The sequence below is a fragment of the Crocodylus siamensis genome, chromosome 4, assembly GCF_052110815.1.
Source record: "Crocodylus siamensis isolate JL-2025a chromosome 4, ASM5211081v1, whole genome shotgun sequence".
NCBI classification, from domain to species: Eukaryota; Metazoa; Chordata; order Crocodylia; family Crocodylidae; genus Crocodylus; species Crocodylus siamensis.
In genome coordinates, this window is record NC_143398.1 from 143,481,693 (window position 1) to 143,553,417 (window position 71,725).

General features: G+C 48.1%; 1 protein-coding gene across 3 annotated transcripts; it reads right to left on the reverse strand.

Moving 5' to 3' along the window:
• Positions 1-25,843: 25,843 nt before the first annotated feature.
• Positions 25,844-55,826, reverse strand: LOC149866670 (killer cell lectin-like receptor subfamily B member 1). Of its 3 annotated transcripts, XM_090044006.1 has the most exons (9): positions 55,641-55,826; positions 49,779-49,847; positions 47,496-47,552; positions 43,575-43,661; positions 40,272-40,331; positions 38,789-38,845; positions 34,800-34,942; positions 34,135-34,244; positions 25,844-28,651 (listed from the first exon to the last, which is right to left on the reverse strand). In XM_090044006.1, exons 1-9 carry the CDS (start codon positions 55,732-55,734, stop codon positions 28,528-28,530), a joined length of 801 nt encoding a protein of 266 aa, XP_089900132.1. In that variant the 5' UTR covers positions 55,735-55,826; the 3' UTR covers positions 25,844-28,527. The 3 variants fall into 3 exon arrangements, with proteins under 3 accessions (XP_089900132.1, XP_089900134.1, XP_089900133.1); XM_090044008.1 differs by lacking the exon at positions 43,575-43,661; XM_090044007.1 differs by lacking the exon at positions 38,789-38,845.
• Between the last annotated feature and the right edge of the window lie 15,899 nt (positions 55,827-71,725).

Sequence of the window (71,725 nt, forward strand, 5' to 3'; positions counted from 1 at the left end):
ACTGTCTAAAAGGCCCCTGAGCTTGGTGGTCAACACGCACCTGCATAATCAACCTGGAGAACACTGGTTGGCTGTTTACCTGGAGGATCGGAACCGCGGAGAATTTTTCGACTCATACGGTCACCCCCCAAACAGTGCTCTCTTTCCTCAAAGCATCATGTTGTTTTTAAACAAGAACACTACCGACACTGTTTTTCAGAAACAAGACCCCCAATCTCTCACTTGCGGATACCATTGTGTGTTTTTTCTACACCACCGCAGCAAGGGGCTATTGTTTGAACAGATTTAAAAATTGTATTATTCCGATGATTAAGCACAAAATGATAGGGTGGTGATGCATTTTGTAAAAAGTAAATATAAAAATTTCTGTGTGGCCGGGCCTGCTCAAGACATGTATTTCTTGCTAAAACTTTCACAAATGCTTTGTTTAAATAAAACACTCAGCTGATGTGTAAATAAAGCTGTTGTTATTTAAATGCGTATGTGTGTGTGTTTTCATTCAAAAAATCCTCTGTAGACAAAAACTTTACAGCAGTATAGAATCGTTTAATTCAAAGCGTAAAACTTTACAGGGAGAGCCAATGGCTTTTAGAGACAGTTTTTTGCTGCTTAGGCAGTGATGTTGGTGTTTCTTGGTCCAAGGCAGGTACTTTCAGGCCTTCCAGATGATCACGATTCATGATGTTGCCCATAACAAAAGATGGTATGTTCAGCTCGGCCATGGCTTTCATAAAGATGTTATAGCCTGTAGGCGGTCATTTAGTAGTCCCGGCGTGAGTCTGAAGGGTTCTCCAGATCAAGTCAAGCATGTTAGAACCCGTGACGAGCATCCCTTTGTAGACAAAATCCCCTTGATCATCCCAAGAAGAAATAGGCTTATGCTGGCTCAGCTTAGCGAGCAGTACTTTAGCATTTTTCCTGTATCGGGCATGCACGTTATCCAATACTTCCTGAATGACTGTATCAGTGTTTGTGTGGGTTTCTAGGGGGTATCTGACTTCTAGAAGGGTCTGTTCTGGCAGAAACAGGGTTACTTTCCCTCTGTCCAGATCACCCTGCTTTATGTAGGTCAGGTATTTCTGAAGCACGGATGCATACAGTTTAGCCTTACCATATTCTGCTAACCCCAGTCTTTGGAGAATATCCCTCATTTCAGCATCCAATAAGCGAATTGCCTCGGTTCTGATATTTTCCTGGGGTGGTGGGGGAGCCCTTAATTGTTCCAGTTCATGTTTGGGCACCAGGTACATTTTTTCTGTGTGCTCCATCACTGGCTAGCCAAAAGCCCCGTAATCAGAGAAAGAGCAACACTTAACAGAGGTCCGATAAATCCACCAGACTGTTTCACCAGCTGTTTCTTTTTTTTGTTACTTAGGTTTTTTATGATCCCGCATCTCTTTTTAAGCATGCAAATTTGATGCAGTGTCAAAGGGCTGTTTCCTTTTAAGGTGTTCAGAGCAATTTCTGAAATGGCCACTACTAAATCATCAGAGGCCAAGCAGAGTATAGCTTTTCTCTGCTGTGGGGAGGATTGAAGAAGCAGTTTTAAGAGAGCCAAATTTCTTTTTATACAGTTAGATATGCTCCCCTTCCACCATCTCGAGAGCTAAGAAGAGGCTGCCACTACATCATCTCTTTTTATTCCCACCTGCTGGTTTTTTTTAAAGTGTAAGCAGCCAGTTGGTTGGGAGGAAAAAGCCCGGTTCTTAATCTAAAAGCATCTGGGGTAGAAGTATTTAAATCAACCATCAGATACCCATAATGTGTTTTAGTGGCATCCTCAAAAACTTCTAGAAAGAACTGGGCCTTACCTGGGTACATCTGCCGCACCAGGGACACTATCTGTAGCTTATCCCTGGGGTTTTTAAACAAAACCATTTATTTTGTGTTAAGGGCAGTGGTGCGGTTCCTTTTCCCTTGACAGAAAACATTTTGAACTATATACATAATGCTAAGATTCCAGTGGTGCACGTACTTGGTAAAGGCTTTCTCGATTTCGTCGCTGTCACAGGCAGAGTCCATCAAATCATCTACCACAACCATATTTATTTTATTAGGAGGAAACAAACAGTTGTCATTGAGACTGTCCAGTAGACCCTCCACAAACTTGATAAAAGGGTATTTACAAAGCAGTTCTTTATACAAAGGCTGCCAACAGCTATAGCACCACACAATATTCTCAGGCATAACAGGCAACATTTTATCAGCGTGATCCAAAACGTTTTTTGTAAAGTAACTTTTACCACAGTTGCTAGGGCCTGCCAAAATCACAGAAAAGGGGTGCTTCCAATGCATATCCGTCTTTAAAAACCATAGGGGAGGCTGTTAAAGTTTTCTGCAAGGACCCTTTTGTCATAAATGACTTTCTGCATTTTTCTCAAGGTTTTGGTTTCTATTGTCCACTTGCATTTGTTCCTGATGATAGAGCACTGTTGTATCACAATTGTTTTAGGGGTGTCCTCCGTGGGGTTTGCCCCATAATCTAGAACAAGATCTCTCAAGGTTTCAAAGTTGACTTGTTCACTGTTGGCCACATTCAGGGTAATCCCTTTGACCTTCAAGCAAACCTTTCCTCCGGACAACCTGTACTCGTAGGTTTTCGGACCGCCTGACACAAACTCTGTGATGTGTTCATCTGGTGGGATTTTGCCGGTGAGCTCTTCTAAATAATCACCTAGCGGGGGGTCCCAATCTCCCTTGCGGCTCACAAATATCACAGAATCTGTGTTGTGGTACAGACACTGGTCTTGCAAGCTGTCCAACAGCTCATACAACTCTAAGCATGCATAAGTGGTGGTGAAACAGACTATAAAGATATTTGTGTTACCAGAGCCAGCGTAACGCTCTTTGGCATGTTTCCAAGACATGCAGGCTGCCTCATCATCAATAAAGTTGCAAGATGAAATTTCATAGGCGGCAGAAAGAGGTAGCCAAAGAGTTCTTCAGGATCTCTAACGATGCTGGTGTTGGGCAAGTTGGTTCTCTGACCAAATTTCTCCCACAAAGAATTTAGAAACAATTTTGCTATTTGGCACTTTGCAAGGTTGGGTTTGATAAGCTCTGGACGTAAGGTCACGCCTTCTTTTTGCAAGAAATTGGCCACGTATCTCTCTTGTTTTTCTTGGTTGGTATGCCAGGTGGTGTAGCCCAAGGCTTCTTGCTTCTGTCAGAGGTGCATTTTTATGTACTGTGAAAAAAGGGTGCTAGACTTCTCAGCAAAATGCCAGACTTCATAGATTTGAGTTACTTTGTACCCCTTAGCCATAGCTTTATTCAATTCTGGTGTGCACCACATGCCCAGGAGGGACCTCTCTTCATCAGTGTGGTTGCACTTTTGCTGTCTTGTTTCCACACAGAGGTGGCACAGCGTGAACGTAAGTTCACCCTGGTGGGTAGCACGGGAAAAAAAAGGTTTTGTGGTGGGTACAGTTTCACCCTATTCCAAAATAGCTCGACAAGGGTTGGAAATAGTCATGAATGATTTCAGGATGTCTGGTTGGGTCTTCCTTCATTTTGTTTATAAAGGGGTAAGGACTGGTAAAATTGTAATAGTGTATTTGTTTGCTGGGTTTACTTTGCTAATTAGATAGATGGCATTAGTTCTCCCACCCAAAAAGAGCATCCCTAGGCACCAGTGGAGAAGGCAGTGGGGTTCTGTTTAAAAAATCTGCCAGCTCCTCATCCGTTTCTAACAGAGCTCTCCACTCATGCTCCCAAATGGTCCTAACAGTAAACCCCTCTCTCTTGAGATAATTGGTCTTGTGTAATGCCTAATAACTCAGAGACCGGAAGGTGGTCCTTGTCAACGGGTTCTGGTCTTTCTCATTGAAGCAAGTGACACAACTGTGGAAAAAGCATCCGTAAAATTCAAACGCCATAGGTTCCCCATCAACGTTGGCATAGTCCTCTAAAAAATAGGGGCCTACCTGGAATTCCCCACCCTGTAAGGCATGTCGAATTTGAATATTTTCTTTCTCCAAAATGTACATTATCCACTGAATAGATGGGGTTGAAAACCTCTTTTTCTGTCTGTGATAGTTTTCCAGGGGGAGAAGCGCTATCATCTGCAGTTCCAAAAACTTAAACCTGTATATGGCCATGCAGATGGAGGCTAGCGTGATGTATTGGAAAGGATCTATGTAGCATACTATGTTTTGGAGTTCACCATCGACTTTCACTCGGTCTCCCGCTGTGTCATTTTCATAATTTCATCCCTGTAGAAGCACCAGGCCTCTTTCAAAATTTTTACGTCCTGCTGGCAATAATAGGCCAGCTCCTTCTGCATGTCAAAGGCCTTATCACGGTTATTCTGATACCATTCTAAAAACTGTCCTTTCTCACCGGACATTGTATTTTCAGCGCTGTAGTACTCCATCTTTGGGAGAGGCCCCACGTCATTTTGGTTTTCTGCCGTGTTAAAAAAATGTGGGAAATAATCTTTGCATCCTTCAAACCCCATCGCCTGGAGAAGTCTGCTAAGTTTCACTGGCAAAAGTTTAAAGAATCTATGAAGCAGATGCCTAGCCTGGTCACTTCAATGCACATGAGTTTACCGCCCTGAGTGATTAGTTTCATGCCCATTTTTTCCTTCAATAACTGGCTGGCAATGAAGTAACGACCACAGCCTTTGGCGTTGTGAGCTATGAAGGTGTAGTCCTTGAACTTTTTATCCATAAAGACCTTAATAAAATCAGACAGACACTCTTCGCCTTTAAACTCCCAAGTGCTTTCTGGGCTTAGCTTTACAAGCCTTTTTGGGGTTTTGCCTGCTGCTTTCTGAGGTATGTTTTCCCCTGTCTTTAGCTCCATTGCAAAAATGTAGTTGGGCACATGCATCCCTCTCTCCTGCACACATTCAAAATCATAAAAAATGTACCCCTCACCTTCTTCAGACTCTTTAATCTGACGCATAAAGCACCAGTGCTTGTTTATATCCGTGATTTTCCCATAACGCTGTTTGCATTGCCGCCCTTTGCACTCGTGCTTTTTCTCCACCTAAGATTTACACTCATCACGCAGAGTTTTAGTCAGACATTCAATCCGATTTTCAGAGGCCAGGACCACGTGCCTTTCCAAGCACGCTTTGGAAACCTGGCTACAGACCACTCTTGCCTTCTCACCCGCACCATGTGTACATCCAGTAAAACATCTTCGGCTGACTCAGGAGACCAGGGGACGCTTGAGGGGTCCTCTAAACTGTCTTCCACACCAGTTTCGTTATCCCAACCCTCTGACCCTTCAGGTCTTGGTGATGGGGGAGGCCTGGATGGCCTGGGAACATTTGAGGGGCATGGGGAAGCCTTCCCCATGCTTCTCTTTAACCAGGCCCTTACTTTTTGCCCCGCGAGCCACTTGCTGGTTTGCCACCAATTCTTACCCCCACATTTACCATGACTCCCCCTCTTATGATACAGGCCATGACTGTTGTCTGAATTACACAGACTATCTCCTCTCTGAGTAACATTTACCCTTTTGCTCTGGTAGTAATCATGATCTTTCAGAGCACTCTGCACGCTCTTTCTGAGATGTATACGTCTGCTAGTATCACCTCAAACCTCTCTCTTTTTTTCACAATAATCATGATCTTTCAAAAAAGGAGAAAGACTTTCCTTTTTCTCTAAATTGTGTGAGCAATCAGTCCTGGGTTTCTTATTCACGGGGCCCAGATCACCTGTTTTGGGGGTGTGAATCCTTGTCTTTTTACATATGATTTTCTCAGAGGTATGTGGCTTGTTTTCCTCTGAGGAATCATACCTTCTGTTCTGTCCTGGTGGTCTTCTGACCCTTGGGTGTTACGATCTGCAGGCTGAGCATTTCTGGGGGTTTTTGCTTGTGCTTTTAGAGGTCTCTGCCCAGACCCCCGCTCTTGTTCGGGAGTGGTGCGTGTGATCATTTAGGAAATATAAAATTTACATCTCAGCATTGAGAATTCACTTTCCTCACACACTACACATTTAAAATTTGCTTACCCCTTACACACAGCTTCTCCTCCCACAAGAAACACATAAAGTTTCAGAAGCTGATTTCAGAAAAATTACCTTTTACTACTGGATAAAAATATGACTATGTGCTTGTTCTGCTTTTCTGTTTTAGAAGAAGAGGTTCTGTTTGAAAACAAACAGTTACAAACAGTTGTTATAACTTAATGTGATTATAGTAACACAGCCACAAATAACCCACCATTTTAAAATAATTTTTACCTTGCTGTGGTAAAATTGCATGGGGCTCCCTCACCTGATAAGCTCTCTGTAATATAAGTGAAATGATACAATAAGTAAGTCCTCTGTATTAAAAAAAGTAAATAATAGATTAAGGAAAATAGTGTATGTATAAAGTAAAATATGTTGGCATCTAGCCCCACTCCTGTGACATTTCACACAGTAGCTGGAGATGTTCAGCTGGTTAAGGCCAGAGAGCTGTGTTGAAAACCTGTACATAATAATATTTGTTGGACATTCATCAGTACAGTCACAGAGAAGATCTGTGAGGTATCAGCTGCCAAAAGCACCTCCCTGGAGTACTCAGGGCTGAGACACAAATCCCTTGGACACAGCGGTTTAACAACACACTGTCTTTTCTCGGGAGGGTCCTCTGCCTTGAGCGGTGTGCTACACTATCTGAGGTCTGTGCCTCCTGGAGGCCATGTTTGTCAGTGATAGGCACATTAGGAAATGCAAGTTGGACCCTACCCCAGAAGGGAAGCAATCTTTGTTTCTGGTTGCTTCTCCAATGGCACTTCTTCACCTTGAATTTAAATGGATGAAATGGATAAATAGTGGTGGGACAACTTCTTTCCCATTGTGGGCAGTGTGAGAACCCAGTGGACCCGATCCCATCCAAGGGAATATTCATCTCACTGAGCAGCACTTCTGTTAGCTTGCTCTGGTTCTCCTGGTGCCACCTATCCTCCCCTCCTTGCTACACAGAAGGCCAGCTTCAAGGGGACGGCAGTCAGGACAATGACTAATCTGTGGTCTGGAGGTTAGAGCAGTGTGCTGGGAGGTTGGAGATGCAAGCTGTAGCCCACTCAGGGGGGAAGCAGTACCTAGGTCTTTTGATCTCTGGGGAAGTACCCCAACCATGAGACTAAAAGGTGGGAGGGTCCCTGCTTTGGGCAGCTAGATGTATACCAGGATGAACACTGGTAAGGATCAGGGGGAAGAAGATGGCTGGCAAAAACCACACCTTGATTATAGCCTGAACATCCCAAATGTCATCTTTGGCATGGCAGTACTGCACATGTCCCCACATGCACAGCTCCTATGGGGTGGCTGTGATTTTCCATCCTGCAAACAGAGCAACCCCAGTGCTAGGAGGGTCAGATGGCTTTTGCCATCATGGAGAAGCTGTCAGAAAGATGGTGTGGACACACCGTTGCTTTCTGCTGGCTCCTGAAGCCTGCTTACAGCTGGTGCTTCTCAGGGTCCAGAAGCCCTGTGGTTCTGGCAGGAGTCCAACGCCACCAGAAGCAGTTTCCCTGTGGCACCTACTATCTGACTCACATCTTAAGGGGTGAGACAGGAATCTGTGTGAGCAGCATGGCCTGCTGGTGTGAGCAAGTTATTTTAAATGCATAGCAGCATTGATTTTTGTATGCAGGTCCTGGCCTGGGCCTTGCTGTTGCAGGGAGGGTAAAGGAGGATTGTACATAATAAAAATTTTCATATATTTGGTATATAAACCAAAGACAATCATGTAAAACTTGTACAGGATTTGAGATTTGTTGAGACGTCATTTCCTTTTCATTTCAAACACAAACTAAAATGCAGTTTTTCCTAACACTTCAGGCCTTTTTGCACTGCATTAATTACATCTAAGAGTACACTTATTTCCTCCAAGATTAACATTTTTTTATTAAACAACATTGCATTTTTTGACAGCACAATGATATAAGATGTCTGATCTGGTTGGTGGCACTTTTAATTCTGACAGCTGTCTGTATCTGTGTTTCTCATTTGCCAGCAGGAAGAAATGACCCCAAGTCCTCCTAGCTCAGTGCAGAGTTTGCCTTAAAGGCCATCCCTCTTTCCTGAGTCACTGCTGGTTGGATCCTGCCAAGAGCTGAGTCATCTGCACAGGGGGGCTGCAGCACTTGACCCCTGGGCTGGTTCCTGAGCTCCCTGCATAATGTCTGGGGAGAACAATGTGCTTCCACAGAGCAGTCAGCCCAGAGCCCTGGGGCTATGGAGCATGAAGCCCCTTAGCACTCCCGATACAACGTGCCCCACAACACAGCGTCCCGGAAACCCTGCCCTCTCTACAGTGCAGGCATCTGTCCAGGCCTGCAGAGAGGATCCTTCATCCCACTTCCTGGAGTACTCCCCTATGGGCATGCACATGCAACCAGTCTGTCACAGGAGCAGGCATGGCTAATGCTTTTCTTTTCAACCAGAGATGGAGATGGGAGTACTGCTATGAAAAGGCAGGGGGAAGTATAGGAAGGAGTGAGCCACACATTTTGGTTGATTTGGGCTCTGCAAGCACATTCCAGCCCATGTAAAGGAATAGAGAGGATGACATCCTTGGGATATCAGGTCCTTTCCATCTATGACTGTCAAGATTAGCAGTAGGAGGAAACCCCTCACTGCTAAGGGACCAGGCGCTCCCCTGGGCCGCAATCTCCAAATGTACGTGCAGCTGTCCTGATGCGGGCTCACTTGAGGTGCATGCTGTGCCCGAGCTTTTGACTCCCCTCTAAGAGAGGCTTGTCTTAGAGAGAAGCCAGGTAGGCCCAGGCTTGGTCTGGCCTCTCCAGTGGACCCTGCTTGATGACACCAGAGTGACTGATTCAGGATGGGGGCAGGAGGGATTCCCAGAGTTAGTGGGAGACTGGTGGGAGAAGCTCAGGGATCCCTTCCTACCACCACCATGCAGGTTTCACCCAAATCAGGCCAAAAATGACAAAGTTATAGGCTGTTTCAACCTTCCCCATTATAGCCTATGGGTGAAATTTCGAAACAGTGTTGAAACTGCGAAACGTTTCGGCTTGCCTCTTTTTGTTTTGAGGTTGTTTTCACTATATCTGTTTCATTTTGAGGTTTCTGTTTGAACCTCAAAACGAGTTGAAACAGTGTAAAAACAAAACTGGTGGTGAAATTTTGCACAGCTGTACTGCCTGCTGCTCCCTCTTTCTCTCCGTCTCTCTCCCTTCCTTTGCATACCCTGCTGACAGCCTCATAAAATGTGAAAAAATAACCCTTGAAGCAACACAAGATCCCTAAGGTGCTCTATTTTATAGCACCTTTAGGGACCCAGTTGTGTGGACAATAAAACTTGTGACATATCCTTGGCTTCTTTCTTTTTCTAGCTGTGCTGGCTGCAGAGTGGGCTTGCTGCCCTGATGAGTTTGGAGCCTGTGAACTTGAAAAACATGGGGGCTTAGTCTGTGAGCCTCGCTTTAGTTATGACATTACTCAGGAGAGATTTATCTCTATGTGTTGGCAGACATGAGACCCAGGGGCTGTGTCATGAAGTCGTACAGTGCCATGTTCACTTATCATTAAATAATTAGCTAGCTGCTGCTCTGAGCAGTGGGTGTCATGAGCTACATCCCACCTGGGGCTGACAAGTGCCAGCCACAGGGACATGGGAAATCAAAGCATTTGTGGCATTTTCAACAACACTCGCATATAACTCTCAATGTCAGGCCTGCAGCCAGGAGAAGGATTATCACAGCCACTAGTGCAAGGGCACAGACCTTGGAGCAATTCGTGCCACCTGCAGAGGGGAAGACGAATCTGAGGGAGGAAACTCTGGGAAATGAATCCTTCCCCTTCTCAGTCTATGCCCAAATTATGCGTCTTTCCCTTCCCCTCTCTGAGTTCAGCAGCTAAATTAAATCTTGTTAAGTTACACTAAGCCCCACAGTACTGAATTGCCTCCTGTTTGTGCTCTCTCTCATACACTGTGGATTCAGCTAAGGCCCAGTGGATATTTTCCAGTACCACTGGGACTCTCTCCTTGTGAGGACAGCTGTAACTTTTCCACCACTGGCTGGATGCCCAGTACTGGGCAGTTATTCAGGAAGGGTTTGAAAAACTAGGAGCAAGACAAAGCCTTGCTAAAGCAAATGAGTGCTGTTACTATAAGAGAGTGCCCAGTCAGTAAATCTTAGAGTGGAGGTGGGCTATCTCTTTCTTCTTTCTCCTTTCTCCTTCACCCGTTCTGTCTGTGACTATCCCATTATGGGCTTTCTTCCCAAGTTCATTTCAGTGTGACCCTTAACATTACAGGGATCCTGTCAACTCAGCACAGACCTGACCAGGAGCAAAGAATCATGGGAGATTTGATGGGGCTGTGTGAACTCAGCATAATTAAAAACCACTCTCAATAAATCAGAGGCTTGAGCCAAAATGCCATAGTCAGGACTGAGAAGGATTGCTTCTGATTGGTCACATATGCACAACCTGTGGGGTTTTAGTATGATGCAGTACTTTTATTAGCTTCTTCTGAGCATATATTAACCAGCTACTTCCCTGTCATTGAAGTGGCAGGGCACTGGAAATCTCCCCTGCTTTTATCTATGTTATATCTATGTTTTGGGGCACACTTGATGTTTTGGATGTTGTTCATTGTACTTGTGGGTGAGGTTTGAACATAAATCTTTCAGGAAGAAATGGTGTTCTCTGTGCCTGTGCATTCCCCTCCACCCCAAGGCCTCTGGGTGTTACCATCATAAAAAATAACTATATCCACCTTGTAAATACTGAAAAACAAGCATACTGTATGGGAACAGGGTTCATCTTCTTCTGAACTGTGTGATACAAGCTACTGCTCCAGCCTGGGTGCCATACTGCAAAGACCACTGCTCCAGTCCAGGGAAGCAAATGCCCTATTTCTCTGTAACCATATTCTTTACATGGCTATCTCAGGAAATTTCTCTCTAGTACTTTTATGGATTGTAAAACGATTCAGGGACATATTAGGGGAACCTCAAGAGTGTAATCCTTATGCAATGTACAGGTGAGCAGTGGGATGAATGGACGAAGTTGAATGGGTATCCCCACAAATGATCCAAGGGATTGGAAAGTGTCAGGACTGAGAGGCCTCTGCAAAAATATCTCTGTGCAGTGCCCAGATGTAGAATACCAAAGGGACTGAGGGCAGGCATGAGGAGCACTAGCAGAACTATGTGCAATAAAGGAAGTCCAAGGTCTTAATATCATGGGGTGAAGTAGTCAAGAAAAGTGTAAATTACAGTGAGTGATTGGGCAATGTGTATTTCTTTATGTGTGACCCCCTACACATCCCTCCAGTGCAGATGTTGCATAGTGTGTATTGCATGGTCCCAGGGCTGAGCAGGATCCCCCACCTGATAGCCACTTAAGATAACAACAAAGGCCACCTACATCAATAGTGTTAATTATGACAATCTGATTTGCCTCCTTGGCTGCTTTCTCTGTGGTTCTGATGGTCCCATTCAATGAAGTGCATGGCCATCATACCTTCCATGGCACTACAGTGGAAATTGAGGGAAGATGGGGAATTGAGGAAGAGTAAGTAGTTGAGAGGAAGAGGAGAGAGGAAGGAAGGAGAGGAAGAAGAATGCTGGTATCACAAGTGATGAGCTCCCGAGAGCGGTTAAGTCAGACAGGCCTAGGCATGTGGCTGAGGATAGAGGACTCAGCTCCAGCAAGACCCCCTTGCAATTCTCTTTTTCTCCACTAACTGCCACATTCCTCAAAGTTTCTGCTCTCCTGCCCCAAGAAGCAAGCTGTATGGAAGACTTACTCAGTGGCCTGCTAGTTCAGGGCATGGGCGTTGTACTGGATTTCTGGATTTCCATGAAGTCGGAGATGTTGTTGGGAGGGTAGTAAAGAAGAAACACAGGCACATCTCATTCAAGGTAATGGGCTGCCCCAACGGCAACACAGGGACATACAGAGCAACATGACTTTCCAAAGAGACAAAATGGGAGCAGTACTCTGCACCATGTAGGCATCAGCCCTTTCAACAGGCACTTTGGATATCCTGATCCAAAGTGAGGAGTGCAATTATGCACAGGCTGTGTTGGTTATTTTGGAAGCTAAAGAGTCAGGGAGAACCAGAGTCTCTTTGTTTAGCAAAACTGTTTCTTTATACTGCAAGAATACTGCAGCTTCCTGCATTTGATTCTGAAGGATTCCTGTGACCCTTTCGTGGGTGATAAGCATAGGCGGAGGGAGAAAAAATATTTTGGAGGGGCTGAGCGCATGCGCACATATGCACGTATGCCTCCCAACAGGAAAGTCTGCGGGAGAAGAAGTGGGGAAGAAGGAAAGGGCCATGTGGGAGAGAGCAGAGCCAGGCCTAGGATTGGGGCCATGGCCTGCTGCGCCCATGTGGCTGCCCCTTTCCCTGTGCCCAGGGTCATTGCCCTTTGCCAGCAGCCCCTGGGAATTTGCCAGCCCCCAGCCCCACTTCAGCCTGGCTGCCTCCCCACACTGGCCCTGGCCTCAGCCCCACACTGCCCAGGGGGGCCTGGAGCTGGGGCCTGGAACAGAGCCAGCCTTGGCTGCACTGCCAGGCTGGAGGGGACAAAGCCTATGGGACCCCTGCGCCTGCCCCACATCGCCCCAGAGAAGAGCCCAGTGCAGTCTGGTGGCTCCTCCAGAGGCATGGCACTGGGGAGCAAAGGTGAGGGGGAATGTGGCCCCCAATCTTTGCACGAGGCAAAGGCAGGCTGCAGCTGCGGGCTGGGTTCTGCCTGCTCCTTGCCCATGCGCCTTTCTGCTGCCTTTGAAAATGGCGTGGCTCCATGCATGTCCCCCAGCTGGGAGGGCCGGACAGCGAGGCACAAGGCACTGTGCCATTCCTCTTTCAAGGGTGGCAGCGAGGTGCACAGGGAGGGAGCAGACAGAGCCCAGCTTGCAGCTGCAGCCTTCCCTTGCCCCATGCACAGATTGTGGGGCCACATGCCCCACCCCTGCTTCGACTCCAGGCTCTGACTGTCCCACAATGTGGCCTGTCTGGGGCCCCATTCCACATGAATAGGGCTTCATCTGGCCAAGTCATGGGGCAATCCCCACAGTGCAGCAGGGAAGAGGTGAATGGTTTGCCCCTGCCTCTACCCCATTCCCTCCTGCACTGTGGGGGTCTCGATCTGCACCCCACCCCCCAAGCCCAGACAGAAAAGAGACTAAAAGAAACTTACCTGCCTGCTCAGCCAGCAGCCATCCTGGAAAAGATAGCTGAAGAAAAGAGCAAGTGGAATCCTGACCCAAAGGGCTTATTTTTTAATCCTTTGTCCGGACTATGAGCATTGCAGAAAAGTATCAACCTCCAGCCCCCAGATATCAGACTGGTAGCACCAGTCCTGTTATAGTTAAACAACCTATCATTTGGCAAGTCTTGGCAGAAAGGGTAGTCTATGGTTAATGTGCAGGGCAGGGTCTGAGAAGAGATATGGTTTAATTTCCCACCTCTATTGCAACTTTGCTGCATGACCTATGAATAAACCTCTCAGAGACTTAGCTCCTACCTGCAAATCATGGACACCAATTATCTCTCTCTCCGCCCTCTGCCTCTTTGGTCTGCTGAGGCCCTGAGCTCTGTTTGGCAGAAATGTCTCTGGGATGGGATTTTGTTCTGATGGAAAGGAAACGTCCTCTGTGTGTGAGTCAGGGAAGAAATTTGTCTTCCTGTGTGAGCACTTGGATGGGACCTGCAGAAATACAAACAACGGTTGTGGAGCATCCAGCAAGTACTGACCAAATGTGCAGGCAGCCCCAGGTCTTGGGTCACAGGATGCTTCAGAAGTGCCAAGCAGTGACAGACCTCTGTGAGCGTAAGTGCACATACAGACACTCACACACATGCATGTACACACATTAGCTTCTGCTCACTTTTATTTTGAATACCTACATATTCAGAGATATTCAACACCATCAGTTATGTGAAGCCCCTTGTAAAGTAAGAGCTGAAAAGATGTTTCAATAAATGAAACCACAGCATCTTGTGAAGAATTATACCTGCTACCATATGATACAAAATATCAACCCAAACCACACTGTACAGGGGAGACATTGAATACCGGAAAGCTAAGAGAACAAACAGCATGTTGTAAAACACCCAGAGTTACAGGTTAACTCAGAGGAGAAACAAAGTGTGTCATGGAACAAAGGAACAGAGAAAAGCTTTGTACAATACTAGACGTTTCAAGATAAAGGGGTGCATTAGCTGAAACTTTGAGACAGAATACACTTGTTAAAAAATGTTGAAAACCCCTGCAGTAATAGAGCTGAGATCAATTAACAATCACTGATCAGCAATCAATCAGCAATGGGAAATTCACAGTCAGCAATCCACAGATATCAGCAATGAATCAGCAGTCATTGATCAGCAATCAGCCTAGATCAGCAATCTGTACAGATCAGCAATGGCTGATTTAGCATTAAGAATCAGAATCAGTCATCAGTAAGCAGCAATCAGCAGCCCCAGCCCCTACTCAGGATCCACAAAGGATTCACAAAGGGTAAGTCATGCCTGACTGACCTGTCTGCCTTCTATGATCAGATGACTGGCTGTATGGATGCAGGGAGAGCAGTGGATGTGATAACCCTTTATTTTAGCAAGGCTTTTTTTGATACAGTCTCCCAAAATATTCTGTCAAGCAAGCTAAAGAAGTATGGGTTGGATGAATGGACTGCACAGTGGATGGAAAACTGGCTGGATCAACAGGCTCAAAGGGTAGTAATCAATGACTTGTTGTGCAGCTGGCGTCAAATGAAATGTCCCAGGGGTCAGTCTTGGGTCCGGTTTTGTTCAATATCTACATCGGTTACCTGGAAGACAGGATGGAGTGCACCCTCAGCAAGATCGCAGACGACACAAAGCTGGGGGGATTCCTGGATATGCTGAGTGTAGGGCTAGGATTCAGAGCATTTGGTATGAGTACTTGTAGCCCAGACAAGTGCACAGTACTTGGCCATTAAGAAGACTAATGCCATAGCAGAGGTATGGCGTACTCCCATGGAGCCACCCCGATTTGTTCCAGTGACTTTTTGTACTATGTTCACCTGACTCTTGATCTTGTCAACTACCTTTAGAATATGATTTTGAAAGGTTAAGGTGCACTTAAGTGTCACACCTATGTAGGACGGAGTTGGATCATGTTGTCATTTTTCTCCGCAAAAGGTGATTTGAGATGAACATGTGTTTTGTGCTCTTTGAGGTGAAACGCTGAGATGATGGACTTAGTTGGATTTGGTCTCAGCCTCCACTTCCAGAAATATTCAGCCCTTTTTGACAGTCCTAACATCACGTATGTTATCACTGGAACCCTGAAAAGTATATCAATTCAATGGTTAATGGTTACCCAACATTCACTGTGACAAAGCTACATACAGAGAGGTTGTCTGCATGAATGACAACCCAGACCTCCCCATCCACAGAGATTTAAAGAACCTCCCAGCTCATCACTTGGTCTCCCAGAAACCTTTGTGGAAATGTGTACAAGCCCTTATAGGACACAACTGTGCAGCAGCCTGGAGGAAAGCATGGAATGAAACCACTATTCAGAATAAACATCTAATTTCCAGCCCACCAATAAAGCCTCCTGGTGTTGACGTCGCACCAAAAACATGGAAGGATCTAAATTGGATCTGAACTGCACACGGCTGCTGTGGTCACCTGATGCACAGAGGGTGTATTAGGAGTTTTGCAGAATGTGACTGTGGCAACTCTGATCAAACTATGGACCACATAACAACATTATTCCCTCTATAGAAATTTGATGGTGATGTTGTAGAGATACATTCACTTTCCTCAAAAGCATTAGACTGGTTAACTAACCTTAAACTGCACTTCTGATTGTTGGTACCTGGGTGTTACAATAACCAGAATATGAAGCAACAGTGTGCCTTTGTAGAGAGGAGGGCTAATGGTAAATTGGGCTGCATTAGCAGGTGTGTTGCCTACAGGTGAAGGGGAGTGATTCTTACCTTCTATTCACCACTGTTGAAGCCACATCTGGAGTACTGTGTCCAGTTTTGGGCTCCCCACTACAGAAAGGATGTAGAGAAATAGGAGCAAGTTCAGGGAAGGGCAACAAAAATGGTGAGGGAGCTGGGGCACATGACTCCAGCCAGAAGAAGAGATGACTGAGGTGGGATTTAATAGCAACCTTCAACTACCTGAAGAGTGTTTCCAAAGAGGTAATTGTTCTCATTGGCTGGGAGCCTCTCCTGTCCCAGCCTGGGCTGCTCTGTGGTAGTCCCTACCTGCAAGCTATAAAACCCAGCAGCCATTTTGTGCCCTCAGGCCCACACACCAGGACCTTTGAGGACTGAAGGCCCTGTGTTCCCCCTGGACAGGACCCAGGTTATCCCTGTTAGTCCTACCCTTCAGCAGAGCTCCTGCTTGGCCACAGAGGAGTGTTGCAGCCTGCTGCTCCCCCTGCCCATCCCTGAGATCTGCCCAGGCCTGCTGCCTGGCTGTGTCTGGCATGAAGGTGAGCACCTGCTCCCTGCTTTAGTTCACCCCCAGCAGTATCCCCTGTGCCACATTTGCCTCCACTGCATGGCTCCCAGTCTCTGGTTGTGCCCCTGTGCTGGGCACTGTTACCACCTCTTCAGGGCCCATTTCACAGGGACAGCTGTGCAGGGGCCCAGGGAGCTGGCACAGGACACCATGTCCTCCCTATCTGACCCATCAAGGACTGGCCCTGCCCATGTGTGCATTGTGGAGTCTTCCATCTAGGGTCCCCGCTGGAGCCCTGAGGAAGTTGGTGACTTCATATCCCATGATGGGATGCAGAGGTCCAGAGGCAGTTTGCATGGGTGCTCCAAAACCCACATGTATGAGGCCCTGATGGGTGGGATGCACAAGTGAGGTCCAGCCTCTAGACTGGAGGTCCGGCAGAGTCAGTGTAGCAGTGCTGCATCAAGATCTAGACCTTGCAGGCACAGTGGGTGGTCCTAACTGACCACAATTGACAGTCCATTTGTGCCTGCAAGATCATGCCCTTCATGCAGGAACTGATCTAGATTTTGGTGCCCTGGGACCCAGGGAGAAGCCCTGCAGTTTTCATCATCAGGGGTGGCCTGACCAAATCCGTGCCCCACCCTGATCCTTCCATTGGAGACACCTCACCAGAGGAGGGGCTGTAGGGTGTTCATCACCCTACCCTTCCCCCCTCCTGGGCTGCTGCACCCACTAACAGCTTGAGGAGCCTTGGGCAGCTGTTGCCTCACCAGTTCTGCATTCCCAGCCCCTGCCACAAGGAGCAGGCAGCCAAGACACTGCCAGTTGCCATTAGCACCAACCCCTTTCTGGGGCGGGTGGTCTGGCCAGGTGCTGGCTTACCAAACACCATGGGTGAGAACACTGGGCACAGCTGGTCATGACCACCGGTGATGCATAGGGGGTGCATGTAGGTGCACATGCACCCCCTGACCGTGGTGCTACACCCCCTATGAAAATGTGCCGCTGGCACCACTGCGGGCAGTCACCACTTCCCACTCCGCCCCCCACACCCCTGACACTGCTGGTGGCGTCTGCAGGCTGTCAGCAATTGCCACTAGCCACCACTGCCCACTGCCACTGTGGGTGGTCACCAATTACCGCCATCGCATATTGCTACCACCACACTCCCACAGCCGCCATGCACCCCCAGCCACTGGAGGCACGCATCATTCATGGTCAGCACCATCCTTGCCAGTGCCAGATACATGATAAATTATGCACGAAGGGGAAGACCCTCCCCATTCCCACCCCTCTCCCTGCCCCTGCCCCTGCTCCCTTCCTCCCTGCCCAGCCCAACCACACTCCTCCAGCCCTGGGTTCCCCATGCACATCATGCAGAGAGGCAAGACACAGTTTAGGACTTTACTGAGCAGCCCATGTCCCTGTAGAAGGGTTGGCACAGCCTCTCACACACTAACAAAGCCATTGATACTAGCAGCAATGTCCTCCTTGACAGCACGGGGAAGAGACTGTGGTGGGCTAGTAGGGGGCGCTCCTGCGTTGAGCCGCCCACCTCCCCGCACCCGACCACCTGCCAGACTCTGAATGCCTCCCTAGGGGCGCCTTATGTCCGGCCCCACCCCTTCCTGGAGCACATACGCTAGCCTGGGGGTAACGTCACCGCCACCACCCCAAGAATGGACTCACTCTCAGCCCTGTGTCCTTGGGGAAACACAGGCCTAAAGTCCTACGGGTACTCGACCCAGCACAGGCACTTGGGGCACTTCCCCAAGTCCGGGAGCAAAAAGTAGTCTCCCTTAGTCCACAGACCTAAGGGGTCTCTTAGGCATAATTTAGACCCACCCCTCAATAAGTCTCCCACACCCGTCACAAAGGAAGACTTTATTGGTTACAGGGTAGGGTGGAAATAAGGTACAAGATTGAGCAATATCCTAGAAATCCTAAAGAGCAAACAGTCTGGCTGAGGTAGCCTTTTGATGATGCATCTGAGTTACTGCCAGCTAGATATCTAATCAGATCTTGAGTAGCTTACTCATAAGCATCTTCCAAAGGCTGGTGAAGTTTCCCCTTTGGAGGCAGGCGGTTTCTAGCTCGTGAGTTTGGGGGAGAGAGCCGATTTTAGATGGTTGTGCTCCTCTGTGTCCCCCGCATGGCTGCTGCCTCACCTCATGGCCAAAGAGACCGCCTCCTAGCCCGTCCTAACTTATATAGCTCCTGTGACCTCATTCACCTGGTCCAGTGGAGGCCCACTCCGGTTGGCTCTTCACCAACCAATTTGAAATACATCACCAGTTACCAGGCAGATTCCAGCTCACCAGGTAGATGCCCCTCACCCAGGTAGCTGATACCAGTCACGTAGGCAGAGGGAGCAGGTTTCCCCCCTCTCTCAGGAATGCAGCCAGTTCAGGTTACCTAAAGCAACAGCTGAGGTTTGAATCCTCTGTGCTGGGCCTATTTTAATTTCATTGTCACAGGGCAGAGAATTTGGGGAGAAACCAAGGTGGCTTTCTGCCACAGGGACATATAGTGCTGCCACAGGTAACCCTTCAGGTGGTGGCAGAGGTTTTGGGGCAGCCCAGGCATGCCTCATGCAACATGGTCCAAAAATTAGAGCGGAGGTGTGCCTGGAGCACCAGGGGGATCATCATCAGCAGGGTGTAGTGGCTCAGGTGCCCATTTGCCTGCACAAACAGCTCATTGTGCACTGCCCAGGGCATACACAGCAGGGCCTGCTCGGGGCACAGTGGTAGCAAAGGGATTGGGGGTCTGCCCCTTGTCAACTGCCTGGAGAGGCCCCCTGTGGGGTGGGCAGGGCCACAGCCAGCTCCTTGCCCCAGTTGCCTGGGAGCCCCATGCACCCCAGACCCAGGCACCATGTGCTGGGTGGCAGTGAAGCAGAGTAGTTGGCCTGCAGAGAGGTGGGGAACATGGTCTGGAGCCATGACAGCAGGTGCTGCCAGCAGCCAGGCATGTCCTGCCCTGGGAAAGGGGCAGAGGAGACACAGTGATTGTGGCCAGCACCCAGTTGGCTGATAGCCTCAGGGGAGGGAGCGCATGGGGATGTGAGGCTTGGTTACCAGCTGCCTGGGTCTAGCCTTGCCCAGATGGCTTACCATGGCCCCTGGGCACCCACACATAGCTGACCCCTGATCTGAGGCCAGGTAGTGCATGGCCCCAGTGCAGCCCATATTATGTCTGAAATATTGAAAACTCTCAGAAAAGCTTTCTGTCCCTTGCTTTTGCAGGGCCAATATCTGGTTGTGGGAGAGAGCCCACCAGCCCCGATGGGGATGCTACATCAGAGTCACCAGCAGCAGGCCCAAGACTGGACTCCCCTGCTCCAGTGACCAGTGGCAGTAATGGAGGAGCAGGAGGTGGGAGAGCAGGCACAGGAGGAAGTGGGAAGAGAGCTGTCTTGGTTGATGGAGGAGGGGGAAGGTGGCTCTGTGTGCATGTGAGGGAGGGGGGAGGGAGTCCTGTTTGTTAAGCAGGAAGGGCAGAGGGATGGGGAAGGGGTTTGTGAGAGTAATAAAGCCGTTTCATTCAACCTTGTGCATGTGCTGAGAGTGGTGCTGGGGGTGGGTAGGGGGCCCATGGGTGGAGGGGCAGTCAAGCTGAAGAAAGGAGTTCAGAAGGAGAGTATTGGACAGGGACCCCTACTGCCTGTGCCCTGGCCTTTGCTGCTGGTTGCACGGCTGTCCTGAGGCTTGGGTGTGGGGCACCTACTGGGCCAGCAGGACTACCACCATGGCCAGAAGAAGTGCAGGACACTGGTCATTGCTGGCAAGTGCTGGGTCAGGGGCAGCCCTGGTGAGGGGAGGCAGGGTGGGCAAGGAAGGAGCTGGCACACGCTGCCCCTGTGTTGGGCACATGGCTCATGGGCAAAGAAGGGGCTGGCCATTGATAAGAGTTTCCAAGATGGCTATGACGTGCTGACAGCTGGGTCTGGCTTCAATATGGCTTCCAGTTGCTGGTAGCCACGGGTCTAGAGCCTGGATCTCCATCTGGGGGCCACAGGGGCACATGGGAGGACTGGAGGGTCCTGGCACTAACTTTAGTGCTTAATGCGCATTAACTTAATGTGCCTTAAATTTAATTATGCTTATTTGCACTTGTAGATGTGGCCGGAGGGTAGTAAAGCACTGTAGCAACTTACCCTGATAATTGGTGGAATCCCCATGCTTAATGGTTTTCAAAACCTGGGTAGACAAAGCCTTGGGTGGAATGAAAATGTTGCGGATGGTTCTTCTTTGAGCAGGGGGTAGGACTAGTTGACCTCCTGAGGTCCCTTCCAAACCTAATTTTCTATTATTCTGTGATGGTACTTCTCCAGCAACTTGAGTTGTGTCCTTTATGTTGTCAATGTCTCACCTCCATACAGTAAGATAGATTTTACAACTGCTTGATAAACCATGAGCTTGGCTTTGGATCTGATGTCATAATTTTTGAACACCTGTTTCCTTGAGTGTACAAAGACTGAACTTGCACATTTAGGTAATGTTCAATTTTTTTCATCAGTGTTAGCCTTCTGTGGTAGATGGCTTCTGAAGTTTAGGAAATAATGTCCCCAGAGTCTCACCATGAATTTGAATTACTGGAGCTGGAGACTACTCTTTAAGAGCTTGTTGATGGAGGACCTTAGTCTTTTGAATGTTAAGTGTCAGTCCTATCTTCTTGTTTTGCCAGGTCTGCCTCCCAGGGATCACAGGTTTGGGAGGAGTAGGCACCATTGCACTAGGTTGGCATGCATGTTCACTATGTAGCAAGTGTGCAAAGGAGAGTGTCCTCAGTGGTCCCAGAGTCATAATGGGCAAGTGCTGTGCCATTGTTAGGCCCACAGGGGCAGCCAGGCCAGCAGATGGAGGCTGGATCCCCAGTGCCACCACACAGATGGTCAGACACCTGACCCAGCTCAGGCTGGTTCTTCCCATGAGGATACTGAAAAGTAGTCAGGTGACCAGGGGGAACCTATAAGCACCACAAGCCCCTAACAGGGCTATAAAACCCCTCCTACTTGCCATGGCCTTGTCCTAGAAGCATGGCTTGTGTCTGCATTCCTTGGAGCTCTGCTTTGTCCAGCCCTGCTCTTGCTTTGTTCCTCTTTCTCCTGCCTGATCCCAGCCTGGCCACGGTCCCTGCCACTGCTCTGTTTGGGCCTCCTGGCTCTGATTTACTTTCCTCCTTGACCATGATACTGCCTCAAACCATTTGCCATATGGAACTGGGATGAAATATCCCCCCTTTCTGCTACTGTGTCAGGGGGTTCTTTTTGTTTTTTCCAAAGCTTTCCTCAGAGCCATTGGGTGCTGGATTCAGCTACGGCTAGGAATTATGTCTGGGTTGCATCAGTGCTTTTGTTAGAACTTGCCTTTCTGCTCAGGGTCAGACTGATCACAATCTTTGTAGTCAGGAAGGAAATACCCCAGAGCCAGATTGTGATGGACTGTGGGGGTTTGCACCTTCCTGTGTAACTGGGCGAGACGCTTCTTGAGGTCTCTTGAGAGTATTTGAACCTTTGCAGCAGTAGACCATTGTCCACCATGGCCCCCCTTCTTTACCTGAAGTAGGTTAGGGTGTTGTGTCTGGTTTTTGTCAGTGTGGCTAATAGGTTAGACAGTGGATATGTATAGGATATTTAAGATAGGGACGATCCTTCCTCAGGCTGGGGGTTGCACTAGATGACCTATGGTGGTCCCTTTCAGCCTTACTCCTGTAGGATGCTATGCATACATCTGCACTGGAAACTTATTGTCATCTTAGCTTTAAGATTACATCACTGAAAGCAGAAGGACCCACCCACCTTTTGCATTAATGGTTTGGCATGGGATTGAGCAGGGTGAAATAGGATTGCATCCAGGAGCATAAGTCCTGCCAGGCCTCACCTTGGTGAAGAAAATGGTTTTTTGTTTCTGTCATGTTACCAGGTGTGAAAGACCCTGACAAGGGATTCATGCATGCTGAAGTGGGATAGTCCATCATGGTGCCCAGCATATGAACCTACACCCATTTCTCCTTCTTTGCCCTCATTGGCAGAGGATATTTGTCCCAGCACTGATGTCAGAGGTGTAAGCTTCCCTTGCCTTATGCCTGGCAACCCACTGCATACAGTAACACACACTGCATACACTAGCACACAGGTCCTAGGAGGCAACTGCTCATTTACTAGCAGCAGGGTGGTAGAGGCCTCACCCCTGAATAGGGACTACGGGCAGAGACATCTCTTCCTGGAGGCCAGGGCCACTGACTTGGTGAAGTATATGCCTGTACACTGCTTGGCCCATGAAAAGCAACATGCATCACACATGCTCTGGAGAATCTGGGGTGTGGGGGGGAGGGTGCAGGAATGCTTTATAGCCTACCATTGTGCTCTTTGTTCTGCCTTTCTAGTGTCAGGCCTGTACCCTTGAACCCAGGCCTTGGTCTGACCAACAAAGGCAGCTACCCCAACCCACTACCCTGCAGCTGCTCCCAGAGGCTGCCTCAAGCTTTCATTGGTGTCCACATCCCCGCCCACTCCGATATTTGGGCAACTAGCTCTTGACACCTGACACTAGACCACCTACATATAAGACAAGAGAAGGGCATGAGAAGTGCCACAGGAACAGGACTCTCCTTGACCTAAAACTGCACCTCTGGTAGCATCCCCTGCTTTCTGATCTACTGATTTCATGACTCAACTTGCTTAGAAACTTTGCCCATCTCTTGACCTCCTGGTTTCCTGACCCAGCTTGTCCCTGGACTCTGCTTGCTTTCTCTCACCTGGTTCACGCCTATTCCCTGCTCCCATTCTAGTAATCTGGATCTTGGAGTGGCCCCCAAGACTGACTGCTTACATCCCAGCCCTGATTACTAGCAAGTCTGACCTTACTTATATGGATGCCTTCATGTGTCTGCCTCTTTCCAGAGTTACTAGCAGCTCAAACTTGGATTCTTCTGTTTTGAATGTGGTACTAGAGATGTCTTTGTTCTGCTTCCCTTCCATTTTATTAGACATCAGTATGGAATACTCACCCAATAAATGCCATGAGCTGCATAAAATGAACATTAACAGGTTTTTTGGTTTTGTTTTGTTTGTTAAGATATCTTTTATTTTGGTCTCATGAGGAAGTGAATCATTACAATCACAGGCAGCCTTCAAGAGGAAACAGCAGGAAAACTGCCACATAGTAGAGCTTAGCAGCATGGTTGTAAGAGACTGCACCAAATACCAAAGATCCAAAGGAAATGGAGAGGAATGATAGATATTTTCACAACTATCTATCCATATCAGGCTAAAGAAGTGGTCCTGGGGGCCCTTCAGCCCTTCCCTTTTTGCTGATGGAGCTGCTAAGGAATGTCTTCCAGTCCACTCCAGGGTCAGGTCCCTAGAGGGAAGGAGTGAGAGGGATTCAGGTGAATGTGGGGGTTGGAGAGGTCAAAGCAGTGTGGTTCCCAGGAGGTGCTGTGCTCCACGTTCATGGCAGAGTAGCTGTGACTGGCGACCTTGGAGGGTGAGAAATGTCACATGGGGTCAGAATACCTGTCCCCCTTCATGACTCCTGGGATGCCTTTGCTTGAGCCTCTTCCCTTCCTAGTTTTGGAGAGTCTAGTGGTAGCTCGTCCTGTCCCAAAGTTGTTCTGGCTCCCTGCAGAGGTGGATGCTATCAGCTCAGGTTGGGTGTCAGGTTCTGGGTGTTTGGAGTGCTTACTGCAGTACCCCATGTATGTGTGGGGCGGGGGAGGGTGGGAGGCAGGCAGGCAGGCAGGCAGGACAGCAATATGCTGTTGTGGTTTCCCAGCCATCCCCAACCATGCAATTTGTGGTTGCCCATCTGGTGGTCAGGCAGCGAGAAAAGCTATGGGGATCCAACCAGATGCACCTTGCTGTTGATGCTCTCCCCTGCCCTCAATGTTCCTGCAGGAATGGAAGAGGACACGATTCCTGGGGCTGAAGCCTTCACTGGCCGTGTTAATGCTTGGCCACTGAGCTTCCATGGGGAGACACACTCTGTCAGGCTGTGAGCACCTGCCTGCCACCAGTGATGCACAGTATACCATCATGCTCTTGAAACCCCAAGTGGGGCCTGTATAGTCAAGCATCCACTTACAAATGTTTGTCCATGGTACGTACTGTGGAGGGAGTGCTGGCTCTGACTCTTCTCACTGAGCCCATGAGTGCTAGAGACTCTCTTACAATGAGGTTAATTGACTCCACCATGCTTGACTGCTGCTCAGAGCTTTCAGGAAAAAAACACTGGGCTTGCTGCACCCATGGGATACTGCCTCAGACCAGGCCCTTGATTGCCAAGCCCCACCTTGGCACTGGCCATCACTCTCCTGTTCCAGTTTCTGGATAACGTCCTTCTCCACACTCCACATTCTGATCCTGGTGGTGCTCCTTGGTGTTCCTCTCCCTTCAGCCTGGCAAGGCAGGAGGCAGGCACATGTGTCCAGAGGAATAAGCAGGCAGTAGTTCAAGGAGAAGGGGGTTGCATGCAAACCTTGGTTTGCTGCCTCAGCAGGGCAAGGGATGGGGCTGGCAGGGCTAGCATTTGCTCACATCTGTCTGTAATGGTGGCCGCCCAGAGCAGAAGCAGTTAGATACCAGTGGATCACACCCATGTACTAGAACACTTCTTGTGTGACGCATGCACGCTTACTGCCATTGTGCACATCTTCAGGACTCGTGGGTGCAGGCTGGCGGGGTTGTATGGGGTATGGCTGGGTGGTGATGAGCTGAGTGTCACTGGCTCTGATTCCTCCTGTCCCTGCTAGGATAAATGCCCATGGCCTGGCTGGGAAACAGGTGCTGCTTCTCAGGGACCTCTTTGTCTTCACAGTCCCTGTTGCTGAGGCTGAGACCAAGTTCTTGCTATACCCCTGCAGAGCTGGCTGCTCTTGCGGAAATCTTTCTCAGCTGGGTCTGAGTGAGCGGCAAGTTGCCAGCGTGCTAGAGGAAAAGGTCTAGGGAAAACCCAGGAAACAGGCAGGACCTTGAGGCATGAGAGCACATGCCCCAGAGAGTCTGCACTGACTGGCTCAGAAAGAAGACTGGGCAGTTTAAAGGAAGACCCCAAAGAGAAACGCAGTGTTTGACATCTCCCAGAGCAGGGCCGCTCAGCTGGACTGTGGCGGAATGCCGGGCTAGCGATTCCGGCACCGCTTGGGGAGCCGCGGGCTTTACGGAGCGGGTGAGCGCATGGCTTGTGGGGCAGGATTGGAGGTAGCTTTATGACCGCCTTCGAGGTTCGCCAAGTTGGCGCAAGTAGACGACTTAGAGTAAGTTGTTAGTTTTCTATAATAATTTTGTAGGATGTCTGTTGGTTCACGGGGTTCCGGAGTAAGCCCTTGCGTTCTAACCCGACGGGCTAGGTGCGGCTGCCAACTCCTTAAGTCCCAGAACTGGTAAACAGCTCATTGAGATAGGGTGTTAGTGGTAGAAGTTATTATGGAGTAAATATAAGGTAAAGTAAAAATTTGTTTTATTCACTCACCTGGCCTCACCCTCTTATGAATAAGAGGGGAGACCAGCTGGAACAAAGTTGCAGTAAATATAAGTATAGAAAGCATAGATATGCTGTCTAAGCTACGAAGAGAGGCAGTCAAGAGGTGGAGTCTCCGATGTTTCTTCAGTTACAGTATGCTGGATACAAAGGGGGTCTGTTGGCCCACAGGGTTCACTAGTGAGTCCTTGCTTTCCACCCCTTGCGGGATAGGTGCGGCTACTCACTAGTTAGTCCTAGGGCTGGTCAACAGCTCATGAATGGGATGGTGGATAACAAAACTGTAACACGGTGAATCGTTGTTGATTGTTGGATTTTCGAGGCCTTGGTTTTCACTGGGATACGCCCAGGCGGGGAGGCTGAGGACTGGCTACAGGGTGATCAAGCCTGAAGGATCATCCAGTTGTCGTCTCTGCTACTTCTTGCCTCTATGCCTTTTTATAGATGTTGGTTGGACTGCCTCTGTGACACTAACTATGATATAAGCTAAGCATACAGGGATAGGATAGTTTTCTTTTACATAATAGTTACTAGGTAGATTTTCTACATAAGTTTCGTTTCTGCAGGAATGACACTTATAGATAAGAAATGAAGCTTATAAAATACGCATGTGCAGCTTAATACAAGCGTGGGAAAATATAAAGCTTTCATTTTGATTAGAAGCCAAAACTACAAGGCCACATAAATGTGAGAGTGCCGCACAGCAGTTATACAGAAATAAAATAAGACATTTACATGGACCAGGAGCTGTGAAGACCAGCAGAGATGAAAGTCCAGTCAGCTGAACCCTCACAAGTCATTGAGACCCAGGCAAGCCACATGCAAGGAACACCTCTGCTGTTCCAGAGAGGTAAGTACCTGCAGACAGCGGGGTAGTGTGGGTCATCCCTGCTGCCCCCAGTCTCAGGATGGAGTGGGATAAACCCCATGGGATAGTTAGCAGGGACTGACTGGGATGAGGGAGAAGGTGGACCCACTGAGAGAAGTGGAGCCTAGAGGGAAACTGAGGTGGCTAGAGCAAAGAAGGGATTCGCACAGCATACTGAAGAAAAGAAAAGCAGAGCTAAAACAAGATGGTAACAGCCTAACTGAGCCATCAAACTTAAAGAAACAAGAGGGATCAAATCCTCTTTGTTAAGGAACTGGTACCAGTGGAGACTGGAAATAAGTAATCCCCCTTTTGAGTTACTGTCCCTGGGTCAATGAGAGACACCTGGGGAGTAGGATCCCACTAGTATTTGATTTATGGTTAAACAGGGCCTTATACCCTGCACCTGGGGTCTTCAAAGCAATTCAATCTGTAAGACCTGAATTAAGGCTAGAAGATAGGTTTGTGTGAAGTGGCTAGTATTAGCTTTGGATTCAGATTTGGCTGATTCGGGGGATAGTGCTTTGATTCGGTAATTCGAATCACGGTCCTAATTCAATTCAGGCAATTCTGATTCAGAGATTTGGCTGCTGCTAAATATCTGAATCAGCCAGGCCCATCCCTGCCAGCCCTTCAATGGCTGTCCTGCCTGCTCCAGCTCCCGGCTTTTTTGGGGAGAAAAAAGCCCTAACTCACGGGTGCTGCCAGGCAGGGGGGTGCAATCCCTTCTATCCCCCCCACTGCACCATGTGACATGGGGGGGCTCTGCATGAGCCCCACAACACCCCCTGCTTCCCCAGCCCCATGAAGGGTGCCCCATGCCATGTGGAGGGCTCTTTCACTTGCCCCTGAAGACCCAAGGCTGCATCAGGAGCGGTGTGTCCCGAGGCCTTTCTTGGTTATTTCTTAAAGGGCCAGAGCTAGCTTGGGTGGGGCACACGTTGGGAGGGCTGGGGGAGTGAAGCGTAGGGTCAGGGAACTCGTGTAGAGTCCCCATGCAGTGTGGGGAATTGGGGGGAAGTGGGGATTGCCCCCCCCATGTGGCAGCACCCAGTAGGCCAGGGCTTTTTCTTAAAGTACCAGGAGCTGGGGCAGGTGGGGTAACCATGGGGTGGGGGGCTGGGGGAGCAGGCACATGTCAGCGTGGCTGGGGGAGCTGGGGCAGCTGGTAGGGATCCCCCCATGGTTCCCTCCCCCAGCCCACCCTACCTCACTCCTAGTACTTACCAGCTTGGAGCTGGCTTTGGCCACCAGGAACTGCCCGAATCTTCAAAGCTCTCTGATTCTTTTCGAAAGATTCGGAGAGCCTTGAATCGATTTAGACCTTTAATTTGATCCCTTGTTTTGATTCGGATTTGGAGATTCGGCTACCAATGGGGGAAATCTCCTTTGAATCAAACCACCACCCAAAGCTTTGCATAGACCTACTACAAGACACAAGAAAGCATTAAATAAGTCAATCCAGGAATAATTACAGAAATGTTGAATTCCACAAAGAAAGATATAGAGATGATAACGAGGAAAGAAAAAGAGAGAAGAGCAGGTCTGTGTGTATACACTTGTGTGAGGCTGTGCATGGAGGGGCTCTTCTGGATGGCACATGTGAATGTGGGAAAGTCTGTTTACACATGTATCTGATCCAAATATGTGAGGAGGAGATGGAGCTGGCACCTATGCATGTGTGTTTCCATGTATATTAGTGAATATGCCAAGGGGAAGTCCTTGTGACTTTTCCCTCTGTCTGGGGATTTTCCCCTTCCTGGAACTTCTGGATTATTCCACAGCTTTCTCACACATATACTTGCTTGTTGAGGATCCATTGCAATCAGCACTCGCTACACAGTTGTGTCCCACAACAGCACAGAAATAGTCAGTGTAGTTCCGTGTTATGTCGAATCTGAGCAGGCAGAGGAAAAGAACCAGAGCCTCTATTTAGTCCCATTTCTTTCCTGTGTTAAAGTATTAGAGCCCAGTGCAAAGTGTTGGATGTTCACTTGCAGGGAGATATGAGCCCAGGGACTGTGCAACTGTGGTTTTTTTGTCCTGGCCAGCTGCTCCACAGAAGCATTCATTGGTCTCTTTCCCCATTGTCCCAACTCACCTGAAAGTCCCTGGCTTTGCTTTCCCTTCCAAGAAGCTATCCCTGGCCTGATGCCCTTTCTCTATGAGGGGCTAGGATCACATTGTACAGCCACTTCCCAGCACTCAGCTCTGTTCCCTTCTGATACCCACTCCAGGCACACATGCCTCTGCCTCAAGCAATCTACAGGAAATTCTGGGTCCTCACCCCATTTCCAGGCCTCTCCACACTGAAGATGACCAATGCCAAATGTCACTGCCAGGAGACACAGGAACATAAGAGTATAAGAACTGGCATTTACTGAGTCAGACCATAGCCCCATCTTGCCAAGATCCTATGTCATACCGTGGCAGAGGGTGGACACTGAAAGGAGGAGTGAACTGGGTATGATCAGAGATTTTGTTTCCACTGTTCTTCTTTGACTTGCAGCCTGAAGACTTTAAGGTCTAGGAAGTTCTGACTCAGGGACTGTATCTCTAACTCCCATACTCAACCAATAATGATGTCCCTTTCCTCAAATAATTTGTCCCATAAATCAAACAATTTAATCTAGCTAAACTGTCAGCTTCCACAATATCTGGTGCAAATGTGTTCCACACTTTAATTACATGCTGTGTGAAAATGTTCTTCCTTCTTTTAGTTTCAAACTTACTACTAGTAGTTTCATTATATGACCCCTAGTTCTTACGTTGCGAGGGAGAGTAAATAAGAAATTCCTATTTGCTTTCTTTTTCACCATTTAGTATTTTGTAAAGCCTCATCATGTTCCTCCTCAAGTGTATCTTTTCTAAACTGAATACGCCTTACCTCTTTAGTCTCTCCTCATATGGAGGCCCCTCGCTACCACTTGTTGTCTTTCTCTGGACTTTCCCTACTTCTATAACCTTTTTCCAGTGTGGGGGCCAGAACTGGGCTTAGTATTCAAGGTGTAGAAATAGCATGGATTCATAAAGGGGCATGTAACAGGGTGCTGTCTCTGGTGGTATTTTTAAAGGTCCATGAGTGGGGCACCCTTGAAGTCCTGCTATATTTTCCTCCTCCTCTGGGGACCAGCTTCCCCACTTTGCTTGTTGCCATGACTTGAGGTCACTTGGTTTTTACAGAGGAAGGCTGACCCAAAGGCTCTCAGATGGGCTCTAAGGCTCACCACCTGTAGAATAATAAGCTGCTGCCTTAAAGGCAAAACGCATACTCTGATTTTCCCTTGACGTGCCCCATGCCTCTCAGATGTTTTATAATATTCTTTTTATGTTGGGGTCTCAGCCACTGTAGGCTTACTTTCTCTCTCTCTAGCTAGGCCCCTCCGGCTTTGCCCCTCTCTCTGTTGTTAGAGCTGCTCACCTAAGTCCACCCACTAGGACCCGGCTCCAAGGTTCCTAGCTTCCCTTCAAGCGACACTGGGCTCGTGGCCCTAGTACTGCACCCCTAGTGCAGCAGGGCTTCTTGAGCTCTCTATCACAGTGCTCTTTGGCACTAATGAGGCCTCCTCCTCCCCTACAGCCTCATTCTCAAACCACCAAACTTAACATTAAATGTAAATAATAGGCCTCTGTGGCCATACAAGGAAAATAAAGGTAGGAGAGGCATACTGCCTGCTCACATGCAATTGCGCTTCTGTGTCCCAGCTTTTTGCATTCTTCCTGAGGAGGCTGCCACAGCTTCTCCATAGTCATCAGAAGTCCCCCTCTCCACTGCCCACCTCCCCCCACCCCCTTCTTCTCCTCCCATTTATATGGCTTTGGCCTTTGCCTTCTGTTCACCTGACCAGCTGGCAGGGCTCGATCCTTAACCCCTGCTTGACTAGACAACTGCACCCAGAAAGTCCTGGATTTAAAGGGTCCACCCTGCTTGCTGGTAACAGGGCTAGGGTTCTCTGTTATGGGTCATGATGATACTTCCTGTTTCATTTACGATTGTCTTCTGAATAATCTCTAACTTTGGTTTGCCTTTTTGATAGCTGCTGAGCACCGAGCTGATGATTTACTGAATTGTCCACCATGACTCTCAGATATTTTTCTTGTGTGGTAACAGATAATGTAGAGACCATCATACTGTACATACAGTTTGGGTTATTTTTGCCCAGGTGCATCACTTTATATTTATCTACATTGAATTGCATCTACCATTTGGTTGCCCATTTGCTCAATAGTGTCAGATCTTTCTGTAGCTCCACAGTCAGCCTTGGTCTTTACCACTTTATCATTCTGTGTCATCTGCAAATATGGGCACCTTGCTACTCACTCCCTTTTCCAGTTCATTTATGAATATATTAAACAGCACTGGTCCCAATATAGATCCCTGTGGGATCCTACTGCTTCCTTCCTTCCATCCTGAAAACTGGCAATTTATACTCACTCTTTGTTTTTCATCTTAAAGCCAACTTCTAGTGGATGTTCCCTGTTATCCCTGAACTATTGAACTTAGTTTAGAGGTTCTGATGAGGGGCCTGGTCAAAGACTTTTTGGAAGTCCAAATATACTATGTCAACTAGATTACCTCACCTCACCTGCTTATTAACACCCTCAAAAAATTCTAGCAAGTTGGGGAGGCATTATTTCCCTTTGACAAAGCCATGTTGATTCCTCCCCAGCAAGTCAGGTTTATCCATGTACTGAACAATTATATGTTATTATTGTTTCTACCAGGTTTCCAGGAACAAAAGTTAGGCTCACTGGCCTGCAGTTCCCTGCACTCCCTCTAGCGCCCTTCTTAAATAAGGGAGTCACATTGGCAATCCTTTAATCCTCTGGTCCCAAGTCTGTTTTAGCAAGAAGTTGCATACTGCAGTTAGGAGTTCAGCAATTTCCGACCTGAGCTCCTTCAGGACCCTAGGGCAAATGCTATCAGGTCTTGGTGATTTACTACTGGTTAGTTTATCAGTTTTCTCTTGCACTTCGTTTCTTGAAACCTCAGTGTGTATCAACTCTACTGATTTGTCGCTAGAGAAAAGTGGACCTGTTCATGGAATTTTCCTAACATTGTACACAGTGGAAACAGATGCAAGGAATGCCATAGCTTTTCAGCAACTGTCTTGTCATCCTCTAGTGCCCCTTTTACATCCTGAGCACACAAGGGTCCACTGAGAAGTTGAGCTGAAAGGCTCCCTGGCAAGTCTTCAGCTTCTCATGTCCCTAAAGACATTTCCTTTTGTTGGTTCCAGGACTAACTGCTCCCCATAAAGTCCCCCATTCTTACTGCATTTTCTGCTGTCACAGCCTCACTCAAGTCCTCTAGCATTTCTAGCTCTCTGCTGTCAGCCTGGTGTGGGGGGTGGATAGTATATCCCTAGATGTACTTTCTTCTGTTGAAACCCAGGATTTCTGTTCACAAAAGATTGTACAGTACCTCAGTTATCAATTGAAAAACCTCTACTATTTGATTCAATGCAGCCTCTGATGCAGTGTGTCCCACCAGTACAACCTACTCTCTCATTCCTAAATAATCTGTATTCTGGTATTACAGCATCCAATTGATTTTCCTCATTCTACAATGTTTCAGAGATACCTAATATGTTAATATTATTATTTAATGCTCAGCATTCAAGTTCCCCCACCTTTCATCCTAGACTTCTATCATTAGTAGAAAACCATGTGTATTTTTTCTTGTTCTGTGGTTAGTTATTTCTAGGTTTACCATATTTTTAGTTTAAAAAAGACAACATCTGTCAGGGAAGCGGGGAGCAAAATATGATTGGGGGAGAGGCAGTGATATGCCTGTGCCCTGCCCCTCACTTCCAAGCCATAGCCCACTCCCACTCTGCTGCTGCCCCTCACTCCCAACCCACAGTACCCTACCCACCAGACCATGCTGGTGCCCCTTGCTCCCAACCTGCAGTCCCCCTGTCTCTGCTGATGCCCCTCATACCTGACCTGCAGCCCCCTGGCACTGCCTGTGCCCTGTGCTCCCAACACACAGTCCCCCACACCCCTGGCACCCCACACTCCCAAGCCACAGCACCCCCAGCCCTTCAGTCCTGACCTGCAGCCCCCTGCTCCTCTTAGTCCTGCAGCGTCTCCGAGCTGCCCTGCCCTGTGAGGAAGGGCACTGGCCCTGGTGCTGCCAGCTGGCCAATGAAGCTCCCTTCTGGCCCTGAAGTGACCCCCCGCCACCTGCTTTCTCTAACTGTCCCTCACGGGAGGGACAGGCACCTCCCCTACCCTGCTGCAGGCCCAGCATCCAGACACCTTCCCCCAGCACTGGCAGGCACCCACCTCTGCTCACACACCCATCTGCTCCATACACACACACTCCCCCCGCTCCCTCCAGCCCCAAACAGTTCCTTACTAGGGCAGATTGGGGAGTGTTGGGAAAAACTTTGATGTCGGAGTGACCAAAATCCTGGACATTTGTTGATATATATTTTTTAAAACTGCCTGGATGGAGATGGGAGGACTGAAAAAGAGCACTTCTGCGAAAAGTCCTATGTATGGTAACCCTAGATACTTCCGTGTAACTTTTTACTCATTAGAGATGTTTTCTTATGCTTGTCTTCATACTGTTTCTTATCCCTATACAGTGTTTCAGTCTGAACTGTGTGCTGTTCTGCACCTGTCAACTTCCCCCTTACCCCCTGCTTTTCCTTTAAAGCATGCCCTACCACTTTTTAAATGTTACATACAAGCAGTTTAGTACCATTGTGGCTCAGGTAGAAGCCATTCCTTCTATACAGGATCCTCCTGTTTTAAAAGGTCCCCCATTTCCTAATAGACCTAAACCCTTCCTCCTTACACCACTGTCTCAGCTACACATTGAGGCTCTTGAGCTCTGGCTATCTACCTGGCTCTGCACAGGGCACTGGAGGCATTTCAGAGAATGCTTCCATAGGGGTCATGGACTTCAACTTCCAACCTAGAAGCATAAATTTAGCTTCCAAGACCTCTCTGCTTCCCCTACCCATGTCATTGCTACCCACATGGAACATAACCACTAGCTTCTCCCCAGCCCTAGCAGCTTATCTATACATCTTGCAAGGTCCACTACCTTTGTACCCAGAAGGCAGGTCACCGTTCAGTCCTCTTGGGCATCACAAACCCAGCTACCTGTGTGCCTCATAACTGAATTGCCCACTGCCACCACTTGTCTGCCACAGACTCCCACCACTCCCCAAGAACAATCTCAGACTTATCCCCCAAAGAGACCCCTCTCCTGGCCTGAAGGTAAGCAAGCTGTTCTTAACCCAGGACTAGCAGGGGAATCCCAGCCTGGGGTCTGTACCGCTGTGCCTCGCTCTGCAATGTTCACATACATACTCCTTGATATTCACTGCAGCTGTTTACAGGGATAAGCAGAAATGCACCTACAAGTCTGTATTGAGCTCTTTGTCATCTATCCAATTCCATTTCCGTTTGATGTTGGAGTATGTCAGGCCAAGGAAATAGTAGCCATCTTCTGATATTCTGTAGAGAAAGTCCTAGATGGGAAATAAATATAGATGTCATGGCCAGAAAATTCTCCCTTCCCCAGAGACAGTCCCTCCCCGCTTTGGGGCAGAGGGTACCACACCACCAATCAGGGAGTAAGGGCCAATATGGGAGAGGGGTCAGGCTGGAGCTAGAGGGGTCTGTAAAGTTTTGTGGATCAAAGAGTACTGGCAGAACCTCTCACTGGTCCTATCCCCATTTCCAGAAGATCTGTCCCCAGGTCCTCAGGCTCAGGGGTTGTTGAGACAGGAAAATGTTATTGGTTATACCCATGTAATTATCCCAGGTTTGTTAGTCCAACAAAGATCCTCTGAATCCCTTCCCAGACCTTCCTCTTTTGGGATGAGAGCCATTTGCTTGCTTTAGCAAAGTCACCCCTAAACAGTACTCTTACTGTGGTGTGGTAGTGTCCCCCTCACCCAGAGCTGAATGAGCATGTCTGGCTGTGAGTTAGACACCTGAGGGCACTAGAAGATGCCAGTGCAAAAAACAGGGATCATTACCATTTATTTCACCAGGCATTAGGGATGGGGTGAACATCTCACCAGTTCATCTTTGCTGTTGATAATTACAAGTTTGGAGCCATTCTTTATACATTCCTTCATACTGGAATTCCAGCTCTTTTTGTCCTTCCCTTCAGACAAGAAGTAGCAACTTGTTCTGTTTTCTGTCCACCCTGAGGGGCAACCTGCAGGAGGGGACACAAGTACAGAAAAATCACTTGTATCACACAGCAGTGAGGACAGTGCCCTTTGCAGATCTCTCAGAGAATAGTGGAAGACACAGCTGACACCTGTCTGGACTCTCAGGCAAGAAACAGACCTCACAGAATGGAGAAGATCAGCTGTGCTGCAATATATCCATGCACAGCTGATCCACTTCACTGGGTGAAACATGCCCTGCCTCTTCTCCCCTGATGGTGCAGGACAAGGGGAAATGTGATCTCCCTGCATTCTCTGCTTGCTTAGATCTGCACCATGGGTCTGCCACAGTGCAGATAAGTGTTTTATTGATCAGCCACCCCCCTGAGACATACTGAGTGGGGAAGCAGTTTTCTCCACTGTGGCAGACCTATGCAGTGTGTCTAGGCAGGTAGGGAAAGCAGGGATTTCCCTGCCCAGCCAGATGTGCAGGGCTGAATGAGCAGGTAATGCACCACAAAGTAATAGATATCTGCCACAATAAAGTGGCAGAGTCTATTACTACCTATTGTTTCACCACTGATTTTCTGTTGTGTGGTGAAACAAAGGGTACTGATATCTATTTTATCAGCATCTAAGCTGCCATAAAAATTTCAGACAATGTCTGTTTCCACCCTCAGTGGAGCAGCAGGGATCCCCAAGGGCCAGGGTGGCTAACACCAGCAGAGGATGTTCTGTGGAGGAACCAAAAACCATCACAAAAGTTGTGGCTGGACTGAAGTGGCCCTTAGAACCAACTGCTTCTCTGCATAGTCCCCAGGCAACTGCTTGGGAGGTGGGGAAGGAAGGTTTGGCAGCTGGAGCATGATATGGCCAGACAGAGGCCACTGAGAGCTGCAGTGCACCAGAAGGAACACTTCCTGCCATTGCTAGGCACTGGGTGAAAACCTGAGATGGAGGAAATATGGGACAGTGGCTCAAGGGCCATGGGACACAGTATCACTGGTTACTGTATAGCTCCAGATCAAACCATCAGGGCTGTGTCCTGTGTCACAGTATTAGTCTGTTCCATGGAGCCAACACTCTGGGGCTTGGGTAATGAGACACCATGTCCATTCTTTCGGTAAGCAGCTGTTTCTGAGAACAAATACATATCTGGAAAAAGGCATAGCAGGAAAATATCCCCTTTTCTTGCCCCAATGAGAAAATGGCAAAGAACCTTTTCTGAAATTGCCCAAATGAAAAGAAATTAAGAATCACAAAAACATCCAGTTCATGGGTCATGTATTGAGAAGTGGTGTGCCCCTGAATGTAGGGGTTATAGTAATGATATTTGCAATCCTAACAATGCTGTCTCAGTCTACAGAAGATAAATGGGAAGATTTTCCTCATATTCACAGATAGAAATGTCTTTCAGCCACTGGCTGTGCTACTCTTAAGTCAAGTGAGCAGACTAGGCTCCCATTTCTGGTCCCACCTGAAGCCCTACGGAAGACACAACTGCAGAGTCTTTTTGTCAGGCACTGGGGACCTCCCAGCTGGGCCAGCAGAATGGGGGATCAGAAATCTTGTACTACCCATTTTTTCCTTAAACTAAGTAGACTCTTACATGAGCATGAAAACTGAATTTTCAGTGACATGGGGTGATCTGTTTTACCTGTGGAGGTTTTGGAGACTGTTTTTACCTCAGATGTCCCTTGTGAAGTTTGGAAGGTTTGAAAATAACAAAAACATATAGGGTAGCATTTGATTTCTCTTTGCACATATAAATGGCAGTTTTCTAAGCATGTACCTGGCCATCCTTGGCCCAGGCTTTATGCTCTGGATGAACACGTGGTGAGTACACTTGTAGCAATGCACAGACACACACGATTTTAAGTCCCAGAAAACAGATACATAAGAGGCTGACAGCCCTCCCATGTTTTAGCCAGAACTGGCACACTTGTCCTGGAAGCAGCAAGCCCAGCTTCTGTAAGTCCTCCCCATCACCACTACCCAGCACTCTCTGCTACAGCCAGCCAGTGCCCGCCCCGGGCTTTCCTGCGGCTCCTCTGGACTGTTACCTCTGCACTGCTTCTGGGGCGGTGGTAGTGATGGAGCTGCAGCACGGGCTCCACGTGGCTGTAGCAGGGAGTGCCAGGCAGTGCTGAGGGGGGGTGCTGCTTTTCCCCCATGCTGAATCACAGTTTCTGTCTGACCACCACTGCTGCCACTGCTGTTCTGCATGAGCAAGTGAGTCTGCAGCAGGTACGTGGTACGCTTGGTCAGAGCTATGCCACGGGTTCCTGTGGATCCATTTCCACCGGAGTGAGTTTGGAGAAGGTGTAGGGCAGGGCTGGGCTGCATGCTGCTGGCAGTGGTAGGGAGGCACCACAGGGTGCACAGGCTCCAGGTTGTTGTGGGACAGGGGCCGTACTAACCAGCTCTGGGGGGCATGTCTAAGGGAGCTCCCATGCACACCCCACCATGCCCACAAACCCTCCCTGACAAACCCCACTCTCCCACACACAATCACACACCCCACAAACACCGTACCCACTCACATCCTCCCCACCCCGCACACACATACCTGCATGCTCCTAGAGGGAGCCCCGCTCACTGCTACATGCACACATACCACCACACAAGCATCCACACCACCCCATGCACACGCCACCACCACTCTCCCCACACACTCCCAGCCACCTTCTCCTCCAGAGACCCCACAAACCCCATACCCACACATATACATCCCCACAAACACACTGCCTACAATCCCACATATCCACTCACCCACATCTATACATACCCCCACATTCCACATACACAGACCCCCACACACCCCTCCACACCACCCACAGTATGCAAAAATAAGACTTCATTTTCAACTATTATGCAATCACCTGTATATACACAGCACAAACATGCACAAATCAGGACAAAATATTTGTTAAATAAAATTAAAGTATGTATTGTGGATGTTTGACTTTTAATATATAATTTGTTTTTTTCAAGGTCCAAGATGGCAAACCCCTTTACCAAGCAGAGTACTGCCAGGGGAAGGAGAGGGACTTCTGGTGGCAAAAGTCAGGGTTTAGGGGGTGGGACTTCTGGTCCAAAGATTGCGGCTATGGGGCATGTCACTTGCCAGGGTTGCAGGGCTGTCAAGGGTTTCAAGGGGCAGGCTACCCTTGCAGCCCTCAGCAGCTTGCCAAAACTTGTTAAGCAGCCCTCCAGCCAAAATAACTTCCCGCCATGGCCCTGGGCTACAGCATCATGTGCATTCAGCACCCCATGCTGCAAAAGGGTGGGGTGGGGGACACTTTAACTAAAGGTTGTTCAATGAGATTTAGTTAAAGTCTTCCCGCCACTATCTTTAAGCTCAGGGATGCTGAATACATGTGACATAGAGGCTGCTGGAGTGTGTGAATGAGCACTCTCTGGCAGACTCAATCAACAGAGTCTGCTCTGATGCATGCTAATTAGCACATGTCAAAGCAGATGTCCAGCACTTTTATAGATGTACTAAGATTTGGAAAGTTGTCTTGAATCCTGCCCTCCCCACTTCTACAGCAGAGAAAGCAGTGTTTGGAGGGTAGTCAGGTGGCCCCTTGCCTTCTGCCCCTCCCCACTTCTTCCCCCTACAGACTTCCTTCCTCTCTGCCACCTGCACCCTCCAACCCCCAGGTCCCCACAGGCTCTGCTCCTCTCCCAACTCCCCAAGCTTCTGCCCGTTCTCCTCATGCTCCCTGCAATTTTTGCCTCCCCCCACGCCTTACTGTCAGATGCTACTTGGGCTACTCCATCCCAGAACATAGCATGGAGAAGCTCAGCCCTTGCTTGGCCATGCAGCAGTGTCCACACTGCTGATTACCTGTTTTCACCTGAACATGAAAACTGAATTTCTGTTTTACCTTTGGTGGTTTTGGAGACTGTTTGTAGCTTGCATGGGCCTTGTGTCATTGGGACACCTGGAAATAACAAGCGCATATAGGGTAAAATTGTATTTCCCTTTGCACACTGAGATGGTCATCTACCTGGCTAATTTTGGCCCCAGTTTTATGCTTTGGAAACACACCAGCTGGCTCCATTTGTGGCTATGCAGGCACATACCTGATTTGAAGTCCCAGAAAACTGATACATGAAAGAATGACAGCCCTCCCATGTTTCAGCCATAACTGGCACACTTGTCTTGGAAGCAGCAAACCCAGGTTCTCCAGGCCCCGTCTGAGGTGATTTGAACTTGCATTTTTTGGATTTCTTAACACAGTTCTCCAGCAACCATACCATAAGTTATGCAATGGTAGTCCCTGACCCCCCTGCTCTGCTTAATAGTGAGGCACTACTCCCTACTTTTACTACTCATTGCATAACCTAGAATAAGACCAGTGAAATGGGAATTTCTTTTCCCCAATGGGAACAAGACTTCAGGCTAGAACACAGGGTGTGCTCTCTCCCAGAGTGTCATATGCCTTACTTTGGCACACAGCTTGTTGGGTGCTCATTTCCCTTTGCCTCCACATATCTCACAGTCTTGGTTGTCCAAGCGGCCAGCTACAACAAGGAGCACTGGACAAGCATCTCAATCATGCCTGACCTGTGATATGGTTATTAGAGTACTGTGTTGGGAAGTCAGAGAAAGATGCAGGTTCAAACCTCCTCTAGGCGAAGGGATCTTAGAGCCTTTGTCCATGTCCATATGGATGCGTGCCCTAATTACTCAGCTATTAAGGCAAAAACATGTGAGGGCTCTCTATACCTGTTAGTCATGGGGTTATGGCTGGCTATGTGCTTATTCTTAGATACAGGTATGTATCTACAATGGGTATTCATACATGCTCAGGCAACTGATACTGTATTTCTTAAATATGAGATAACTGTAGCTGGGTTCTACACACAGAAAATTTATACATTCATTATAATTTTCCAGATATAGAATCTAAGATCTAGAGGATAGTCTTGAATTCCTGCCATGCCTTGCCATAGCATGGAAAACAGTGTTGAGGGGTGACCAAATGGCCAACCTACCCTCTGCCCCACCCACTTCTTCCCCCTGTAGCCTTCCTTTCCCCTGCCACCTGCACCATCCCCTACTCCCAACTCCCTACAACCATGCCTCTCCCCGAGCTGTCCCCAGTCTCTGCCTCTACCACCCCGCAACTTCCCCCATCCCATGGCCTTCTCCTCATGCTCCCACCAGTTTCTGATTCTTCTGCCCGTCGCCCCTCCCGTTGCCCCCCTTACTGTCAGATGCTACTTGGGCTACTCCATCCCAGAACATAGCATGGGGAAGCTCAGCCCTTGCTTGGCGATGCAGCACTGTCCACACTGCTTATTACCTGTTTTCACCTGAGCATGAAAACTTAATTTCCAATATTGCAGGCTTATCTGTTTTACCTGTGGTGGTGGTTCTGGAGACTGTTTGTTGCTCAGATGGGACTTGTCCCTTTAGGAGACCTGGAAATAACAAGTGCACATGGGGTAAAATTGTAGTTCCGTTTGCACACTGAGATGGCCATCTACCTGGCTAATTTTGGCCCCAGTTTTATGCTTTGGAAACTATGCAATGCCTAGTCCCTGCCCCCGACTCTGCTTAAAACTGAGGCACTACTCCCTATTTTTACTACTCATTGGATAACCTGGAATAAGACCAGTGAAATGGGAATTTCTTTTCCCCATTGGGAACAAGACTGCAGCCTAGAACACAGGGTGTGCTCTCTCCCGGAGTGTCATATGCCTTACTTTGGCACACAGCTTGCTGGGTGCTCATTTCCTCTTGCCTCCACATATCTCACAGTCTTGGTTATCCAAGTGGCCAGCTACAACAAGGAGCACTGGACAAGCAACTTAACCATGCCTGACCTGTGGTATGGTATTTAGAATACTGTGTTAGGAAGTCAGAGGAAGATGCAGGTTCAGACCTTCTCTAGGCAAAGGGATCCTAGAGTTTTTGTCCATGTCCATATGAATGCGTACCCTAATTACTCAGTTATTGAGGCAAAAACATGTGAGGGCTCTCTATACCTGTTAGTCATGGGTTTATGGCTGGCTATGTGTTTATTCTTATTCTTAGACACAGGTATGTATCTACAATGGGCATTCATACATGCTCAGGCAACGGATACTGCATTTCTTACATATGGGATAACTGTAGCTGGGTTCTACACACAGAAAATTTATACATTCATTATAATTTTCCAGATATAGAATCTAAGATTTGGAGGATGATCTTGAATCCCTGCCATGCCTTGCCACAGCATGGAAAACAGTGTTGAGGGGTGACCAGATGGCCAACCTGCCCTCTGCCCCACCCACTTCTTCCCCCTGTAGCCTTCCTTTCCCCTGCCACCTGCACCATCCCCTACTCCCAACTCCCCACAACCATGCCTCTCCCTGAGCTGTCCCCAGTCTCTGCCTCTACCACCCTACAACTTCCCCCATCCCATGGCCTTCTCCTCCTGCTCCCTTTAGTTTCTGATTCTTCTGCCTCGCCGCCCCTCTCTTATTGTCAGATGGTGGTCAGGTTGCTCCATCCTGGAGTAAACCATGTGGAAGTTCAGCCCCTGCCAGGTTATGCATCAGCAGTGTCTACTCTGCTGATTGGCTGGGAAGTCGAAGAAGTTTTCATGTGCTCTGTGCCAGGAGTAACTCCAGCCTGAGACAGAGCCCAGCTGTGCCTGACATGAAGTGGGAGGGAAGGCTTGGAGGGGAGTGGCAAGAGGCTGCTGTGAGTTTGAGTCGGCCCTAACCCAGGCTCAGGACTAGAGTCAGAGCCAGTACAGAGGTTTGCTGCCCCCTCCACATTGTATGTGAATGTAAGACAAGGGGCTTTTCCTCCTGTGAAGATTGTGGGGGACCTCATCTTATATTTGAGTAAATATGGTAATTTACTGCATATGCTCAGTCTATGAGTACACCCTACTGGTTCATATTGCAGAGGAAGTAAAATCGCTCTTTGTATATAAGTGCCAAGACACATGGGTTTGTAAAGTCAATAGTATTCTGCCTTTAATCTCCACATTGAATGGCTGCTCACATTTCCAAAGGTTCTTGTCTGTTCAAAGAGGGCATTTGCTTTCAGGGAAAATCCCAGTGGTATGTGGTCTCCTCACCTTTCCCTCCCTAATCCCTAACACCTGATTGATATATTGATACAAAATAGGCCAAGTTTTTCAAATAGCTCATTTCCAAGACTCACCAAAATGAGTAGCTAGCTTTTTAATGCAGCTCAGCAAGCTGGGTGCAGAGCATACCTGAAATCCTTGCCAGATAGACAGTGATAAGCAGACAAAAGTCTGGCCCTGGCTCTGTGGTCAGTCTGTTCCCCCAAGTATGTTATCATTTGTCTGGGTGTCACTGCTACAGTCTGCTCCTGCCTGCAGCAACTCAAGTGAGACATTTGAGCCTGATAAATCTGTGTCCCCAGCAGGGGCTGATTTACTACCAGGGTCTCCCCCAAACTACAATGAGACAGGCTGTCTGGCCTGTTTTTGAAGCAGACTGACATGTCCTTGGCTTACCTGTGGCAGTTGCAGAGGGGGCTTGCTGTCCTGATGACTTTTTTAGCTTGTGAGTCTCACTTCAGTTATGATATTTATCTCTGTGTGTTCGTAGGCATGAGACCCAGGGGCTGTGTAATAGACTCTTACAGTGATGACTTATCATTCAAGCTGCTGCTCTGGGCTGTGAGTACCATGAATTAGATCCCACCTGGGGACAAGGAATCCTGAATAGCATATACCAGCCACAAGAACATGACACTTTGCTGATGACACTAAGATGTGGGGGGATGTGGGTGCACTAGAAGGGTGCAATAGGCTACAAGCTGACCTTGACAGGTTGCAACGGTGGGCGGATGAGAATAGGATGGGGTTTAACACTGATAAGTGCAAGGTGTTGCACATGGAGAGGAAGAACCGGCACCACACTTACAGGTTGGGGAACTCCCCTCTTGCCAGCACGGAGACGGAAAAGGATCTTGGAGTCGTCATTGACTCCACGATGAACATGGGCCGGCAGTGCGGGGAGGCAGTCAAGAAGGCCAACCGTACCCTGTCATGCATCCACAGATGCATCTCGAGCAGGTCCAGGGAGGTGATCCTTCCCCTCTATGCGGCACTGGTCAGGCCGCAGCTGGAGTACTGCGTCCAGTTCTGGGCACCACACTTCAAGAGGGACGTGGACGATATGGAAAGAGTCCAGAGGAGGGCCACTCGTATGATCAGGGGTCAGCAGGGCAGGCCTTATGAGGAGAGGCTATGGGACCTGAACCTGTTTAGCCTCCACAAGAGAAGGTTAAGGGGGGACCTTGTGGCCTGCTACAAACTGGTCAGGGGGGATCAGCAGGTATTGGGGGAGTCCCTGTTCCCCCGTGCGCTGCCAGGAGTGACCAGGAATAACGGTCACAAGCTGGCGGAGGGTAAGTTTAGATTAGATATTAGGAGGCGCTGCTTCACAGTCAGGGCGGCTAGGGCCTGGAACCGGCTTCCAGGGGAAGTGGTGCAGGCTCCTAGCCTGGGGATTTTTAAAAGGAAGTTAGATGAGCACCTTGCCGGGGTCATCTGACCCCGGTGCTCTTTCCTGCCAAGGCAGGGGGTCGGACTAGATGATCTACCTAGGTCCCTTCCGACTCTAGCTACTATGAAACTATGAAACTATGAAACAAATCAAAGCATTTGTGGCATTTTCAGCAATACTTACTTACAACTATCAGTGTCACACAAATAACCAGAAGGATTGTCACAGCCCCCAGTACAAGGCCACAGACTCTGGAGCAATGTCTCCTACCTGCAGAGAGGAGGAAAAATCTGAGGGAGGAACAACTGGGAAAGAAACGCTTCCCCTTCTCAATCTATGCACAAATTATATTCCTTTCTTTTCTCCTTTCTGAGCTCAGCAGCTGAATGAAGTCTTGTTAAGTTACACTAAGCCCCACCACACTGAACTGCTTCCTGCTTCCTCTCTGGGCATGTCTAGACATGCAATTACAGTGCAGGAATAAACTCAGGGGCTTATTGCTCTGGAGTTTTTTGCTCCTGGATGCTTGTTTAAATGGTGCATCCAGGAGCAAAAAACTCCAGAGCATACAGCTTCAGAGTTTATTCATGCACAGCACATTGAACCCAGTCAGAGCAGTCCTGGCTGGTAGGAGACCCATCCTGCCAGCCCAGTGGTACTCCAACTGGCCTCCATGTGTTCCTTTGTGGGTGGCTGGGGCAGTGTGCTCAGCACAGGGGTTACCTACCAACTAGCCCCCCACAATGTGACCCAGCCAGCAAGGGCAGAGTCTACACATGCACTGCTGGGCACAAAACAAAACAAAACAAAAAGACACAGCAGGGTAGTACTTGTGTTTTACAAAACTATCCTGCTCTGGAGTTAGTTTTATGCACCCTACTAGGAGTAAATGTGAAGATGGGGAGATATTTACTGTGCAGTTAATTAGTCAGCTGTGCCATAGATGTCTAGTGTAGATGCACCCTCTGTGATACACTGGGCATGGCTACAGCTGCGTTAATGAGTAAGCCTACGTGTGGAAGCCTTAAGGTGCCTTAGCATGGCTTGCTGGGGGAATGCCTTTGTAGGCTGCCCTGGTCAGCACCCAAGACAGCTTCCCACACAGCCAGGCTCTAAGCCCCTCTGCAGCAGAGGAGAGCAGGGGGGAACGGGGGTGTTGCTGTTGCTACTGTCTGCCTGGCCTGGCAATGCCTTACTGCCCTTCCCCCCTCAATTCAGGTGCCCTTAGCCTTAGAAGCCAGCGCTGCAGTTCCCCTGCAGTGAGCAGGAAGGCTGGGGCTGAATCTACCCCAGTGCCTGGCGCTGCATTGCCTTTTCCAGCCAGCACGGATCCAGTGCAGTGGAGCTCAAGCCTAGCGGGGCTTTCTCCAGTGCTGCTCTAGCACCAGGTGGGACTCCCCCACCCAACATTGTGCTCAGCATGCCCAGGCTGCCTCTCTCCCAGGAGTGTCTGGCAAGGAAGTAGGCAGTATCAGCTCCTCTAGGCTCAGCATTGCCCGGCCAGCAACCCCATGCCGAGGCAGAGACACAGTTTTTCTTCAGCACATGGCTTAAGGCGCCTTAACTACTCCAGTGTAATTTGTATAGCTGCTTTGTGCAGGTATCAAATTTACTCCCAGGTCACCCCAAGTTGATATAATTAAGGTGCATTAAGAGTGGACATGTGTAGACCCTCCTTAGAGACCTGGAGGTTAATTAACTTACCCGTAAGGGTGCAGGTGTAGACCTGCACCGTGTGGACTCATGTGAGATCTGATGTATATCTTCCAGTCCCAATGGGGCTCTCTCCTTGTGAGGACACCTGTAACCTTTCCACCACTGGCTGGACCCCATGCTACTGCTCAGAAATTATTCAGGAGGGTTTGGAAATGCAGGACCAAGACAAACCTTGCTATAACAAATGAGGCCTGTTACTATAAAAGAGTGCCCAGTCACTGTAAATCTCACAGTGGAGATGTGCTCTCTTTCTCTTTTCTCCTTCCCCCATTCTGTCTGTGACTGTCCCATTTTGGGGTTTCTTCCTAGGTTTATTTCAATTTGATCCCAACATTACAGGGAGCCTGTAAAATCAGCACAGAGCTGACCAAGCAGCAGAGAGCTATGGGAGAGAAGCTATTGGAGGGAAGCCACCTGGATGTTCAAGGACTGTGTGAACTAGGCAGCCATGACACAAAAGGGTCAAGAAGGCTTCTCCATCTCTTCCTACTTCAACCATCTACTGGCATTTCATAGATTTCATAGACATTAGGGCTGGAAGGGACCTCGGGAGATAGAGTCCATCCCCCTGCCCAAAGGGCAGGAAGTCAGCTGGGGTCATAGGATCCAGCAAGATAAGCATCCAATTTACTCTTGAAGGTGTTCAATGTAGGTGCTTGAACCACCTCCACTGGCAGACTGTTCCAGACCTTGGGGGCTCAGACAGTAAAGAAATTCTTCCTTATGTCCAGCCTGAAACGGTCTTGCAAGAGTTTGTGACCGTTCGACCTCGTCATCCCTTGGGGGGCTCTGGTGAACAAACGTTCCCCCAGATCCTGGTGGTCACCCCTGATAAACTTATAGGTGGCCATCAGATCACCCCTGAGCCTACGCTTTTCCAGGCTAAAGAGTCCCATGGCTCTCAGCCTGTCATCGTAAGATCTGTTTTCCTGACCTCTGATCATGCACATGGCTCTCCTCTGGACTCTCTCAAGCTTCTCCACATCCTTCTTGAATTGTGGAGCCCAAAACTGGACGCAGTACTCCAGCTGCGGCCTCACCAAGGCCGAGTACAAGGGGAGAATGACGTCCCGGGATTTGCTCGAGAAGCATCTATGGATGCAAGCCAGAGTTTTGGTCGCTTTACTAGCTGCAGCATCGCATTGGAGGCTCATGTTCATCTTGTGGTCAATGATGACCCCCAAGTCTCTTTCTTCTGTAGTGCTATCCAACGTAGCACTGCCGAGCCTATAAGGATGCTGCAGGTTTTTCCTCCCAAGGTGGAGAACCTTGCATTTTTCGGTGTTAAACACCATGTGGTTCTCATCCGCCCATTTGCTGAGCTTGTCCAGGTCAGCCTGGATCACCCGCCTATCTTCTGGCGTGGATGCTTTGCCCCAAAGTTTGGTGTCATTGGCGAACTTGGTTAGTCCACTCCTGACTCCAATGTCCACATCATTAATGAAGATGTTGAACAGGATGGGTCCCAGGACAGAGCCTTGAGGGACCCCACTGGTCACAGGGCACCACGAAGAGTGACTGCCATCGATTACAACCCTCTGGGTCCGACCACGGAGCCAGTTTCCCAGCCAGCGGATCGTGGTGGAGCCAAGGCCACAACTGGCCAGTTTGGCCAAGAGGTGATCGTGGGATACCAGATCAAAGGCTTTTTTGAAGTCAAGATATATGACATCAATCTCTTCTCCCTTGTCCAGGTGATAGGTCACCTGGTCATAGAAGGAAATGAGATTGGTCAAACAAGACCTACCCGCAACAAACCCGTGCTGGCTATCCCTTAGAATGTTAGCCTGGGCCAGTCCATCAAGGATGGCCTCCTTAATAAACTTTTCTAAGATCTTCCCCAGGATAGAAGTCAGGCTAATGGGCCTGTAGTTAGCCGGATCCACTCTCCTCCCTTTCTTGAAGATCGGCACCACATTGACCTTCTTCCAGTCTTCGGGCACTACACCAGAGCGCCAGGAGTTTTCAAAGATCCGTGCCAGGGGCTGGGCTATGACGCTCGTCAGCTCCTTGAGTACCCTGGGGTGCAGATTGTCAGGGCCAGCTGACTTGAAGGTATCCAGCTTCTCAAGATGTTCCTTCACGAGGTCAGCATTGATGGAGGGTAGGGGATCCCCATCACCCGGATCTCCCTGTCCCATAGCAGGCATGGGCGTCCCATGGGACTGATGAAAGACTGACGCAAAGTACCTATTTAATTGGTTGGCTTTTCCTGGGCGTCAGTTGTCAGTTGCCTCATCTGGTTTAGCAGGGGTCCAACATTGCCCTTGCTTTTCCTCTGGCTCCCCATATATCTGAAAAAGGATTTTTTGTTGTCCTTGATGCTTGAAGCTAGTTGGAGTTCAGTTGCAGCCTTGGCTTTCCTGGTTTCCTGGCATATTTATTTACCTGGATTATGCTGACCTGGTTCTTTGGTAGATGTATTTACTTCTTGGCTCATGAGACCTGGGGAAGAAATTGTCATTATTTGCTATGGCTCTACATAAAGACATTCTAACTCTTCCTCTTGCCTCTAACCTACACTGTGGCCTGTTTTGACATACTTTGGATGACCAAGCTTCTATTTCATAGCTCAGTAGACTGTTTTTCACATGTATCTGAAAAACTAAACTAAGATGTGGTAATATTAGCTCAGATGAACATTAATTGAGGTGTGGAATGACAAAAAGTGAAGTGTTGGCTGCACTATGCGGAATATGAATAAGAGAGATACATGTAATTCTAATGATTATGGGACTAATAATTTTAACTAGTTTGACCTGTTGTGTTTTTTAAAACTGTACATATGAACTAGAAAATTAGTATGCACTCCTATAAAATTACATTTGTTTTTGTTCTGCTAGTGTATTAAGAAAGATTTTACTTTCTCTTTAACTTGAGAAAAAATGGTTGTTGTATTTTATATGATGATACCTATAGCATACCTACAGGCTGGGGAACTCCCTTCTCATCAGTGCAGAGTCAGAAAAGGATCTTGGAGTCATTATTGATTCCAAGATGAATGTGGGCCACCAATGTGAGGATGCGGTCAGTAAGGGTAACCGCACCTTGTCATGCATCTGCAGATGCATCATGAACAGGTCCAAGGAGGTGATTCTCCCCCTCTGTGCGACATTGGTCAGGCTGAAGTTGGAGTATCATGTCCAGTTCTAGGTGCCGCACTTCAGGAGGGATGTGGACAACATGGAGAGGGTCCAGAGGAGGGTCACTCGCATGGTCAGTGGGCAACAGGGCAGGCCCTACGAGGAGAGGCTACGGGAATTGAACTTGTTCAGCCTACACAAGAGAAAGTTGAGAGGGGATCTCGTGGCTGTCTATAAACTTACCAGGGTGGATCAGCAGGCAATGGGAGAGTCCCTGTTCCCCCAAGCACTACCAGGAGTAACCAGGAATAGTAGCCATGAGTTGACTGAGAGTAGGTTCAGGCTAGACATCAGGAGGCGCTACTTCACTGTCAGGGTGGCTAGGATCTGGAACCAACTTCCAAAGGAAGTGGTGCTCACTCCTACCCTGGGGGTCTTCAAAAGGAAGCTAGACAATCACCTAGCCGGGGTCATTTGACCCCAGTACTCTTTCCTGCTATGGCAGACTTGATGATCTGCTCAGGTCCCTTCCGACCCTACCAACTATGAACCAACTATGAAAATATGATGCACCTCAGCACAACTAAAAATCTTACCTTCATTCATAGCATGCATTTAATTAAGTGCCTGAGGTCCTGTGTACAGTACAGATACAACTGTATTTTTTCTAATCACTTTGGGACTTCCTCAGACAAGACCAGTTACAATTAATATAGTTGAGTAGTGTCTGAGCCGCAGCCTCCCTGCTCCCCACCTGTGGATGAAATGGGTGTGTACCCACACTGTCTTGCTGCACTAGCTGTGTGCTGGGAAAATTAGAAAGACCTGATACCCACTACTTCTTGCTTAAACACCATCCATTTTATAACTAGGGTGCTCAACCCCCAGCCCACAGGACAGATCTGTTCCACAGCCCTATGTCATCCAGGCCATAGGTGTCCCCACTGGTCTGGAAATATGGTGGTGGGAGAGTGGTAGCACAGCTTCAGCACTGTTAAATTCCTGTACCAATGGAGACATCCAGGTCCTGCATGCTGAATCAGGCACCCAATCCCCATGTGCATGGCTAGACAGGGGCAATGCTAATCTGCCCTCTAGGAATCAATCCCAGCACATGTGGGCAGCACAGGGTGGTGCCAGGCCCCAGGATCTGATACTGGCAAATGGAACTTGATACAACCCACAGACCGTGGCAGACTGATGGAGGGGAGGGTGCCATAGGGGGAGCGCCAGCCTGGGGGGAGCCAGGCCCTTTAGAGTTCTTATTGCATGGGTCACGGACGCATTTGTTGTTTAAACTGGCCACCCACCCCATGGGTTGGGTGTTTACATATTTGTTTCAACCAGAAATCCCTGCACCTGGTGTACCGGGACTTTCATCTTCTTCTTAGCTGACACAGGTAACCAAAGGGCCAGGGTGGGAACAGAGGAGATGATGGCACAAAGGCCAGAGGTGGGGGCGCAAATGTAAGCATTGGCCCTTGGGTGCCAGAGACCCATAGTACATCACTGCCCATAGACTGGACTCACCGCACTCATCTGGTGCACAGGGCCAAAAGTTTGAGCACTACTGCTTCAGAAGACTCACCAGTTGCTGCACAGGTATTTAAGCTGCTTGTGTCCAGGGGTTTCAATTTCACTTCTGCATATACAGGACCTCAAAACAGGAAAGAAAAGCAAACAAACAAACTGATGTGAATGACAGAGAACAAGAAACCGGAATGGAATAAAACTCACTAAGAGACCTTAATCAAAGGGTGACCAATAACTGCAACATCTTTGAATTGTACTCAGCAGCATCCCAGTTAGGTTGCTGTTTTCCATGTTCCCGGTACTATGTCTCTGAAGTACTGGCTACAAGCAGAAAGGCATCCATTTCAGCTTCTGTTCAGTGCAGACTTTAACAGAGGAGATATATGCACTTGTGCACATGCACACATTGCTTCATACAGAGACCTTACTAATATTCTTCCTGAAGTCTTAAATACACTGCTTTTCTGTGGGAAAGGCTGATTTGCTTCTTGTAAAGGGAAAGCTTGAGGGAAGTGCCTCATGGAGTGCTACAGAAGGCAGGGGTAGTCCTGAATTTTGTAATGATGCATCCACTTCTGACACTTGGTATAACCAGCATCACTGCTGATCTGAAAAGGAACTAATTTTCCAGCCCCTTGTATCACCTTTAACCCCTGCACGGGGGGCGGTGCAAAACATAACCATTCTTCTTTTCACTCTCTGAGAAGCTGCTACCTATGTGTGCCTGCCTACAAAAGATAACTTGTCCCTAAATCTGAAGATGATGCTAGATTTGGGATTGTCATCAGTAATAGAAAGGCGAGAGAATAAACCCAAAAGGATGTTTGGAGGTTACAAGTATGGGGAGAAGTGAATAGAGACTACTACTGTACATAAGGGAAAGGGTTTGTGTGTGTGTGTGTGTGAGAGAGAGAGAGAGAGAGGAGAGAGAGAGAGAAACAGAGAACTGGGCAGCAGGAGTTTTGTATTGTTTTATTTTACTCACTGGAGGCATGTAAAAGGTGAGCACAGGTTTTGGTAGCATATTTCAAGCAATCATACTGCAAAGCAGAGTGACAGTTTATTACTGTTATGACCAGGTGACATTGCCTTCTTACATGGGTTTAAGACATAGGCCTACTTGTGGCCTGCTGCACAGGGTCAAATTTCATCCAGTTAAGAAGGCAGTGATCAGTTCTGGGCAAATATTGACTAATATAAGGGGGGGGGGCGTTTAAAAGAGACAAAAAATAATATATTTTGAATAGTAGAATAATAGAAAAGCAGAGGAAGGTACCTCTGGAGGTCATATCTAGTTCAACCCCCTGCCCGAGTCGGGATTTTCCTGACCCAAACCCTCCTACATACAGCCTTGTCTAACGTATTAGTAAAACTACACAGTCGGCTCTGACACACAACCACAAGAATTACACCTTAACATGCAGTGAGTAAAGCAGGGGAATAATGGCAGCTAGCATTTCACTGTGACAGGGAATTAAAATTCATGTGAGAGATCTAAGAGGGCCATGTCTACTGCTACAAAAGACCCCCTTCCCCTACAATCTATACCAAGCTGGCTCTAGGATAAAATGAATTCCTGACCCCAAGTGTGGGGACTGGAGTGACCCTGAGAGAAGCAGCAAGACCTACCAGCAATACCTCCTGATACCCAATCTACGCCTACTTTGCTGCAACTACAAGCCACTGGTCTGCACTCTGTAGTCTTCAGGAAGGTCTTCTATTTATCTAATGGCTACCTTGATTTCTTGCATTTCAATTACTAGATTTCCTTTGAGAAAAACAAATAATGTAATTGAAAGAAGGAAATATCATGAAAACAAATCCAAAAAGTAGAAATCTAGAGGCTTTGTGGAATTCCCCATGTTGCCTGATTTTCCTCATGTCCAGAAAGCATAAAGAAATGTAGGGTCTGCTTCTTCTCTCCCTGCACCCAGTATAGTTAGTTACTGACCTGTGCAAAGCACAAATGGATCCAGAAGGGCTGTGTTTTGCACCCATTCTGCTCTCCCCTTAAACAAAATGGTGAGAAGCGGGCTATTTATAGATTAGCTTCAGGACCACAAAGAAGAAATGTCATAACAATGGGCTGCTAGCACATGAAAAGTGGAAGCAGAGGAATGTAGATTGGTTTGTCTATTAGGCTCTAGAATAATCTGGTGCAGCAATGGCAACCCCAGTTTCCTGAATCATTTAAAACTAAACTGAACAACACCCTTCAGAATGGGCTATGAAGAGACATGGGTCAGGCAAGGTGAAGATTGAGGGTGGGATGGAAACTGAACTAACTTCTCTGACAAGAGAAGAGAGAAGTAGAAAATGAAAGGGAGACAAAAGAAGTTTGTCTGAGTAGAGCTTCACTGGGGCCAATCTAGGCACGATTTTAAAATGAGGTAGTTACATTGACATAGAAAGCTGGGAAGATGTTCCTGTTTCCATTTAAACCTAAGTAGGGTTCAGTTCCTAAATGATTAGGAATATACTGAAACTAACTGAGGTAGAATCACAGAATCAAAGAAGAGTAGGGGGTAGAAAGGACATCAGATCGTTCAAATCTAGCCCAACCCTCTGCTAAGTGATGTAAACCAGAATGTGGAAACCATTCTGGACAAATGTTTTTTCTAACTTTCTCTTTAAAAAAACTTCAATTTTGGTAGACAATAGCAGAAAATAAAGCTGGCAGTCTCTACTACTCTCTCAGGTAGATAGGTCATCATAGAAACATGTACTAAAGGATTCATAGATGAATAGATGTTTGTGTTGGAAGGGACCCCAGTAGATCATTGATCCGACCCCCTGCCCTGAGCAGGAAAGAGCACTGGGGTCAGATGACTCCAGCGAGGTGCATGTCTATCCTCCTTTTAAAGACCCCCAAGGTAGGGGAGAGCACCACCTCCCTTGGAAGCTCATTCCAGATTCTGGCAACCCGTATCATAAAGAAGTTCTTTCTGATGTCTAATCTAAAGCTGCTCTCCATCAGTTTGTGGCCATTGTTCCTAGTTACTCTAAGGGGTGCCCTGCTAAACAGAGCATCTCCTATTCCTTTCTGCCCCCTGCCCCTACCTCAGTGAATTTGTAGGCAGCCACAAGATCACTTCTCAGCCTTCTCTTGTGGAGGCTGAAGAGAGCCAGGTCCCTCAATCTCTCCTCATAGGGCTTTGCCTGCAGGCCTCGAATCATACAAGTGGCCTTCCTCTGAACCCTCTCAAGGTTGTCCACATCCCTCTTGAAGTGTGGCACCCAGAACTGGACGCAGTACTCCAGCTGTGGCCTAACTAATGCTGCATAGAGCGGAAGTATCACCACCCTGGACTTGTTCATCATACACCTGCTAATATATGATGAAGTGCGGTTACATTTACTGCTCACTGTGCCAGGAAGCCACCTTTGTTTCTCCCCAAAATCTCTGTGCTGTGACAATGTGATTAGGATGGGCCCAGCAGAGGAGACACACCTTTACCCTATCTCTTTAGGTAACCTGAGCTGGCTACATTCCTGAGGGAGGGGGGAACCTGCTCCCTCTGCCTACCTGACTGGTATCCCCTACCTGGGTGAAGGGCTTCTACCTGGTGGGCTAGAGTCTACCCGGCAACTAGTGATGTATTTCAAATTGGTTGGACGACAGCCAACCGGAGCTGGCCTCCACTGGACCAGGTGAATGAGGTCACAGGGGCTATATAAGTTAAGACTGCCCAGGAGGAGGGGGCAGCAGACATGCGGGGGACTCAGAGAGGAGTTTTACCACCTGAAACTGGCTCTCTCCCCCATAACTCATGAGCTAGGAACAGCCTGCCTCCAGAGGGGATCTCCAACAGCCTCTGGATGATGCTTGTGACTAAGCTACTTGAGATCTGGTTAGATATATAGCTGGCAGTAGCTCAGATGCATGATCAAAAGGCTGCCTCAGCCAGACTGTTTTGCTCGATGGGATTTCTATGATATTGTTCTATCTTGTACCCTATTTTCACCCTACCCCTGTAATCAATAAAGTTCTCCTTTGTGACCGGTGTAGGAGACTTATTGAGGGGTGGGTCTAAGTTATGCCTAAGAGGCCCCTTTAGGTCTGCAGACTAAGGGAGACTTTCCTTTTTGGCCCCTGACTTGGGGAAGTGCCCCAAGTGCCTGTACTGGGTTGAGTACCCATAGGACTATTAGGCCTGTGTTTCCCCGAGGACACAGGGCTGAGAGAGTCCCTTCTCGGGGTGGTGGCTGCTTACGTTACCCCCTGGCTAGTGAGTGGGCTTCAGGAAGGGGGTCACCCGGATGCGAGGTGCACCCAGGGAAGTACTGGGAGTCTGGAAGGTGGTCAGGCGGTAAGGTGGGTGGCTCAATGCAGGAGTGCCCTCTACTGGCCCACCACACTCACTTCGTCACACTGACATCTCATTTTCATCTTGGTGTCAACAAGGACTCCGAGATCTCTTTCTGCTGCTGCGCTGCTGAGAAGGTCCTCCCCCAGCCTGTAAGTATGCTGGTGATCCCTTCTCCCTAGGTGCAGCACTTTGCACTTGCCTTTGTTCTGCACCCTATTTTGTTCTGCTCACTTTTCCAACCTGTTCAAATATGCCTGAATTCATTCCCTACCCTCTAGTGTATTAACTTTACCCCATAATTTGGTATCATCCATGAATTTGGACAAAGTGATCTCCATGCCTGCATTTAAGTCACCGATGAAGACATTGAACAGCGCAGGACCAAGGACCGAGGCTTGGACTATCCCTGAGCTATCCCCCCCACCTTCTATTTTTGGTGAGGAATAGAATTGTTTGGAATTCCCTCCATGGTTTATCAGTTCAGTGAAGGTTTGTATGGGAATGATTTATTTCAGAATACAGTGCTTTTTTAGTCACTGGAATAACTAGTTATTATGGCCTTATTACTCAGAGTACATAGGGCTCCTATAGACATGCAGGGAGGCTGCTCTGCTACGCTGTAATTACAGCACATCAGAGCAGACTCAAGCATTCTCAGATCTGTGCTAACTAAAGTGTCCTCTTCCCATCCTCCCCCCCTTCCCAAAGCACATCTCCAAAAGCCCTTAAACACCCACCAGCATTATACTGATTAGTACACAAAACCCTTTGGATAATTCATCATCTGTTAATTAGACACTTCCAAATGTACAGGCATATCATGGAGTTTGATTCATACAGTCAGCTTAAAAAGTGCCACACCCTGTCTTTCAGAGCACCTTATAAATTGCCCCCTCCCCCACCAATTTATGGCACAAAAAACATTAATGATTATTTGTTCCATACTGCGAAATTATTTTTGTGTTTTGGTGATGAGACTATGTAAGGGTGCAAAACAAAATTTACACCGATCATAATCATGTAATTCTTATGTAGTAAACAATTTTTTTTTATTATAAGAAATTATATATTATGCCTTTATATTTATTCAGTTCTCATATAAAAAATCAGAATATCTGCAATTTATGTCTGGAATGCTTGTGATATGTATTTTTATCAGTATACCTGCAAAAAATCTGCTGTGCCTTGAAATGGCATGCATAATACAGATCACAAAAAGTTAAAAAATGACTAACTACTGACAATCAGGCTCCTAAGGATAAGTAGCCATCATTACCAAGCCCAATGTAGAATTAACAAGATCTTACTGTAATGCATTGTACTTTTTTAAAATCAGTTTCTGCTAACTGAATATAACGCATCTTTAATTTGAAATAAGATTATTTCACTCTCAGACTTGAACAGAAATGGCTAGCAGCATGAATTAAAACCACACTATGTATTTGGGAGCTAGTTTGCATAGTACCTCATTTGTCCTCCCTTCACCAGGGTCCCTTTCCTTCCCTTTCCTGTTATCCCACTAGCTGTGGTTTTGTCTCCCCACAACACTTGTAGCATCTCAAAATGTGATCCAGGTACAGTACACAGTACGCCAAGCATTGACTTACCTGCCTCAGTGTCATTTTCCTTTGGCAGCTTTGAACCCCACCCAGCTACTGCAGGAAAGTTCAGGTCAGCATACGTGCAATTTTCTGACATCATCCTCCTTTCTTGCTTCTTATACCTCTTGGCTATGCCAGAATGTGACTCCTGACCAGATACAACTCAAACTACTTTCAGCTAAAACTATCTTGATTTTCTGTCCTCAGGGAGGAAGTGTTGTCCCTTTTATGCTTTGTCAGTTGAATAGCAGCAGAAAGAGGAAATCTAGCTTGATGCTGATCTTTTAATAGAACATAACCAGACAGAGTAGTTAGAAACTAAGTTTCATTGGTTCACAAGCCTCTTTTCTGGCAATGTTTTTTTCTTGAATGCATTGGGAAAAAAAGTGCTGTTATCTCTCATTTAGACTCCCCGCTTCCACTTGGTCTCCTAATCAATGGATGTGCCCCAGCCATTTGATGCTCTGTAACAGTTCCAAAGTCACAGTTCAGATCTTGACTGTATTTCCTGATGAACTGTACAGTAGAAAGGAAGAACCTGCAGTCATCATGCTCTAGGGTGGAATGTGATCCTCGGAACGGCAAATTTTGCTCTGCCAGAAACAGGGTAACGTCAACCAGACCTCACAACACTTCATGCCACTTTTCCTTCTCTGAATGTATACTCTTTTCAAGGGCACTATCAATGGCTCCTTTTCCACTAAGAGCATTTGCAAGATCTTTCCACTGTAAATAACGTTGAAGATGACCAGAACTGATGAAGCTCAGGCACAGATCTGGAAACCAGATCAAGTGTCACATTTTTCTCATTTGATACTATATCTGCTTCAGCTTGCGCAACCAAACCTGACTCATTTTCACATTCTCCTGCTACATCAGGATGTTTGCTTCCTTTGTGATGTTTTCATGATTAGAATATTTTTCATCCCCTGCAAGTGATGTGCCACCTGCATCACCTCTTCCGCTTCCAACTTCTTTATTTCTTTTCACCACCCATCCAAACGGATCCAGTGTCTGCCTCCCCTTTTCATCCTGAGTGTTTTTCTCTTTTGTCTCCTTTCTTTTTGATACCCTGGATTGATAGGTGCACTTCATTTTTTCTTACATGGGGATAAGGGGATAAGAAAAGGGTTGTACTTCTCCCAAGCACCTCCAAATTCCAAACCACTTCTGGCAGAGCTTCAATCTCCTACCAGTTTCCTGGGGCCTGGCTCAGTCCCACAGGTCGCCTGTTGGCTGGCCTCCTCCACTTCTCAGGAAGGAAGGATGCCTCCCTTAAGGCCTGGCCTCACACCACTCCTAGACCTTTTCCCTGTGGTAACTGCCACAAAAAATTACTCTCCAGTGGGACCCTGCCTGGAAATCTTGGCTGGTGCTCATGTAACCCCCATAAGCTGGCCTGTACTTGGTTCAGGCTTGTGGGTCTGGCAGAAGATAAGCAGGCCCTGCCCCTGTTTAAGGAAAAAGAAAGTAACTGCAAAGGGAGTAGACAGAGGAAGGAGGATTGTCTTGGTACTGTTGCTGGAGAATAAACTTGTATATTTAGCCTTTAACCTCTTCATTAAGGGTATTGTGAGACCGTTCATATTCTTATGGGCCTTAGTAAGCAACTGCTGGTGTTCAAAGGACCAAAAGGGAACAAATAACCTCTGCAATACTGAAAGCAAGATTTGCGTTTTGGAGCACAGGCTTCTTTAATCAAGAAGGGAGTTTAATATTTTTTCTCCCAAGAGACATATGCACACTTGCCATTTAAGTACTTTTTGAAGCGGGGAAATATGTGAACCTGAATATGTGTCATGACCAATGTTGTTATTTTCCTTGGCAAATATAAAGACAACAACATATATCATTTTAATTATTATATTCTTGCAAATACATTTCTGACTTTGGCCCTTAAGAACCCACAGAGCTGACATTCAATCATGACTGAACGCTTTCCTCTGGAGGTCTTTCTGTGACAACAGGCTGGCTCTGCCACAGATCCCTCCTTAAACCTTCCCTGTTCCTTCTCTCCTGTCACCAGTCTCTGTAACCAGGGTTCCTTGGTCTAGGCCCTAGGTGAGGCCAATCAGAAGCCTTCCTGATCAGTCTTGTGTCTATTGCTGCCCAGAAATAAAGAAAGAAGTTACCTCACCATGATTGGTTTAGACTCCCCCTTAGACATCAATGCAACAATCAGTTTAGCCTCAAATTATTATCTGTTTCACACACTTCCTCAGCGGCTTGCTGGCGGGAGAGTTCAGCCGAGACGGCAGGGACTTTGCCTTGCTGTGGAGCCGAGCCCGCAACGTCACACGCCGCCTCAGGAAACGCATCGGCTGGACCTGGACCCGGACCGATGAGTGCTGGGAGCTGGGAGTCTCCCTATGACCAGCCCCAGACACCAACCGCATCATCGTGACGCCCTGCATGAGGACCTTCCTGGAGAGGTTCCTGAAGGACGCCAACTGAAACAAGTACGCTGGTGACCTGAGGGCCAAACCTGACCAGGGCAAGGTCTTTGACGTCACTTTGAAGTGGGATGCTACCAACCACTTCATGCCCAGAGGAAGTTTCACGTGCTTCATGGACTGGCGCTTCCTTCACTGCGCCCGCCTCAACTGCCTGCCTCTGAACGGGGCCGTGCGCGTCGGCCACCGGGACAAGAGGTGCCGATGGTGAGGCTACGCAGCAAAGACCCTCCCCCATGTGCTGTGCAGCTGCAAGCCGCATGCCAGAGCCTGGTAGCTCTGCCACAATGCTGTCCCGGACTGCCTGGTGAGGGCCATCGGGGAGATCTCCGTGAACCACACCGTCCCAGGCTGCGAGAGCCAGCTGTGACCCGACATAGTCATCACCAACAAAGAAGCCAAGGTCATGATCATGGACGTCACCACCCCTTTCGAGAACCGGCACCAAGCCTTCACTGACGCCTGGGCTCACAAGCGGGAGAAGTACGCCCCACTGGCCAACACCCCGAGGGGCCACGGCTATGACGTGACAGTTGACGCGCTTATCGTGGGAATGCTTGCAGCCTGGGACCCCAGCAACGAGAGCATCCTGCGTGCCCGCCGCATCTCCCGCCACTACACCAAGCTGATGCGCTGCCTCATGGTGTCTGATACCATCTGTTGGTCCCGTGATATCTACGTGGAACACATCACAGGCCACTGCCAGTACACTGACCCCACCAGATGAGCCGCTGCTGGACCGGACCCAGAGGGGACCACCTGAACCGCCCCCCGCCGCCTCCTCCACACCAGATGGACCTTCACTTCACTCCAAGAGGATTCTTCGACCACGGACAACCCCGCTCCACCTGAAAAGGACCCCCGTGATGAGACTCCATATGGACTGAGGCACATCCGCCGAACCACTTCCTCCACCATTGCAGACCATTGTAACAGGTGTGTATCTATCTCCTTTCTCTCTCAGCGTCGCAAACCCCCTCCCTCCCCTTCTCCCTTCTTCCCATCCCCCACCCCCGGGCTTAGTTGGCTAACACTGTACCTCCTGTAACCTAGCTGTGTTCCCCTCCTCACCCCCATCCCTCTATTGTTAGTCGCTCGGGCAATCTGTATTTCCCTATCAGCTTTGTCATCTTTTTTCTGGATTCCCTATCCTAAACATTTACTTCATGGTCAGGGACAGGTTCCATAATGTCACAATGACAAGTTGAGAATGATTCAGTGTCATCTTACATTCTAATACACCAATTTCCTTTTTTTTATGAAAAGAAAATACCAAGAATTCTGCTGAGCAATATCACAGGGCACGGGCCAGCGGTACACACAGGAGCTGAGGCAGTGGGCCCTTGCTTTTCATGCGGCTGGGACAAATTGCCCCAGTTGCCCCCCTTCCCCCCCGCCCCTCTCCTCTGAGCGGCCCTGATGGATGCTACTTGGAGCTAGGAGCTACCACCTTGGCTTCTTACTACTCTTACCATCAGAAAATTGTAGGGAAGTAGTGCTCACTTCTACCCCGGGGGAGTTACCACATGGATGTTCACTCGTCCACATTGTTCTTCCTACCTGCTCAGTGACACAAGTTAACAACCATCATTCAGGGGCCACGTTCTGGACTTTAGGTTGATGCAACCCAGACTACAAGACTTAAGATGATCTACTACATACTTGAGTCTATTTCTTTGACTGACCCAAGCCATGATCTGTCTCAGAATGCCTCAAAGACTAGAAATATTTGGTGTGAGACTGAGTTCAGATTCAATCTTTCCTACTTTATCCATCTCTACCATTCAGCACAAACTGCCTAGCACAGTGTCATTGATTGGTAGGTATAACTGAGAACCTTGCCAGAGCCAGGAGTGGCAAAGCTTTCCTGGAGTGTTTTTCCCTTATGAGGGAGCACCTGCAGACCTGTGTCTCACTCAGGGGTTGAGTGTGCATGTGTGAACAGGAAGTATGTGGACTGCTTTAGCCCCATTCCCACTGCTCTGGGAACAAACATCTACCAGTTTAGCACCTTCCAATAGCTCTAGGTTTTAAAGGCACATGAAAATGGGCAGGTAAAAAAAATCAGGCTTATAAAGGTAATCCCTGTCCAGTCCAAGCTTTCCAAGGTCATAGTCATCTTTCACGGACCCCTTACACATAGTCTGTGGACCCTCCCAGGTTGAAAACTACTGGTATAGAGCATCAGCCAGGAGCGTGAGACTGGAAGGGAGGGGGAGCATGGGTTATAGCCTAGAGCTGTGCTGTCAGTAGAGCTCAAGCTTCTCTTGCACTGCCCTGCCTCCATTTCTGGTCATCAGCTATATTTGCAGCTATGCTAATAAAGCAGCAATCAGTCAGATTCCAGCTTCATTGTAGAAGCAGCTGCAATGTAATTCCTGCAGAACAACTCAAAAGTGATATCAAATTGTAGAGATGTGAGCAGATACTCATGATGTATAGGGACCTACTTAAATTGCAGTTTTATGGTTTTCACGGAAACCGCAAACCACAACAACTGGTGGTTTCTGCACTCATGTAAAATGGTATTTCCAGCAACTTTATGCAGAATTGCCTGAAAAAAAAAAGCTTACTAGAATACAAAGAAAGAAAGGCAATCCCTGCAGCCGTGGAGCAGGTGGGTTGCAAGAGAGCTTCTAAGAGGCTGAGCGACATAGATTTAGTGAAGCCTCCAGTCAGGAAAGCAAAAGGGTTTCAGAGTCATCTTTTAAGAAGCCAGATGCAATGACGCACCAATGCTGCAGTCAGAAGATGATGAGTGAAAATAAATCCAAGAAAGCCAAATACATTTCAGCTCAGGATTATATAAGGCAGTTATAGGAGCTTTGCATGCAGATGGTGGTAAATTGTCTTGTTCATTGTGCATTGCGACTCTGGATATGTTGAGGAAAAACAGCACTGATCAGCATTTAGAGTCCAAATCACATATAAAGCAAAAGGCTGCTAGTGGAGGCATTCACAGGTGCCAACATTCCCCTGGACATAATTAATATCCCTAAGTTAAGGGACTGCTTGAACAAACATGTGCCAAATGCTGGCAGTGTCCCACGTGCAAACAAGCTTTGTCAAAAGCATCTACTAGGAGTAATTGCTTTTTATGTTTAGTCTACAAAATCTGTATTGGCAGAACATGAATAAATTTTGATTGTAGCAAACTAAACAGATGCCCAAGATAGCTATGTTCTGCCTCTTCGCATTTTTTTCATTCCTGGGAACTAGAGAGACCACCACCTGCCTGTTTTTCAAACAGAGACAGTTCGTCTTGTGTCTGTTCATTTTTCTTCCATGGCACAAGATGTAATGAAGGCTGTTATAAACTATGACTTAGAATTTAACAAAATCTCAGCATTTGTGTCTGATAATGAATTTTATATGTGCAAAGTTTTCTCTGATATGCTCCATGGAGTGATGCTCAACACAATTCATGTCACCTGCACACATCTTTTCTTTAGTAAGTGACATCTGAAGCACAAGTTTTCCTGATGTGGATAGCCTGGTTTCCTCTTTTTTAAAAGGTGTTCAAACATTGTCCAGGCCATAAGCTTTGATACAGGGAGTCTATCACTAATCAAAGCGAGGATCTACATTTGACTGCATCGCTTCCACCAGAATCAGTGCTTACAAGGTGGAATCTGTAGTTTAACTCAGTTTGTTACTGTGCAAAGAATATAAAGTATCACGAGCAACTTGTGTGCAAGGAACTTGAAGTCACACTTGACAGACAGTGCATGCTTAAATGATGTGATTTTTTAAGACAGGGTGACACTGAAGATCAAGTTAAGTTTGCAGCTGAAATATGCAGTCAAGTTCATGGAGCTTCTAACATGGTTTGAAAGTTGGCAGGTTTTGATCCACAATGCACAGAACAAGCTGATGGATTTGTTAAGTTGGGTTGAACAGCACAACAACCTTCAAACTGTCAACATGAAAAACAGTGGAGACAAGAAGTGTTCCAGGCAATAGTTGCAAAGTTGAATTAGTACAAGTGTGATCAGTCACTATTACCATAGTTTAAACAACCTTTTTAGCACTGTTCACATTTTTGACCAAAAAAGGTGCCTTTTCTGAATTTTGACCCTCAGCTACTGAAATCTATCCCTGGTTGGCAGAAGAAGCATGACAAGGAACATCCTGCCTATGTAAACTTTTTCAAAGAGGGTCTGATGCCTTTGACTATGACTCTTTTGGAAGTCTGTTTCTGATCAATTTTCACGTCTCTACAACTTGGCAAAACAACTGCCTTAACATTTCAGCCAATTCAGTGGATGCAGAACATACCATCTCAATGTATAGACAAGTGTTCACACTGAACAGATAGAGGATGTCAGCTGCAACTGCCAGTGGATGCTGCATGCTAGCATTTAATAACTAACATTAATTGTTTCTATCAAGGTTAGCATTATTTAGTGTTCCTAAACTGTTTGTATAAGACTAATAATAAAGTATGATGACATTAGTTAGTCCTCTAAATAGGAACTCTACTTCAACAAAAAATGTTCAGTTTTTCTTCTAAATTATGCCTTCCTGAAAACTGAATATCATGGAAGGAGATAACCAGTGAGACATGAAGTAAAATTCTCTTTCCCAGTGTCAGGATGAGAAAGAGCCAGTGACAGCATGAATTGAAAACCAGCAGAAACCAGTGAAGGAAAAGAGGGAGCTGCATTTCTGGAGCAGCTGCTCGATGAAGATAGAGTGGCCCTGGAGGGAGAGTGAGGAGGGGAGAGACCCAGACGAAAACAAGGGAGGGGCAGGATGCAGAGGAACGTGAGGCCAGCCAGTTGGGATAGTGGAGGAGAGGAGGAGTTGGCTGTCAGCTGGCTGGGAAAGAGAGAGTTCAGCGTCAAGCTGAGAAAAAGCATTGCTAGGAGCATGATCCAGGAAATGACACAACTTCAGAAAACAGAGGGCCAGCCAGGAGGAGGCTGCTGAGCCTCACAGTGACAGGTAAAACTCTTCTTATTTTTTATTATTATTATAACTAGATTGAGCCAGGCTGGAGCATCATTAGAAAGGTGAAACATAAAGACAATATGTCTGACACTGTTTAGTGTGCTGAAAGGGAAAGACGCCCTTTCTTTTGTTGGACTTATACCTTTAAAAAAAATTAGGCTCATTGAGCCTAATTTACCGCCACCGGAAAGCCTTCGATCAGTAGCTTGGGGAACAGGCTTCTGTCATTTTTTTCATCCCTGGATACACGAAACCTAAGAAACTAGAGAAAACAATGTAAAAAGGGAGATAGGTACATAATAAAAAGAACCTTATCATAGAAAACACACTGTGAGTTTCATCTTTTATGGTCTACTGGATCATTTTATGAAAAAGTTCAAAACCTCAACGGAATTAATCAGCGTCCCATCACCTGGTGATGTTTAAGTTACACCCTCCCGCTATAAACCTTTTAACATCAAGACATGGCAGGAGAGATTTGGGTCATCACTGAGGAAAAAGACAGGGAATAACCATGTAATTTGAGGCCCGATCTGGGAGGGAGACTCCCAGATTTACATACACCAATGGACTAGATTGAATACACCACACCCAGGAATACTGAATCCTTGTTGCTTAATCTGTTTAAAACTAGACAAAATACTAGAATATGCATAATAGGAAACTTCTGTTCATGTTCTGCAGCTAAAGGTACTGTTACACATTACATTTAGCATCTTATATTTAGATCATAGCAAACATGAATACAACTTTAACATTTTTCTGAGCAGTTGCATGTTAATGATAATTTTTTCAGTCTCAGACCTAGAACCACACTGGAGTCTTAAACCAGCTTAGTGTGATCGCAGGGGCAAGACCAAAAATCTGCCAGCTTTCACCAGAGCTCTATAAAAATTTCAACTGATAAACAAGATCTTGATTAAAGCAAAAATTACCAAATGATTAACAGACTGGGGTCAGACACCTAAAAATAAGGAGCCTTAGATAATTTGATCCCTAGACTCCTTTCCCAGGACCATTAAAATCTTGTTCCATCCAAACCAATCAGAGATCAATTATTAGTTTGTCAAATCAACCATCTATAAGTATTGGGTCTGGGTCAAGCAAAAATTGGAACTTTCCCAAAGCTCAGCAGAAAAAGGCAACTCAGCAAACGTGCCCAGGAAAGCAGAGATGCCTGGCTAGCAGTCCTTTTCTTCCTGAATCCAAGGCTGGGTATGCATTTGTTTATTAACAACAATAAGTCTTTGCTATTGTGTATCCTAATAAAGCTTTTGAGTTGTGACTAGAATGGTCCCTGTAGCAGGGCACTAGGGTGCCTGCTACTGACAGTAGGAATAAGGGCTGCGGAAGCTCCCTAAGGCAGCACAGGTGTTGGTTGCCGGAGCAACCAGGCTGGTCACATGACTGGAAAGGGGCAGGGCTAGGCCTTTATAAACAGCCCAGGCCAAAGCCTAGGAGGAGTAGTTCCTTTCTGGCAGCCTGAGGTGCAGGAGCTCTGCAGAAGAGCCTAGCAGAGCAGAGATGAGCAGTGCAGTCTGAGCACCTAAGGGACCGCACCATGGTGAGGGCGAAGAGAACCCTGATTGGGAGGCCTCTGCAAGAGGGCCAGTTTGGGCCCGGACCCTTATGTTATAGCCGGTAGGCTTATTTTGAGTTAGAGCAGTGGGCTGGTAGCTTTGCTTTGCGGTAGGGCTGTTTTTGTGAATACCGGAGGACCGGGTGAGGCTGTAGGGGTGTGAGGAGGCCTCACAGGAGCTCCCCAATAATCCGGGGGTTCCTGGTGCCCAGTGGGCACAGCGAGTGGTGCCGGGCGGGCACAGTTGATTGCGCCGGTGGGGCGCATGTTGGGGGTGTTGACCCAGACCGGAGGACCAGGTGAGGCTGTAGGAGGCCTCATTAGGAGCTCCCCAGTGGAGTGGGGGGGTTCCTGGGTGCTGGAGTTGACACTGCAAGTGAGCGCCAGAGAGGCGCGGTGTGGGGGGGGGTGTTGAGACCCCAGCCTGTGAGGGCGGGGTTTGCCCAGTGGGGTGTACGACCCAGAAAAGGATTAGGGGGCCAGGCACAGCCACGGGCCACCTGAGCCCCGAGCGCAGGAGGTGCGCGAGCTAGGCCCAAGAAGGCAGGTCTGGGGGCCAGGCAGGGCTAAGGCCACCTGAGCCCAAACTTGGGAAGCCTGAGCGCAGGCAAGAAGCACGAGAAGCATGGCACAGGCCCCAGAGAGGGCGGGGAAGCGCAAGAAGCGTGGCACAGGCCCCAGAGAGGGTGGGGAAGCGCAAGAAGCGTGGCACAGGCCCCAGAGAGGGCGGGGAAGCACGAGAAGCACGGCGCGGGCTCCAGAGAGGGCAGAGAAGCGTGAGAAGCATGGCATGGGTCCCAGAGAGGGCAGAGAAGCGCGAGAAGTGTGGCATAGGCCCTAGAGAGGGCGGGGAGCACGAGAAGCACGGCACAGGCCCCAGAGAGGGCAGGGAAGCATGGGAAGCATGGCATAGGCCCAGAGAGGGCTAGGAGCGCTAGAAGTGCGACCGAGGCCCTAGAGAGGGCAGGCATATGGGAACAGGAAGCCTGGGCGAGCATGCGGCAAGAGTCCGGGAGAGAGCCTGGCATGCGAGAACAAGCCCGGCAGGCAGGTTAAAATAAGAGGCTCCAGGGTGAGCGACTAGCACCCTACTGACACTAAGTCCCGGAGAAGGGTGAGCGTGCAGTGGAAGTCTCGGAGAGGGGCAGGCACGCGAGAATAAGTCTGGAGAGGGGCGGACGTGCGGATAGGGGTCTGACTGGTAGGAGCTCGACAGAGCCGAGCTTGCGACTAGAGGCCCAGAAAGGGCAAGAGGGTGGACAGAAGCCCGGGAGGGGCGGCTATATCAGGCGCGTACGGAGAAACCCCAGAGAGAGGAGTGCGCGTATCGAGAGACCCCAGGTAGGGGTGAGCATATGACACGAGAACGTCCGGTACAGCTGCAAGGCTTGGGGCATGCTAAAGGAAAGGTTGGAGGCACGCATAGCCCTTAAGGCTGGGGTGCACCGAGTCACCCCATACAGAACGGGGAATAGTTCCAGCATAACACCGTATACTAGGGGATCAAAGGCAGCCTCCCATATAGAACCAGATATCATCAAAGACATGGCGGGCGAGATAAGAGGGTGCTGGATCACCTACTTGGCACGGTAGCGGGGGCGTTAGAGGGATCACAGCCGCCCCTGCGCCCCGCCCTGTGACAGTCCCATTGATCAATGAATCTCACTCCTAACCACAATTCCAATCAAAAGGTAACAGAGGAGCCTGACAAGCAGCTACTTGTCAGGTTCCCAGAACCCCTGCATTACACTGGAGCCTTGCTGGTTCAATGTTGCAGTGCAGTAAGGAGGCTGGGAGCCTGACAGACAACGTTATCCATCTCCCATGTCCCCCACCACACTGGAGTCCCCGATCATATTATCTCTGTGGAACAGTCTAACATTAGAACAACATGGGCTACATAATAGGATCTTGAGATACTCTTTTCCAGAAAAGGCCTAAGTTTATGCTTTGCTGCTTGAACACTTGGACATTAGCATTGTCAGTGCAGTTAGTAGGTCCTAAGTGTGGTGTGTAACAATACCCTAATGCAATAACTAGAATTTCCTTGTGCTTTAGTCATTAACTAACAACAATGTTCTGAGTGCCTATGCAGGAGTGAGAATAGGAAGGGACCTGTTAGGTCTCATCTCTATAAGACAAGAGCACAAACTTCAAGAGAAAATGTTTGGCTAATCTAAATAATTCTTGGAAAGCCCTGTGGCTTTATGATCCACTGGGCACATCTATACATGCTATTAATGCTATTAATGCTATTAAAGTTAATGTGCATTAAAAAAGTCACAGTAAGCTGCACCCCAGGAAAGGATCTACACGTGCACCAGCTTGGAAGCAAATTTTCTCCCAACCGGAGCAGCTGAGACAAGGGATGTTCATGCACCCCTGCCCTGCTTAGCCCTGCTGCATGCAGCAAAGTAGAGCTCCAGGCTCTACCAGGTGCCAGCTCAGGGGTTGCAGGGGGTACAGGGCTGGTCTCAGTCCCCACGTGTGGTGGAAGAGCTATCCCAGCAGCCAGGACTGTTGCATCCCAGCCATGTGGGTTTGGACCCAATCCCCACCTGGCCAGGAGAGGTGTCCCTGCTCCTTAGGGTTGCTCAGCAAGAACATTGCCTGGCAGCCACATGGGAATTGGGAGGGTAAGGATAGGCATCCCTGTCTGAGGAGCAGGGGGCAGGGATGATGCCTGTTAGCCATATGGGGATTGGGATCCACCAGATACCCACAGGTTCGGGATAGTTGTCCCTGCCTGGCAGGGATACATATTCCAACCCTCCCAATCCCCATATGAGGTGCTGCATGGCAGCCATGGCGTGAATGGGAAAGTCCTGATCCCCAGGTGGCTGAGAGAGACATTCCTATCCAGTAGGCAAGGAGCCTGGCAACCACTTGGGTATCAGGACCCTGAAGATCCTCACATGGGTGGGAGAGGCATTCCCACCTGGTGGGGACACCTCTCTTGGCCACCCAGAAATCAGGACACTTCCGATACCTATGTGGCTGTTCCTGGTGGGCAGAGATGCCTTTCTTGGACACCTGTGGGTTAGGAAGCTCCTGATCTTCACTTGGCTGACAGGAGCCCCAGCCACCTGGGGATCAGGACCTCCCAGTCCCCATGTGGCTGCCAGAAAGCATCCCCACCAAGCAGGACGCCTTTCCTGGTTGCACAGGGATAAGGACCCTCCCATTCACCATGTGGCTGTTGCCGCCAGGTGGGGATGCCTCTCCCAGCCAAATGGGGATTGGTCTTGACCTGATCCCCACCTGACTAGGATGCACCAGTCATGACTGCCAGAACAGGTCTCCTGGTTATGTGGGGATCAGGGTGGTCCCAAACCCCATGTTGTTGGGAGTCAGCTTCTCCTGCAACTGTCAGAACTCCCTGCCATACTGGGGCTTAGCTAGGCAGCAATGGGCCCCCTACTACCTGGGCTGACCAGGAGCAAATTGCATTACTGTGAATTAGCTAATGCGTAGTAAATCTACTACCTATAAACATTGGTAGTAGGTTTACTGTGCATGAGCCTAGTTAATTTTGAAGCAGCTCAGCACACAGTTACACAGTGATGCTTTACAGTAGTTAAGAGGGGATTTTGAAACATACAGCAATATGTTAAGGCAGCAGAAATAACAGGTGTCTGAAGAAAAGGGTGATACCAGGATACCTGACCATGCGAAATAATGAAGATACATGGAATTACCTGAAGGGTCTTCTGGTAATGGTGGGTGATTTGGTTGGTTGGTTGCATTTTCAAACTAAATGACTCCAGACCACTGTAGCTTTCACATCTGCACATAGCCTTAAAGGAGTGTGGGCTCCTTCTAGCACTTCTTATTGCTTATAAGTGAAAATACAAATGGGGAAGTAAATGGATTTCAGTTGAAGTCTCCTTGGACATAAGACCAGGAATGGGAAAAAGTTTTGTGAGTAATAATAATAATTCCTTTTATCTTTTCAAGTAGCCTTAAGTAATAACATCCCCTCTTGCTTATTAATCAATACTTCTAAGTTTAGAATTAATTTCTGAAGGAACTCTCCTGATTAACTAGGGGTAGTAGTTAGCACCAGCTTTGTGAATGTTGTTGATTAGAGCAGGGGTTGCCAACCAGGGGTACGCTTGCCGCTGGGGGTACTTTGAAAGGTCCCAGGGGGTATACGAGGGTGGGTGAGGACCAAGCACTGCCACCCCACACCACTGCCTCATAGGAGCAATGCTGAGGCAGGATGAAAGCAGGGCTGCACAGACACCACGCTACCACCAGTTGCCACCCTGCCACCCCAACCCCCGGCTCAGCATCCAGCTACTTGCTGCCATCCCCACCCCCTGTTTGGGGGCACACTTATTTAAAAAGGTTGAAAACCCTTGGATTAGAGGTATGTGAAGGGAAGAGAAAAAAACTATTTAAATTTGCAGTAGAAGCAGATACACTTGCCATGCAGGAGTCAGAATCACAGAAGGAGAAAAGGGCACCATGGGAGCCTCAGTTCTGGAGCAGCTGCTTGATGCAACTACAGCATCCCCACAGCTGTGTAGTTCCTGTAGCGTGGCAGGAAGGACCTGGGGAAAAAAAGAGAAGAACCAAGAAGGGGAGGAATGTGTCCTGAGCCCCAAGATGTGGGAGAAGAAGCTTTGGAGCTTGGGAAGCTGGATGGCTGTTGGCAAAAGAACTCGGAGGAGCCAGGAGATGCCAGCATGAGAGCAGCCATGGGGAAAAGCAGTGCAAACAGAGGGGAGACTCGTTGGAAGATGAGTTGACCGTGGGAGCAGTAGAAAGACTCCAAAAGGTTCAGTTATTTACTTTTTCATTATTCTTTACTAGAGACTTAACCTAAGGGGGACTGCCAGTAAGGCTTGAACTCCAACCCTGGGACTTAAGAAAACTCAGCCACGAGCCAAGGAAGAAGTATAGCTGAGTGGGTGGGGTGAGAAGCTTGAGTGCCCAGGTACACTTAGCCTGACAGAAACAAGAAAAAGTTCCACACAAGGGCAAGGGCTTGGCTGGGGCATGTCACTGCAGCACTGAACGCTTTAGTGCTGAAAGGAATTACTCACATGATCACAGGGCAGAAGGGCAGGCCCTATGAGGAGCGGCTAGGGGACCTGAACCTGTTCAGCCTCCACAGGAGAAGGCTGAGGGGGGATCTAGTGGTCTGTTACAAACTAGTCAGAGGGGACCAGCAGGCACTGGGGAAGTCTCTGTTCCCCCAAGCACCGCCAGGAGTGACTAGGAATAATGGTCACAAGCTGGCAGAGGGTAGATTTAGGTTAGATATCAGGAGGCGCTACTTCACAGTCAGGGCAGCTAGGATCTAGAACCAACTTCCAAGAGAAGTGGTGCTGACTCCTACCCTGGGGGTCTTTAAGAGGAGGCTAGAGGAACATCTTGCTGGGGTCGTTTGACCCCAGTACTCTTTCCTGCCATGGCAGGGGGTCGGACTAGGTGATGTACTCAGGTGTCTTCCGACCCTAGAAACTATGAAACTATGAATTGTGCACCTCTGCAAACAACCCAGGAGGGGTTCCTTTTTTTTCATTTAATCTACTGAGGAAAGGCCCCAGGAAGAGAGAAAAGGTATCTCCACCCTTTTGTCTAGGGAGGTAGCTACAAATAAATTCTGACTATAAGCTGCAAGGCATAAAAGAGACTTAATTGGGTGTCATTTAAATGTTCAATCTTCTTTTTTGGTTTTGTTGACTAACTGCAACCCTCAGCCAGGGGACTATTCAGGCCCTGAGGTCCCTCATAACAAATTTAAGGGGCTCAAGACAACCACAAGCCTATAAAGTAAAACAGAAAGAAAAAAGTTGCCTGTTAAGATCAAAGGGCATGATGTGTGTCATAACTTCAGGGTTGCACAGGGGTGGAATATAGGGGAGGTTGGAGCCCCAAAAGAAGGTCCCATCCAAACCCTTCCTTGGTCCACTGCTTTCAAATGTTCTTCCATTCAGTTCCACTCAGTTTTTCTGGGTAGAATTAGAAGGAAAGTCCAACAGAGAATGATGCAGGAAAAGTAATATTTCTTCGATTTAAGTTTTTACTTGAGTCCCTGCAAGAAAAGAATTGACTTGAGTCATTGATCAAAAGATGTGACTTGACTCGAGTCCTGACCAGAAGTGTATCCTTGACTCAAGTAATTTATTACAGCTTTTCTCAACCAGTGGATTGCGACCCAGAGGTAGGTCACAAGAATAGTTGAAAGGGTCACAAGCAGGTCCCCAGGAAAAAACACAAAAGCACAGGTTTCCCCTTGCAGGCTTGCAGCTTTCAGCCTGCAAGTGGATGCTTGGGATAATTGGAGGCAGCTGGCTTATGCAAGTCTGTAGATACAGATTCATGTGGCCAGCATAGAGCGAGGCTGGGTCATGGGAGAAGCCCCAACTGCTGGACGCAGGTAAGTGTGGGGAGTCAGGGAATGGATGTCTGGGGAACTGTCCAGAGGGCTGGGGGATGCGTGTGCATGAGTGTGTGTGACTGCACGTGCCTGCCAGTGCTGGGAACAGTGGCTCAGCCCGGGGCTGCACCAGGGCAGGGGGAGCTGGGGCAGAAGGTGTCTGGTAGGCCTGTACGAGTAGGCAGCTATTTGATCTGGCTTTGGACCCAGATGCTTCAGATGCCAGAGATCCGATCCGGAGCAATGGACCAGGTTTCCGCTTCGATATGGCCAAAACGGCTCCAAAGCTTCAGAGCCGCCTTGGAGACATGGCCATAGGGTATAATGGGAAATCAATGAAATATCTATAACTTTGTTGTTTTTTGTCTGATTTGGATGAAACTTGCAGGGATGGTAGCCTCTGCTGAGAGTGTGAAGTCTGCTGAGCTTCAAGAGGATCAGTGCAGGGGTGACATACACAGTGTCACCCATGTCATGAGTTTTGCTTGTCATCAGCTTGAGGTGCAGTTCCCCCCAAACTCCTGCATCGATCTTCTTGAAACTTGGCAGGCTTTGTGGCCTCATCAGGGGCTACCTCCCCTGCAGCTTCCACTCCCCTGTGTTGTAACGCATTGACATGACATGAGTTTTGCTTTCAAGAGAGGCTACCATCCCTCCATGTTTCATCCAAATCAGACAAAAATCAACAAAGTAGAAATTTCATTGATTCTCCATT

Excerpts from the sequence above, each read along its gene's own strand:
- LOC149866670 (XM_090044006.1), bottom strand. The coding sequence starts at position 55,734 with ATGATGTCAGAAAATTGCACGTATGCTGACCTGAACTTTCCTGCAGTA. Across the intron at positions 38,846-40,271 it reads CTCCAGAACCACCACCACAG|GTGTCCCAATGACACAAGGC; the intron begins GTAAAACAGATA and ends TGTTATTTCCAG. Across the intron at positions 34,245-34,799 it reads TCAACAGCAAAGATGAACTG|GACTTTCTCTACAGAATATC; the intron begins GTGAGATGTTCA and ends TTTCCCATCTAG.